Here is a 72,089-nt window from a genome sequence, read left to right as displayed (position 1 = left end):
AGCCCTGATATATCCCAAAAGTTGATCAATCCGTGCCATGGTGAAAATAAACTCACATATAAAATTTCATCAAAATCGGTTCAGCAGAACTTGAGATACACGCGACAACACACAGACCGACAGACCGACAGGTTGCTAAAAATAGTTTATTTACACTTTCCTACTGTGGAGAAATGCATTCCCACCGAAAACTCGATATACCAAATATGTTGCCATCACATAACCTACCTATTGTACACACAATACGGTCGGTAAAAGAGAATTGTGTATCTACCCTGAACAGGTAACTATTGCTTTCATATATTCGAATGTTTTTACCTAACTTTTATGAAATGAAAAATTATATCTGAAAAATAAATTTTGTTGTTATCGAAATAAAAATAAGATTTTTACCTAACTTAATTTAATTTTATTGCAGTTCGATGTTTTCGATACACTCGTTTGTTTACAATATATTGTTTCTTTCTTGCCTACACAAATAAACTCTTATTACCATCAATTACTAAATAAAAATGGAATATTTTAATATTTTGGAAGTGGCAAGCAAATGAAAAATAACGGAATGGAACGAGTCGAATTACTTCTAGATAAATACACTTTGCTTGACCTCAACAAAATAAAATTCCAAAACTGGTGATATGAACTATCGGATATCCACTATCGAATAACTCGAATTGTTACGAAAAATTTATTCATTTTAGGTAATCGAAAGATTAAATTTAATCGATACTCCTTTTTCTATCGAATAATTTTAATTTTTCCTCTTTTGAAATAAAAGATTTTTGTTCACTCAAATATTTTTGGTTTTTTTATGTGAAATTGTGAAAAAAAACCCAACAATATAATTACCATGTTAAAGAATGATAGTTACCAACTCTAATCGACAATATTCTCAGCAACCAAAGTAGGACCATTCAAAACGGAACTTCACACTAACAGTTTTTTACCTAATTAAACTGGTTTTCATGTCATCATAAACTAGTCATATCGTTCATTTCAGCGATTCGTTCTGAACGAACTCCTTCTTTTTCATTGGCCGATTATAAAATCTCGTTCAATCGTTAATTTTATTAACGATTATAATATAAAATTTTATATAAATATAAAATTTTGTATAAATGTGTCCAATTATATTCTACACATGCTCTAAAAATTATAATGGGATAGCTGCACCGGTTCGGGTGGCTGCCATACAACTCCAACAGCAAATTTTTTATATTCGGAAAAATAATAAAGTCAGATTCATAAAACTTGGCAGTCATGTGTCCAATTATAGGTCAAATATATTTCTGAAGTTTTAGAGGAATTGATTGACAGGTTCGGGTACCTGCCATACAACTCCAGAAGCTAATTTTAAATATTTTCAAAAATAATAAAGTCAGATTCATGAAACTTTGTAGTTGTGTGTCGAGTTATAGGCCAGATATATTTCTGAAGTTTTGGTGGAATTGCTTGACAGGTTCAAGTAGCTCCCATACAAGTCTAAAAGCTTATTTTAAATATTTGGAAAAATAATAAATTCCGATTCATGAAACTTGGTAGTTGTGTGTTCAGTTATAGATCAGACATATCCGTGAAGTTTCTATAGAATGGTTTCACAGGTTTGAGTAATTGCTATACAACAATGAAAGGTGCAGGGTATAATTCAATCGGTTCATACCGACTGAAACGTTTTTACTTGTTTTATTTCATACAGGTAGCTTTCAATTTGATATAGAATATTGATGAAACCAAATGAGAAGTAAAATAAATGAAAAAAAGATACACACAAGTGACCGAATCAGTTGCCAATATAAATACAATATAAGTAAAATATAAAGTAAAAGTAAAGTAGTTTTCCAGTTCTAATCCAATTCCCCAGTGTAAGCGCTACCAAAGACATGAGCAATACCCAAAAGTATTGTCAGAGGAGAGCTCAAATTAAAAACCGTGGGGATCAACTACTCAGCTGAAATTAGAGGTCTAGTCAGCGAGAAAAGAAGGGCATGCAAAACTGGCACGAGACAAGAGAGAAAAACTCAAACGATTACTATGCTGACTTTATTAATAAATGCTACTTTTTGCTTAAAGCATGTTCTAAGCATGTAGAGAGTACCAAAGTTATAATGTTCCAAAAACCTAGAAAGTCGCCCAATGACATAAAGTTCTATCGTCCGATTTCACTTCTACCAACTCTCTCCAAATTGTTTGAAAAATTTTTATTAGGAATAAAACCAATTATTGATAAAGCCAAAATTATTCCGAGTCATCAATTTGGATTCAGGGTAAGGCACTCAACGGTAGAGAAATATATCGCATTACTGACGTCATTGAGAAATCTCTTGAAGAAAGACAGGTCTATTCAGCAATATTTTTGGATGTAGTACAGGCCTTTGAAAAAGTGTAGCATGAAGGGATTATTCATAAACTCAATAAGTGTTTACCAAAACAGTATGTAGATCTCCTTGCTTCATACCTAACCAACAGAGTATTTCGTATAAAAGTGGAAGATGAATATTTGGATCTTATGAACATAGAAGCTTGAATTTCTCAGGGCAGCATCTTGGGTCCGGTCCTTTACTTGTTGTATACAATTCACCTCCTAACGTACGGAAATGCCCAGACTGCGAATAGGTTATAAAGAGCCAGTAATATTGTTTGTGGTTGGATCAAAAAGTGGAATATTAAATTGAATGAATTCAAATCAACCCATATTAATTCACAAATAAACGTCTAATCCAGCATGTACCGACATATATAAATGCCACCATGATCCCATTTCAAAATACGGCTAAATATCTTTGAATGACCCTCGATAGGAAACCGAAGTGGAAGGAACACGTAAAAATAAAACTCACTGAGCTCAAAATATAGAAAACTATACTGTTTGCTGGGCGGAAAATCAACTTTCAAATACAAATGAAATTCTAATTTACAACTTTGGGGAGGAGCAAAGCAGAGCTAAAAAAAAATACAGGGGTTTCAAAATAAAGTTTTCAGAAACATGTCCAATTAACCCTAGTATATTCGGAATTACGACCTACACTGAGATTTCAAGATAAGATTCGTTAAGGAAGAAATTGAACTCCCCGTCAGCAAATACAACGTTGAAGCTCAACAACTTGTTAACAATCCACCTACAGGAAAACTAAAAAAGATTAAACCGATCGAACAAATTGTTAGACACAGTTTTATAAAATTATCTAGGTTTAGCATTAGTTCAGTATACATACGTAAATTTGACGTTTTAATGAACCTCCGCACTAAAGCTGAAGTTGATTTAACTTTTTGAGATAGATAAAAGAATATTTTTCATACAAAATACATCAGCTCGTCGCGATAGTGACGAACCAGTGAATCCAGCTTTAATTGGAAAAAGTTTTCCCTCGTCGTTCACCTTCTTCACTGTACTCAAACTTAATCCACTGCGGACATGAATGCCCTGGACAACCACATCTAACACATCTTTTAAAGAAATTGATGCATTAGATTTGGCTAAGGCTAAATTAAAATGCACCCAGTTATTAGCTTTCTTCTGCACAAAATTTTATTCAATTTCTGTTATTTAAGTCATCTTACTTATGTATGTAATTCAATATATCTGGAAAACATTCCGTCGATAATGTAAAATTCTGACACATCAAAAATATATACATATATAATATGTAAAAAAATAAAACAAAATTTATTTACAAATACACACTTTGTTGTCCAACTAACTTGGATATCTTATACGTAGTCTTTGGGTACATGTCTTTACTTACTTTTGTTCTATCTCCAAAATAAAATGTGCACATTTTCAGACCTAAACTTTCAAAACACTTTTTCATGTACAGGTATCCCTTGCTTAACAATGTTTTTGGGACTGAAAATTTACGACGTAAATCGAACTGACGTTATAAAAAAATTTATATTAAACACCTGCATATACATTTATTCCTTTTTATCTATTAAATAATAAACAACAATTATGTATGTCCTATAAACTTAAAAATTTCTTTCAATTTTTTTGTAAATACATTTATATAACAAAACTTAATAGTATTTTCAACTTCTTTTAAATATTTTTCAAATTCTTTAAAATTCACAGAAAATAATGCTAGAAGGTATCAATAGAAAATTGCTATACATTTATTTTACATATGATATATTTATATATGTACATATCACAATTTTTAGAGTTGATTGCACATTTCATAAATGGTAATACATAATATGTATGTATGTTTGCGTGTACATAATTTAAATTAAATTTGAATCAGTGGTAAAAAAATAATTAGTACTTCGGAAAAAAAAAGTTTAAAACGAGTATACGATGTTATGTAAATTAGTGGTATTAATAAAGTTGGGTCAAACCAATAGTTTGTATTGTAGCACTTTTCCCTTCAACAAAAGATAACACTGTTTTTAAAAACAATCTACGTATACCTACTACACTATTAAAATTTTTTTCATTTATACACGAAACTATTTCTAGAATTGCATATATTTAGGATGAACGTTTTATGGAGTCTTTGAAATAAAGCAAAAATTAATTTAATGAGGAATTAACGTAATGCTCGATTTTAAAGGTTAATTGCGTGAGTTAAGAAATAATTATATTTTTTAATGTTATGGAATTTACCGTTAGCTTTTTGCTTTTATAGAAATTTAGAAACACTTGTGATTTCAGAAATATAAGACGTCAAAAATTCAAATTTACAAATTTCAAGAGGCAATAACTTGAGAAGGGGTGGAAATGGAAAAAAATTTTCTGCTAACAAAATGAACTATTTATTAGTGTAATTCTAGTGATAGCTACTAAACTTTCAGGCTCCCACAACCTGGGGTTAGAAGGAAAACATCAAAAATTTGAAAAAAAAAAACTGATTTTATATAACGGTAAATTTTAACGGCCATTTTGTTTTTTTAAATTTCATGTATAGTATCCCGTGATAGAAGAAGCAATCCACTGCCTTTCTGCGTTTGCAAAATTTGAGAAATGCACATGGTTCTACTACAGTAAATAGTTGAAAATGACATTGTTATGGTTTAGGGGGAAAAGAGGTATAACTTTTGGAGGGAGGGGAGATAGGTAAAAATTATATTCTACCAAAATTAGTTTCTAGTAAAGATCATTTCAAGTTTGTATCTTCAAGGGTGTAGAAGTTTTGTAACACACGGATTTAGAATCCCTTTTAAGCCAGGAGCGGAGCGGTTTTTTGAGTTCTTTGGTGCTTTTTTGACCTCGTTTATTATGATACTGGGTCCTTCGTCTGTTACATTAGATGTATTATCTAGTCTTGAATCGTCAAACAACACTTTTATGTATTCACTTCATCTTGCAAGTCTTACATTTGGTTGAAGCAGTATTTTTTTCATTTTGGAATTTGATATTCCCGTTGTTGTTTTTTTTCTTACTTTGTGTGACTTCTTTAACTTTTTTGTGCAAAATAAAATAATTGTTTTTGTGGTCAAGGTTAGTTATAGTTTCATCTTCGCTGTTTCAAAAGTTAGGTTTAGCAATTTTAATTTTGGTTTTATCATTTTATTGATTGCCCTGTATTTTTCCGAATCTTTGGGTTTATACGATCTTCTGTCGTTCATCAAGTTTAAAATCTCTTCGGTAATCCAAGTTTTCTTAAGTTGCAGTTTTTTGTTGGACTTTAAAATGTTTAATGTATTATTCAGCGGAATTTTAAACTTGTTCCAAATCTCGTCAATATTTTCTTCGCTTTATTAGTTCTGCTATTTTTTGGTTTAGATAATTCTTTATTTCGTTGCGCGTGTCTTGTGCTTCTGGTAGGTTAAAACTCGAGTTACTATTGTGCCTTTTCTTCGTCATTTTCTCCAACAAAATTTTTATTTTGACTGCTATTGGATTGTGGTCAGAGCCTATATCTGCACCAGGATAAGTCTTTACACTTTTGATTGCATTTATAATTCTGGCATTTACTAAAGCGAAATCTATTTCATTTTTAGTTAATCTATTTACCTCATTTCGGGGTGTTGTCCAAATTTACAGTCTCCTGTTTGCCATTTTAAACCACGTATTTGCAATTAATAGATTATTCAGCGTGCAAAATTCTGTCAATTGAATTGTTTTAAATTAAAACATAAGTATGATTTTTTTTATTGAATATTATAACATTTATGGTGATATAATGGAAAAATCTAAACTACATACATACATACATATCTGTTAAGTAAGCTCATAAAATTTTACAAATTATTGTAGAAAACTTGATTGTTTAATATTAATTCAAGCACGAAAAAAATAAACTAAAAACAATTCAAGCATTTTCAGACCTAAACTTTCAAAACACTTTTTCATGTACAGATATCCCTTGCTTAACAATGTTTTTGGGACTGAAAATTTACGACGTAAATCGAACTGACGTATAAAAAAATTTATATTAAACACCTGCATATACATATATTCCTTTTTATCTATTAAATAATAAACAACAATTATGTATGTCCTATAAACTTAAAAATTTCTTTAAATTTTTTTGTAAATACATTTATATAACAAAACTTAATAGTTATTTCAACTTCTTTTTAAATATTTTTCAAATTCTTTAAAATTCACAGAAAATAATGCTAGAAGGTATCAATAGAAAATTGCTATACATTTATTTTACATATGATATATTTATGTACATATCACAATTTTTAGAATTGATTGCACATTTCATAAATGGTAATAATATGTATGTATGTTTGCGTGTACATAATTTAAATTAAATTTGAATCAGTGGTAAAAAAATAATTAGTACTTCGGAAAAAAAAAGTTTAAAACGAGTGTACGATGTTATGTAAATTAGTGGTATTAATAAAGTTGGGTCAAACCAATAGTTTGTATTGTAGCACTTTTCCCTTCAACAAAAGAAAACACTGTTTTTAAAAACAATCTACGTATACCTACTACACTATTAAAATTTTTTTCATTTATACACGAAACTATTTCTAGAATTGCATATATTTAGGATGAACGTTTTATGGAGTCTTTGAAATAAAGCAAAAATTAATTTAATGAGGGATTAACGTAATGCTCGATCTTAAGGGTTAATTGCGTGAGTTAAGAAATAATTATATTTTTTAATGTTATGGAATTTACCGTTAGCTTTTTGCTTTTATAGAAATTTAGAAAAACTTGTGATTTCAGAAAAATCAGACGTCAAAAATTCAAATTTACAAATTTCAAGAGGCAATAACTTGAGAGGGGGTGGAAATGGAAAGTGTTACATTAGATGTATTATCTAGTCTTGAATCGTCAAACAACACTTTTATGTATTCACTTCATCTTGCAAGTCTTACATTTGGTTGAAGCAGTATTTTTTCATTTTGGAATTTGATATTCCCGTTGTTGTTGTTTTTCTTACTTTGCGTGACTTATTTAACTTTTTTGTACAAAATAAAATAATTGTTTTTGTGATCAAGGTTATAGTTTATAGTTTCATCTTCGCTGTTTCAAAAGTTAGGTTTAGCAATTTTAATTTTGGTTTTATCATTTTATTGATTATATGATTTCGATGTTTTTTGAATTTGTTGGTTTTTTACTAGGGAGTTTTATTTATGAGGTGGTTTCTAAAGTCGTATCTAAAGTATCTTAGTAGTTTATTTCTATCGTTTTCCCTTACGTCCCTTATTTTTTCTTCTTGGATAATTTTTTTTGTTACTTTCAAGTTTTACATCCAGCGCCGTAATAACTTCCTGACCTATTTTCTTTTTATTAATTTCGAGTTTTCCGTTCAACCCAATACAAAATTCTTTCCGGAAATCTGAAAATTCCTTTTTTGGAAGCTGAGCGATAACACTCTCGATTTTGGTTTTATTGCTTATAGCCGAATATTATTTCCAACGCCTACTTTTATAATTGTGAAAGATCGCCTATCCGATCACTATACTGCAACAGCTCAAAAAATTCTAGTACAACTCACTTTGCTTATATGGTATTCACAATCTGCGTTTCACATAAATAAATGAATGGACAACTCCGTAATGACAAAGGGTAGAAAAATTCAGTTATTTATTTTTTCGTATATAAAAAATAGGAAAAATATTAAGAATTTTAAAAGCGGGAGTTTCATTTCTGTAATTTATTCCACTGCAAGGTGGCATAAATGGTGGATTAATATTATAAAAGCGAGGCGATTTGAAAACGAAATGTGACTATTAATCCCTTGGATACATTTGACGACACGGACTCGTTATGCACTTGTTTGCCCTAAGAGCGGATGACGAGTTTAAATTGTCATTTGATTTGAGACAATATTTGACATGCACAATCATGCTCATTTCATCGTAGTTTCTATCAATTAAAACAGAAGGTGCAATTACAGTATTTCGTTGAACATTATTTGCAATACACTGCCGCGTTATGTCAGAAAAAAGGAATACTTTTTAAGATAGTGATAACGAAAGTTTTAATGAAAATGACTGAAATTGACAATTACAATGGAATACAAAGTGAAGGTGATGGAGAGGATAGTGAACCAGAATATGATGACAATAGTGTAAATAATGCAAAGTCCCACTGCATTTACCAAATTGCTTTCAAAGATTCCATACTCTTCATGAAATTTATTTATTTAGTGTTTTTTTTTGTTAATTTATTTTTGTTTTGCAATTCTAATTACCTGAAGTTATTTTAAACTACATACAGCGATATACATACATATGTATATCGCTGATATTTTAGAAATAAATGAATTTTTACGTGAAATCTTCTGGGTTTACATACTACTCCAAGAAATAAAAAATTAAATCAGTTCCACATGCAAATAATTTTTCAAATAAATCCGTACCCAAGGGGTTAAAATAAAAAAAACTTATAATTTATATGTACATACATACATATATGATTGAAAAAAGACAGATAATAAAAAAATTTAAAATTTGTAATTAGTATTTGTCATTACATTATTGTAATACATATAAACTATGATTTTTTTACTTTTATTTCAATTTTGTCTTTAAAAATTTAAAACAAATATTTCTCATGAATGTACAATCACACGCATTATTATCATATTTATCATATTATTATATTTATCATATTATTAGTATTATTATCATTATTAGTATCAGAAGTAAGCTACTTGATTGAAGCCGTCTTCAGGTCAAGTAATGTTTATATAGACATAATAATAAGCCTTATAAACGGTGTACCTACATATAACTACATTATATTGTGTTTATAACAAAGTACAAAATTTTAAATTAATAACTATTGTTTTCGTACATTCGAATGCCATGAAATTTTGTTTTTATCAAAATAAAAATAACACAGATTTTACCTAACTTAATTTTATTTTATTTCAGGTCGCTGTTTTTACACTCGTATAATACACTCGTTTGTTTACAATATTTTGTTTCTTTCTTGCCTACACAACTTTTATTACTATCTATTTCTAAAGAAAAAGGGAATATTTTAATATTTTGGAACTGGCAAGCAAACGAAAAATAACGGAATGGAGCGAGTCGAACTACTTCTTGATAGATATACTTTGGATATTATTTTCGCTAGATCTTTTTATATCTTGCGGTAGTAACATTTTGGATTTGGCGAATGAAAGTATTCGCCGATCTTAATTTAAAATATTTGATTCGCCTAGCTCATTCGACTTGCGTAGCCATTCGTTTTTGTTGCAACTACAAAATTCTGCTGCAATTTAACATCAAATAATTGAAGTCTTAAATCGAAATTTCCAAAAAATGATTCAAATAAAATTATACGTACCAACACTGAATTTTTTTAATAGTAAATCTGTCAAAAAAAAAAAACCATACACAGCGCTGCAGTGGTAGGCTAGATATTATTATGTCAATTAAACATTGCTACTAATTCCTATTTAGATGTCAACCAATCTATTTAAATATAACGCTGCATAAAGCTAGTTTACTGTCCAACCTGAGTTATGAAGACATTTAAAACATATACGACGTATATACTGTCAACATAATTTTAAACCTGTATATTTTACATTCGATAAGGCAGCAAAAGCTTTGCTTGATGGTAAAACAGCAAGAGAACGACAACTATAAAAATAAATTTTATATTATTTAATGAATATAAAATTTATTTTTTTGGTAGACTTTCTTATAAGTGTTAATTGGGTAATTTGCATTAAAAATGCTTTTTCTATGTCCGGAAACTTTGACACAATTTTTTCCAAAAAATAAAATTAAAAATTTTAAAATTATATGAAATTTATATCAATTTGGGAAATTTTTTTATAAAAAATTTAATTTGTTTGAATAATTTGTGCCGCTAAATAAAATTTTTATCCCAAATAATAGAACCCTGCAAAAAAATTCCATACAAAAGAAGTTGTCCGCACTTCAAAAAAAAAATTACTTTAAGAAATAAAATCAAAAAATTATACTACGCAATAAAAAATGAGGTAGCCTGGCGCCAACTGCATTGCTAGACTCCCGTTATATCACGTATTTGAAAAAAAATTTGATCGAGAATTTAATAATTTTTAAGCGAATTTGAGTGTCCTGAGTGTTAAAAGTGAATTGTAAATATTTCCTGAGTGTTATTTCAGTTCGTTGTTAAAACAAAAAATTAAAAGCTTGTTTCTCAGTATTGCAATATTTATAATAGAGAGTGTAATGATATTTAAATAGAAAAAAATATTATAAAATTGATAAACAAAAATAAATAATTTGGGAAATATCAATACTATGGTAAGTAGTGAATTTTGGTAACGAAAAAAACTCCTGAGTGTTATATCATGTTAACTGTTTTTAAATGGTCTAAATATATTAAAATAATTTTTTTTTTCAAATCAATATTATATTTTAGTTCATTTTGATGTATGTAAAAATTTCCTGAGTGTTACTTTTTCCCATATAAAAAGTTTTACAAAAAAAAAGTGTTAGTGTGACTTTTTTTTTAATTTAAGGCCAGAACATATCTAAAAAGATGCAACAATATCAACGTCAACAGTGGAATGAGCAATATAAAAGAAAAAGAGATAAAATAAAGAACGATAGAACTAATGCGGCATGAAAGTTAAGTGAGTCTCAGCGCTATTCCGAATCAGTGCTAGCGTCGCCAGAAACCCTCGCTTCTGAATATCTGGAAAAATCTGCTACAATATCTGGAACAGAGACTGCTAATGGTGACAAAGGAGCTAAAGAGATAAACGAAAATTGGCAACAAAGATTAAAAGAAAAGCCAAACAATATAAGAATTTAAGACAACAACTATACCTACTTCAAAAGGAAATGGAAAACTTGAAAAGTAAATGTAAGTTAGATATTGATAAGGCAGAAAAATACAGGAAACAATGTTCAAGGCTTGCAAAAACGTGTGACGCATGGCTTTTGTGGCGCATGGCACTGATATCCCAGATGCACATGCTTTTTGTAATAGTCTATAGGCAAATTAGATGTTAAGTTATTTTTCGTTCCTACAGAAAATTTTCCTGAATACACTAAAAAATTACCAGATGGTATAAAAACAATTTCTGGAACGGGGGACATTCATCAAATTATATGTTTCCAAAAGAGTAAAATCATGTACAGAAATCTTTTTTGTTTTTGTAAAACGAATAATTGGATACAGGGAAAAGTATGTGACAATCATAAAATGAAGGCAAAGGCGTTCGACATGTTACCCAAAATACAAAACAAAAGTAGACGTACATTGATTTAAATATAATGAAATTTATACAGATTCAGAATCTTAAAAAGAGAAAATGCAATTTTATTTAACAGATACGTATTTCTTTTGCATTGCCCCTTTTTAATTTTTGATTATTTTTTGAAGAGACTTTAATTTTAATTTTTTATACATTGAAATACTTTAAGTTTTTGAAGCAAATATTGAAATATTTTTTAAGTTTTTGTCATGTTAGAAGTTCTAAATATATTAAAAAATAAATTTTTTATAAAAATAATGTTTTTATTCTAAGTTTTATTTCTGCCTTTCCTGAGTGTTATAAAATTTCCTGAGTGTTATCGTATTCCGAGCTTTTGAGAATTAATAATTTTAGGTTTAATCAATTATCAAGTTAAATTTGTATTATAGGATAAATTACTCGAGTATAAAATATATCTAATAAAATACTTTTTTCAAAAAAATTTTATTTTTTATAAAAAATATTTAAATTTAGAAAAAATTTAGCAAATTTTTCAAGAGATAGAAACAAAAATTTCTATTTTTTATTAAATTATATTTGAATATTAAAAAAATGGGTTTACATATTGAAAGGTTTTGTATTACTAAGGCTAGTAAAACTTTGTGAAGGTTGAAAAAATTATAGCAGTCATTCAATTTTTTTAAAATACATTTGATAACACTCAGGAGTAAAATTCTTACCTTTTTTCATAAATCTTGAAATAAATCTGAAAATTTTGTCTATTCGAGTGTCCCATCACTAAATTAAAAAAATTTAAACATTTCTTCACTCTAAAACGCCTTTCCTACTTTTAAAAAGTTAAATCGTAAAAAAAAAAAAAATTGCAACTGAATGTACATTTTGAATGCAAATTACCCAATTATAAAAATAATAATTGCTATTGTAATAACTAATAATATTCATATTTTTTTGTTTTGTTCTTTTGTTGTTAATTTTTTTTTATTTTTTATGACAATTCAAATTTAGTTTTTGTTGTCGCAATTTTTCGACACTGAAAATATCAACAAATCAAGTTATATTTGAATATTACCATATTTTTATCATAATTATCAATGAATACATACAATCATTTTATAGATAATTTTGATGCTACTACTTAATATTAATACTTTATTGCTACACTAAATAATTGTCATAAATTTGAACAATGTAAAAGCCGTCCTTTTGACGAACGCATATACTCCAAAAAAATCTATTACAGTACAATTGAATCTTCTGCAATTTCAACATCCTCTTCACTGCAATACGATATCATAAAACGACAGCTCTGATCTCGCCGATAAAAATAGGGTCATAAGATTCATGTGACATTGAGCCTTATTCTAGTTGTCGCGTCACTTACGTGACATTTGTCGTTGTCGCTGTCACATCACTTGAAATGTGGTATTCTAGTTGTCGAGTGACGTGACTGCGAGAAATAAACGAAAATGAAACGTTTCAAGTGAAATTGATACATTTTAAAAAGAAATTTTGGTGAGTAAAGTTCAAACTAAAAAAAAAAATTTGGTGTATATATGTATTTATATTTTTAATCCGAGGGAAATAGAAAATGTCGTCATTTGCATTATGGTTTATGGATTCATCAGACTCCGAGAGTAATGAAATTGAAAAAAAAACAACAATTAAGGATCAAAAGATTTAAGATTAGGGACAGCTCTATTGGATTTGCCAAATGGAGTGCAAGATAATAATTTTTTCAAATACATTAGTTACAAACATTTTATTTTATTCACAGATTTATAAGCTATTACAGACTTTCAAAGGAGAACTTTCTATATTTGCTAAATATATTTGAGGGAAAAACAAGTACCCCTAAAAGGTGTTTTGGAGTCTCACCTAAAATTAAATTAGGAGCTGTTTTACGCTTCCTATCTGAGGGCAGCTATCAAAAGGGTGTTGCTAACGATTTATATACAGGTTTATGATTCCTTTATTGAAAATTACCTGAAATTTACATAAATTAATTAAATTTTAAATTAAACTTATGTTAAAATTACCTTCTGCCATCCTGCAGTACTTCTAATGGGCGGACCCAAGCTATTAAGCTTTTCTGTTAGCTGGTTCCATTTTGCATCAAACTCGCATTTGCTTATGCAGCTTTCTCAGCAAATTTAAGGCCTTTGGCAATAAAGGCGTTCTCCGTCATAAAATTTCCCAATTCTTCAAATTGCTTCCTTGTTGTTACTTTTAAGCTAAAAATAAAAATTAAATTATATATTATATGGTTTAATTTATGTATTAAATTACAAAATTTATTATTTTTTATATTTTTATTATATTTTTATTAAATTGTTTTGTTTAAACTTACATTTTTGGTGTATCCATCTAGCTTGTCACTTGTTAAATACATTTCGACAAAAAACGTCGTTTCACTACGACATGTGTCGCTCTACAACGACAACTGGAATATACCTGAAACACATTTTCCCGCTATTCCACGACACGTGTCACTGTAATCGCCATTTAGAATATCAAATTCAAGTCGTGACGACAATTGTCGCTCTACTTCGACAACTAGAATAAGGCTCATTGTAAATTTTATCTACTTTTGGAAGTCGGGCATACTTATGAATTTGCCAAAACTTAATATTTTGAATTTGTGACATGCTCTTGTAATTCTTTAATACCTGAAACTTTTATTATTCACCTCTAATTTATATTTTTGCAGTAGCTATATAAAAATTTTAGAGATTTAAGCAACACTTGCTTTCAAGTTTTCTTTCAAAAGTATGACTGTTTCTAAACAACTTTTCTAAACTTTGAAAGTGCTTAATATTAGGCCAAAGTTTAAACTGAATTATCGAAAATTTCCTAACTATTCCAAAAATTTTAAATATTAGTGAAAACTTAGTATTTGTTTAGAAACTATGTACATGCCTACATACAAGCCTATGTAAAAACGTCCTTGCCCACATACATACTTATATACTAGTTAAAAACTAAAAATTAAAAAACTATTTTTCACTTCTCATATCTTGATTTCATAGATCTGTATTTTTTTAAATGATACAACGCTTCAATTTCGTTGCAAATGTATCTTCCCTTAACTAGTAATTCTTTAATCTTCTGTGGATGCTGTTCATCTTTATTTTTTATAAATGCTTCGTGACACTGGTTTCTAAATTTTATATAACCGGAAGGATGATTACGCCCAAGGAACAGTAACTTAAATATAAAAAAAATTGAATTATAATTTTTTTTATATCCTAAAAACAAATAACCTTCATACTTGTTTATAAAGTGCTCTAACTTTTGTTCTTAATTTCATACTAGCAAATTAGAGACGAACATTATTTTAATGTATGAACACAATGAAAATAAATCTACCTATGCAATTTACTAAATTTAGAAATTATAGATTCCTCATATATCGATATGAAGAATCTATATTAAAACAGAAAATATTGATGTTATATTAATGCATCGATATTGTAGCTACCATATTATCATTCTAACATCGATATTAGTTAAATATTGTAAGAAATATCGAAATATAATATTTGCACCATTTTTCATCAAAAAATCAAAAAAATCATGAGAATTTGGCAAAGCAAATTCAGATTTATTTTACTAGACACGTCATATATATAAATGTGTGAGGTGACAGTTTTTGCTATTCTTCTCGACGCGCGTTTCGCTTTTTGTCACATAAAGCGTTCATAACGTTAGTCTCCTAGACGTATTTTTGAGTCGCGTATATTTTGTTGTCAATAGAGATATGTATAAGAGTTGCTGCAAAATAAAATTTAAAGAAAATGGAGAAGGTATGAGTATAATTAAATATTTTAATAGAAAAATTGAGTGATATTAAGTAATTTTATTAATTCTAGTGTAAAAGCAATTTCAAATTTTAGTCGAGTGATTTATTTTTTTAATTTTCTTCGTCATTTTTGCCTCTACTTTTACAAAAAGCAAAGGAATATTCAAAAACATCTTACTTCCTCTAATTTACTGTTTATTATATTTACTTTTTTCTGTCACTAGTTCATTTAAAAACAATTTTCTAATCTTAATATCAAAAAATTTCAAGTTTTGCTTCTGTCAAATCACATTTTTCCACATTACTGAAAAAATATGCGACGTGACAAAAAAAATATGGCGCATCTAGTAAACTAAGACTGATTCATTTTGCAAAATAAATCTATACGAATTCAAACATAATAAAGTTCATAGCAAAGTATATTGTCAACATTTCAATTTCTTCTGGAGTCCAGAAATGATTTAGGCGAAATTTCATTCAGAAAATGTGGAGCCTATACAAACTCATGCCTTATATACTTAAAATAAAACTGCGACGAAATTTAAAATAGTACCGACCATAAAATTACCTAAGAATTTGCAACAATTGTGAAAACAATAAAATTAAAAAACGGAAAATATAGTCAAAGTTTATATTTATATAAGCAAAGAAACAGCTGCCCCAAAGTAGTATTGAAATTTTTACTGCAAATATTGTGCATGAACTAAAACGTAAAGTTTTCTTTATTGCAGCTAGAAAAACGAGCTGCTACTGCATTAACTTATCTAATCTAATCTAATCTAGTATATCTAATGTCTTTACATTTAACAAGTCCCAATACTCAACTTGTTTTACGAAATATTACGAATTTTTGGCTTCGTTCCTGTTTTTTTCTTTAAATGCTACTTATCGCGTCATATTTCTTATTATTTTTTTTTCTTTTTTTACGTAAAAAAGAGTTTAATATTTTAAAAAATCTCAGGATATTATACACATTTTTTAAAAAGCTTCCCATTTAAATTCTATTGCACGAAACAAATGTCAGGAAAGAACAAATGACAAAAAATTTCAAATTCATATATCAATTTCAGAATGGTTTCAAATGTTAATGAGGAAGGATGTATGATTTTTCATGCACATTTTGTATTTCCCAATAAGATAAGTTGAGTAGTGTTGGCTAACAAAAATGTTAATAAAAGTAATATAGGTTGACACATTTCAACAACTTGAATAATGTCATTTCGGTTATTTATACCTTACTTATAAAATCGTTTCAAATAATTTCAGTTAGTTTTTAACTTATTAAAAAAAAATGTATGTACCTACTTCCAATCAATTTTATTTAAATAATTATTTGAAAACAATTTCGAACATGTTATGTTGAGTGCTTCAAAAATTTTGTTGTGCTCTTTTTTCATATTTTATTAGCAGGTAAACAAAAGCAATCTGTCTATAAAATGGCCCTGCTTGTGTATGAGTCTTAATAGTAAAAGCTTTTAAATATTTTTTTACTTAGGTAATATGTTAAGTTTATACACTTCTAAATTTTGTATTTAAAAAATAATATTTGATTGTATTTTAGATATTATTTTCTAAGTTCCTCTTCAAATTTTTTCTTTACTATGTATTTATATCAATATTTAATAATTATCTTTCACTAATTACATTTTCAACTTGACACCACAGTTACTTCCCATATCTTGAGTTAACTTACCCTATGAAAAAAAAAACTGTTCACTCAAAAATAATGAAATGCTTTCAGTAACATATAAAAGGTTGAAGGCGAAGGTTGTGTTTGTTGTTTTTCCGCTGTTTCAAGAATTTTAAAATAATTATGAATGAAAATATTAATATATATTTTTTGATTTTTCAAATATATTTTCGAAATTTTCCTTGCTTTATAATAAGTGTGAATTTATTTTAATATTTCTTCTCAAAAAATAGCCACTTCGATTTAAAAAAACGCATATAAAATAAGGTCGTGCTTTCAAGTTTCTCTCTGAGCATTGGGATTTGTTAGATATAAAGACATTAGCATATCTATCAAAATGTAGTTCTATTACGTTATTTTTCATTTGCTTGCCACTTCCAAAATATTAAAATATTCCATTTTTATTTAGAAATAGATGGTAAAAAACGTTGTGTAGGTAAGAAAGAAAACAAAAACATCGAACTGAAATAATATTAAATTGAGTTATGTAAAAATTTTGTTATTTTTATTTTGATAACAACAAAATTTATTTTTCATTTCATAAAAGTTAGATAAAAACATTCGAATGTATGAAAGCAATAGTTATAAATTTAAAATTTCATACTTTGTACAGTACATACCTATTCAAGGTAGATATGTACACAATATGGCGTAGTAACATGTATGTACCACGTTTATATGGCTGCTTCTTGGTTATTATTATGTCTATATAAACGTTACTTGACTTGAAGCCAGCTTCACTCAAGTCGCTTACTGGACTTGAAATGTTAATAATGATTTGAAATTTAATAGCTAAACGTTTTTTTGGGCTTTTGACCTAACATAGTAAAAACGCAGCTTGCGTTTCGAGCTGATTTCACGTCAAGTACTCTTTCACGTCAAGCCGCAATGTAGACGAGTTATAGAAATGAAACAATTTATAAAAAAAATGCATATTAAATATTCATGAGAAATATTTGTTTAAAATTTTTAAAGACAAAATTAAAATAAACATAAAAAATTCATGTTTATATTACAATCAATGTAATGACAATTACTAATTACAAATTTTAAATTTTTTTTGTAATATTATTTGTCTTTTTCCAATTATATATGTACATATAAATTTTAATTTTTTTTTATTTTAATAGTCAAATTTTTTTTTTAAATCGCTTCGCTTTTATAATATGGATACACCATTTCTGCCACCTTGTAGTGGAATAAATTACAGAAATGAAACTCCCGCTTTTGAAATTCTTAGTATTTTTTTCTATACTTTATATACAGAAAAATAAATAACTCTCGCTATTAAATATACATTATAAAAAAACAGGTAGACATCCTATTACGTGCTCTTTTCCTCTCTCAAAAATTCTTGTGTGTATAAAATTGAAAATAAGAAGCCATTCTGTTTAAATTTTTAACTAAGACAATTTTTTGTATACAAAATTGGTGAGTGATTGCATTAGTGTGATGTAAACGGAGAGTCGAAATATTTCTTAGGTAGATATATGTACTTTGCTTAGGCCTTCAAAAATGAACACAACATATTTTTAGTTATGGGGTTTTTGGTTTGTTTATTAGAATCAGTGAACGGAACTATCGAATAATTCGAATTGTTACGAAAAATCTAGTCATTTTAGATATTCGAATGGATAATATAAAATATCAAATTTATTTATTTATCCAGTTATAATCTCAAGATCAAATACAATCAAACATAGAAAATAAAACCAAAACAAAAAATATTTAGCGACAATAAATCTGTACAGAAAGAAAAAAATAGTAAAGGTAGAAAAATAAAATTTACAACTGTATGAGTCCATGAATCACAATATTTTTTTAACACTCTATTAAATAATTCCTTTTTAAGTTGAGAAGTATTAAGAAGTTTTGACGAATTGTCGACATTGTTGTACCAAGTGATTCCTATATGCATAGGCGTTGCCTTTTCATAATTAACTGTATTTTTAAGGTTGAATTGTGTACAATGTTTATATCTCGTATTTATCCTATTGATTTCATTTCTTCGAACTAATCTAGTTGTAGAGTGAATTTGCGATTTACTTAACTTATGTATGTATATGTAAAATTAATATAATTTTTATTAAGGGTATAATCGGAAAGTAGTCGATGCAGCATTGATAAGTAATCGTGTTAAAATCATGTATGAAAATGCATTAATACGGCAATACTTTAAATATTTGGTGCACAAAAATGTCAAAAGTACGCATCGAATGGGCATCAGATTATATCAACTGTGCATGAATTTTTTTTGTGATTTTGTATTGATGCAAAGTTTTTTATATGGAAGGTGAGAAGAAAATATATTATTATTTTAACTTAATAACTAATAAAGTTAATTGTTTCTTTATTATTTCTATATTTTTAAATTTTCCATTATATTAAAATCTACAAAACTTATTTGAAATTAAAAAATTCCCGGCGGGTGGAGGTGGGAATACCCGTAGTAGGAATGCTTGCGATAAGAGTCCACTAAAATCCAGTACCAATGCAGAAACGTCTGATCCAGAATGGACGGCTGTCCGGTCTGCGACTAATCCCTGAGTGACGGCAGAAATTGAGTGTGCTGCCTTGCACAAGGTATTTATTGCGACAATCAGAAAAATACCTACATGGGTGCAGTTAATGAAATAAGAGACCAGAAAACTGATAACTGCCACTTAAATATAAGAATAAGTGAGCTAGAAGCGCTTTGTAAAGAATTAAAAAATGAAATCCAGCATCTCAGGGAGGAAAGCATTAAGCTAAAATTGGAATCAAGCAATGAAAATGCAATAAAAGAAATAAATACGCGAAAAATTGCGACAAACAAAGTGGAATACTGCACAGAAGAGAAGGCTCGGGAAACCGATTGGATTCTCAAGAGAAAAAGCAAAAATCGAAGAGCAGATTTGTCACCTGAAATAAATCCTGAGGACAAGGTTGCTCACCTTAAATAGAAAAATCTGTGCAGATAAATGTACTACAAGAAAGATCTAATCCCGTCCTGTTATATTAAGCAATGGCCTGCTTTACCTGTCAATATTTGCTGACGATACAAGTATATGCTGGCACATATGGTGACATTATTGTTAAAAATTTTCAAAAGGCACTAAATGCTTTGAATCAATACTACAACACATGGGGAATAACCATTAATGGTAACAGATCAAAATCTATATTTTTTTACAAAAAAGAGAAAAAGCATATATTTACTAACAAGCTCTTTAATAATCGAATCGAACCAGGTCTGGCACAATGACGTCAAATACGTAGGCGTTGTATTCGACAATAAATTAATCTTCAAGATGCACGTTTCGAACACCGTAAATAAAATAAATAAAGTAATAGCTTTACTTTATCCTTTTATAAATCGAAAATCTGCTTTGTCTTTGGAAAATAAAATGATAATTTACAAAGTGGTATTTGAGCCAATACTTCTATATCCTGACCCAATATTAAATGATTACGCCAAATGTTTATTAAATAAGCTACAAGTTTCTCAAAACAAAATATTACAAATGATTTGTAACTTTCGGTTTTATTATTCTACGTCCAAACTACACGAGAAATGCAACGTCGAACTGATCATTAGCCGAGTAACGAGATTATCTTCAGATTTTTATGAACATTGCCAGTATTCAGAAAATGAATTGAATAGAAATCTCACAGATATAACTTAAACAATTATAATTTAATATAATTAAAACTTACTCTCTTCATTAGCAATTTTCATTTATGTTTAGTTTTAGCTTTAGCACAATTGGTTAGTTAATTTGTTTTTACTAATTTAATTAGGTTTTATAAAAATTCTTAAAAAATTTTTCAAAAGAGGTTTTTGCTCTCCGTTTTCCTCAAAATAATATTATACAAATAGAACTCTGTATTAGTTAGTATTGAGCATAATATTGTAAACGAAACTATTGGTGGAGAATAAATAAACAAAAAAAAAAAAAATAATTGAGGTGACTGTATGGTCGAATGGTTTGAAAGTTCTGGTGTAAATGCAATGAGATCTGTCATAGGGAATTTTTTTGAACACTTCTTGCATTCGCCACTTCGAGGTTTTTTTTTATACTTTGTAGGAATCATCCACAAAATTATTTTCTAATGATCTTCCAAAAAAATATCTTCTAAAAGTAAAAATACCTTAAAACCTAAAACCTACCTTCCAAAAAAATCCTTTCATAATACATCACAAAATAAACTGTGGGTATATTTAAACGATGCATTGCAATGTACCGCTCTTCTATAACGCGATGTTTACAATGTATTTGGGTCCTGGTAGAAACTCCATCGATTTACGCTGAGCGTTCAACGTGTTAAAGCTTACCATTGATAGCTTTTCTTAAAATTTACTAAGAAAAAATGAGTATCAAATTGAGTAAAAAGATGATTCATGACTTTTACTTCTTACAAAACCCATGTATTTAAGACATACAATCCAGTGTAAAATTTCTCGTCAGAAAACAAACAATATTAGTATTTCCCCTTTTTTTAGCGACATTTGAGCTAAAAAAAGGGGAATGAGCTTAAATGAAAAATGTATAACAACTAACCAATTGTTGCTATACTATTTATTCTTAAAGAGAGAATGGAAAGGAAGATGATATAAAATATAAACAAAGGTAAAAAAGTAAGAAAATTCTCAAAAAAATTTTTTTCTAAGAATCTGGTTTTTGTAATACGTATTTTAAGTTATAATATTTGTTAATACATATATGATTAGCATGATTAGATTGTTATATATGATTTATGTAAAATGAATGTGTGAGTTATAGGTATAAAGTATATGGGGTTTTAGATGTGATATTATTGCTTACGTTTAGGATGGCACATAGTGGATAAAATTGAAAGTAAAGTTTAATCCTAAACGTAATCCTAAAAGTATGCAAATGATGAACATGTGGTTTGTAGGTATAAAGTATATGGGGTTTTAGATTTGGTATTATTGCATACGGTTAGGATAGGGAAGCAGAAGTGTGAATAGTAGAACGCCACGTTGTGAGTAGAATTAGTTTTATTTATAAGACAGCGCCACGATGTTACGAGTGTGAATTAGTTTTTCAATATATAAAATGAAGTATGGAATATTTGTAGAGGAGTTGTTGTCTCGGTTAAAAGTAGGTAAAATTGTAAGTAAGAAATTTTTTTTTTATATTTTTCAATAATCTTATTTGATTTATATTTCATATTTAATACATTTCTTATAAAGTAATTTTTACATTTAATTTTCTAAAGCATAATACCCCAAGCATATGTATTTACTTTATCACTTAAAATATATCTTTTTATTCATCTGTATTACTTAAAGCTATCTTATTAAGATTTTGAGTATAAATAGTGTGTAGTTTGAATGTGAAAACCTTCATATTTCTATATATTATTAAATTATTTAGTAAAATTGTAAGTAATATAGTAGAGCGCCACATTGCGAATAGAATCAGCTTTATGTTGTTGTATGTAAAAATTTTTCTTTTCTCAAACTTTGAATGAGGTCTCTCTAAAATATAACGATGATAAGGGTTTTGTATTAAGTGATAAGGTTAATACTTATGCATAGGATCACTATAAAATATCAAAATAAAGAAAAAAAATTACTTTTTTATGTTTTTATTTCTTACTAAAATACAAAATGTTTTTAATCAAGAAGATTAAGAACATAATGTTCATAAGTTTAATCAGACTTTTTTCAATTTAACCACAGAAAAATTTTTGCAGAAAAAAGTATAAATTAGAAATATTATTTTAATATTTTCTTAATTTAACCTGAAAAAATTAAGAAATTCATTTCAATAAAAAGAAAATGCCTACTATAGAAGCCATCACTATGCAAGGCTATACAGATGAGGGTTTTCCCAACAATTATTAACTTATAGAAGCTACTGCTAGTGGAGAAGCATTCACCATATTTTACAAATTTTACGATACACGCTCTTCAATATTCAGTGGTGATGATGACTTCGCAAACACTTGCCATCAGTATCACAAGGAAAAAATCATGTGCGAACGATGCTTTAAAAATTGCGTAAATTGCGTCGAGGCAAACATTCACGAGGGTGAGTTCAAGAACTACACAACATTCTACTTTACGGTGGAATGTGATAGCAAGGAGGAAGCAAGGGACTTCATTATGATGTATGATCCCTATTGTTATGTGTGCAACAAAGTCTCGAAAGAGACGATTAAACTTCTTCGTTGCACTGAAGTATACAATAAGCTATGTAAATTTATTAGAAAAAAGGAAAAAAAATAAAAACAAAAAGTTAAAAAAGATTTTTCTTTTCATTTATGTTGATAACCCAATAGATGTTTCATTAATATCTGATGATTCAAATATTAGTTATATCTTAGAAGTAGATTTAGATTATCCCGAGGATGTTCATGATCTTCATAATGACTTACCCTTTTCTCCTGAAATTTGTATATAAATAATAATGTAATCATATATGTGAAAGGTGAAGAAAAGAAAAAATTGGATTAATGAAATTTTAAAGCATAGTATTACATATAATTGGGATGACAAACATGATTCAACAAGTTTAAAAAATTTAAAAAGTCAGCACATTCATTGTTCAAAAAGATGTTCTAATAAGCATATTGGTATGTGTGCTTTTGAAAATGTTTGCATGAGTACAATAAAAACTTTATTCATTCAGTTACTCTGTTTACAATTATCAATATTGAATACAAAACAAAATCAATATGGACAAAATTAAAAATTATTTTTCCAAGAAGAGTAACACTTATGATAAATTAGCAAACACTTCAACTGATTCTACAAAGGGATGGAAACAAGATATTAAAAAAGGAGATCAATCAGCAAGCAAAACATCTATTAAAAATGGGAAATGAATTCAACCTCACAATATCAATCAGCAGTATAACATATTAAAAATAAATGATTATATTTTTATTTATATCATAATAAAAATAAAATATTATGTTTTCGAAAAAGAATAAAAATTGTTTTCTTTTTCTATCCAAATAGAATAAAAAGCTGAAAAAAAGTAACTGAAAATAATTGAAAGACATTTCTTATTTTTTCAATATTAAAATTTAATTCAAAAAATTTATGTTTACAATTTATAATTGTAAAAGAATACGTAAATTCTTTATTTTTAATTTTTTTACTTATTTTTTTTACTCTTCAGGATGTTTTTCCGCATTATATTGCGGCATATAAGTGTAAAACTCCTCACATTCTATTTTTACCGTTTCCTTGTTTTTACCCTCCGAGTCCTTGTATGAGGACTTTTGTTTTGACAACTCCAAAATTTGATATTTAACTCCAAGTTCCAGTGAACTTAATTGTCGATAGGTTTTTATATTGTTAATTCCTTGTAGGAATGCCTCAAAATCTGTTGTGTTATAATCACTGCTGCAACTGGACTCGCTATCCCTCCTTGTCATTCTTATCCTCTTCATTTTTTTTGTTTTATTTATATATTATAATTATTTATAATATATGCAATTCTAATGTTTGCTTGTTGAATAATAATTAAATTTTCTACTTTCTTCCACAATTTATAGGTGAAACAAAAATTGATAACATGAACAATTTTTTATTTTTTCTTTAAAAACTAATTCTGAATCTGACTTTTTGTTTTTAGGAAGTAAATACGTCTCATAACATGGTTTTGTGTTATCAATTATATTATTTATGTCAGTTCTTTTTACATTAAATCATACATATAGTATGATTTAATTATAGTAATTTAGTTTTTTAATTTATAAATACGCGAAAAAAATATTTAAATTAATGGACATTGGACATATTAAATAATGGTGATAAGATTCATATTATTGTATTAATTATCTTTTAAAATTCTAAAAAAAGACTAATTCTAAACCTAACTTTTTGTTTTCAGGAAGTAAATACATCTCGTAACGTGGTGCTGTGTTATCAGTATTAAAAAAAATATATTCTAAATTGAAATTAATATTATTAATATTAAAAAATAATTCTACTCGTAACGTGGTGCCGTGTTATCGATGTTTAAATTGTTATCAATGTTAAAATAATTCTAAACCTACCGTTCAAGCTTTAAGAACTTTTTAATTTTAAAAAGATTTTAAATTTAACGTCTTTTTTTAAGGACCTTACAACATTAACCCAGACAACAACCACTCTACGTATTTTCTTACTTACAATTTTACCCACTTTTAACCGAAACAACAACCCCTCTACAAATAGTGCATACTTCTTTCTAAATACTAAATACTTCAATCAATATTGCATACTGCATTCTAAATATTAAATACTTCAATCAATATTTAAAATAAAAAAATATTTCTTACTTACAATTTTATCTACTTTTAACCGAGACAACAACTCTTCTACAAATATTCCATAATTCATTTTAAATATTGAAGAACTAATTCACAATCGTAACATCATGGCGCTGTCTTGTAAATAAAACTAATTCTACTCGTAACGTGGCTCTGTACTATCAATCGTACTTCCAAAAAACTTACTTCCATTTTCATCACTGCATACGCTTAGGATCACACTCCCGCTTACTTTTACATACAACAACATAAAGTTAATTCTATTCGCAATGTGGCGCTCTACTATTTTACTTACAATTTTACTAAATAATTTAATAATATATAGAAATATGAAGGTTTTTACATCCAAACTACACACTATTTATACTCAAAATCTTAATAAGGTAGCTTTAAATAATGCAGATGAAAAAAGAATATTTAAAGTGATAAAGTAAATGCATATGCTTTAAACGTATGCAAATAATGAACCACATGTTCATTATTTGCACACGTTTAGGATTACACTGCTTTTATAACGACAAGCCCCTATCCTAAACGTATGCAATAATACCACATCTAAAGCCCCATATACTTTATACCTACAAACCACATGTTCATTATTTGCATACTTTTAGGATTACGTTTAGGATTACACTTTACTTACAATTTTACCCACTATGTGCCATCCTAAACATATGCAATAACATCACATCTAAAATCCCATATACTTTATACCTACAGATTACACATTCATTAAATGCATACTTTTAGCGTCACACTTTCCGCACTTTTACATAAAACAACATAAAGCTAACTCTACTCACAGCGTGGCGCTCTACTATTTTACTTACAACTTTACCCACTTTTAACCGAGACAACAAATCCTCTACCATTAGGTAGTGGAGGTAGTGCGACACTAATAAAAGAAAGTATAGAACATATCGAAGAATTCAAGATAGAAACAGCTGAAATTCACCTTATTTCGATAAAAATTAAATCTACTAAATAGGACTTTAGTGTTCGTCCCTCATATTGTTCCTCAAATCGCAGCATTAAGAAATATACTTTTAAAGATCTCCTGTACAAACTTGGACATAGATATCTAACAGGAAGTGACTATAACGCCAAACATACAGATTAGGGTTCTAGAATCACCTCAACTAAAGAAAGACAGCTAAGAAAAGTTATTCAAGAACCGGGTTGTTGCTATCACTTCACTGGCACTCCTACTTATTACCCTACTGAGACTAACAAGATTCCTGAGGTTATTGACTTTTTTATAACCAAAAGAATGTCAGAAAACTTTCTAAGCCTTGTAGATAGTTATGATTTTAATTCAGATCACTAAAATTAAGTGAAAAAAGTGAGTGAAAAAATAACCAGAACATTATTCAATTTCACTTTAAATCCGGAATAATAAACAATATTGACGTAAATATTAATTTACAATCAAGATAACAATTAAACCTTGAAGATTTAAGTGAGAAGGATTTATTAAAATTATACAAAAAGTTGCATGGAACAATACAAAAATGTCAAAGTACAAAACGACAGCAAAAGCTATTTTAAAGAAATGATTTATTTAGTAGGTGAAAAGAGAAGGGCCAGACGTAGATGGAAACATTCGCGTCACCTTAAAAGAAAAATTCAAGAATTCAAAACGGGAACATACGAAAATTATATAAAGAACCTGTCAGCTACGAAAGAAACGAATTATTCCTTACGGAAGGCGGCAGAAAGCAAAAAGAGACCGATTAAGCACGCTCCGCCCCGGATGAAGGCAAATGGCAGTTGGGCGAGGAGCAACATAGAGAAAGCTGAATTATTTGCTGATCACTTAGAAAGCATATTCACACCAAACATATCGCAAATGCAGCAATTATTAGAAAGCATATTCACACTAAATTATCTATTGCAAATGAAGCAATGCACATAGCTCCACTTACTTAATTAAAAATTTCGGAGAGGATAAGATCTCTGAAGTTACAAAAATCGTCAGGTTTTGATCTTGTTACTGCGGAAATTCCGAGAGAGTTACCAGACGAGGCATTGAAACATGTGCGGGAATCATGAATGCAGCTATGGATTTTAGGTATGTTCCTTGTCCAATTATGGTGTCCAAACCCGGGAAATCCTTGTGGGATGCAAAGTCTTACCGGTCCATTTCACTGTTGATGTCTCAGCTTTTGAAAACTTGCTACTAAGGAGATTTAAAAACAATAATAGAAAATAGTGGCCTCATACCAAACCATCAATTTGGTTTTAGAAGAAACCATTCTACAATAGACTAGGTTCATAGAATAACGAATATTGTAAAAAGCTTGAAAAATAAAGAAATCTGCTCTTCCATATTTCTAGACGTAGCACAAGCATTCGATAAGGTATTTCACAAAGGCTTTATATTTAAGTTAGGACAAATGATACCATCACTATTTGTAGCAAATTTCTAATCTTACTTAGCTGATAGATTATTCAGAATTAAACAAGACGCTGAATATTCCACGCTAAAAGAAATAAGGAGTGTCTCAAGACAGTATATTGGGCCCAGTGTTGCGCTTGCTTTACACGAGTAATCTACCACAAATGCTACGGTAGTAACTTTTGCTGACGATACTGCAATATTGGCAGTAGGATCGAACACTGACGATTCGACAAAAAAAATTACAGGAGGCAAGTAACAAAATAAGCCAGTGGACTGGGAATTGGAAAATTAAGTTAAATGAAGCAAAATCGGTTCACATAAACTTCACCAATCGGAAAATTAACTTAATGGAACGAACATTGCAATCCATAACTCAGCAAGTTACCTGGAATGACTTAAGAGGTTAAGCTAAGGTGGAAAGAGCACATAAAGAAGGAACACATAGAATTAGAAAATAAATATATAGAAAATTATTGGACCCTAGGTCGTAAGTCCAATATGGTAATTGATAATAAGGTATTGATTTATAACCAAACCATTAAACTAATATGGCTATATTAGTTTAATGGTTTATATAGTTGAATACAATTTAAGTGCGGGGTTGTGCCAAAAAGACTCATATTAAGAAAACTCCAAAATTCTAGAATAAAGTTCTATGGGGCGTCGTAAGTGCGCCATGGTATATACGCAACGGTAACATCCACAGGGACTTAAGACTTTCTTTGATTGTAGATGAAATTAGAAGTTGTGCTACAAAGCATAGAGCTCGTCTAGAACAGCATGTAAATATGGAAGCAGCTCGTTTGCTAGACAAAGGCGTTCTGACAGAAAAATTTTAACGACCAATTTCTTTATGGAGGGTATTAAATTCCTGTACTGAAAACCCAAGTTAGCGCAAAGGTAATAATTTGTCTGTAGGACTAGTTTTATCCGTTCAGAGTTTAGATGACTTTTTAGGTAGCGATCCCACACTGTCGGAGAAAAAACGCAAGTAGCGCGGTTCTTCTTCGTCTTTCGAGATTTTTCCCTTAGTAGAAAAAAACAAGTTCTTTCCATTTGAGTTTAGCATCCAAAGTCATACCTAGGAACTCCGTCGTATTGTTGATTGATACTTTAGCACCATTCAAGCTCAATTGTGGTGGGTTCACTAAATTTTTGTTTATGAAATTTACATGTACAGACCTACTTTCATTAGCCTTATTTCCCATGTATTTGTCCATTTGCTTATATTGTTACATGCTTCCTGTAATTTTTTTGTTGATTCATTGATTTGAACATTTGATCCCACTGCCAATGTTGCTGTATCGGCCGGAAATGTAGCCAAAGTTAAGCCTTCTAAATCTGCCCAATCACTTTTTCATTTGTTGCGTGATTTGTTCTAAAACCAAACTGATGGTTTGAAATCAATCTCTTTTTTTCTACTACAGGCATTAGCCTTGTTAACAACAATTTTTCAAAAAGTTTTGATATCATTCGTAGTAGAGAAATCGGTCTCTATGACTTTGCCTCATTCAAGAGTGTCCCCGGTTTTTCTATCATAATAACGTCCGCTACTTTCCAAGCACTAGGAACATAGTTCAGGTTAACTGCTGCATTTATCAATTTTTTCAAAAATATTCTAGCCCTTCTCGGCAACTCTCTTAATATCTCAGCAGTTATGATATTAAACCTGGGGCTTATTCGGTTTAAGCGGTTTTATCGCTTGAAAAATTTTCTATGCATGGAGTGTTTGAGAAAGTCTATTCACAATCATTTTATCGTCTGGGTGACGCAACTCTACCCATTTACATCTAGTCCTTTTTTTTGTACTATTAAATCAGTTACGTCCTTACTGGATACAGATTTCAATTCAGAGAATCTTGTATTTTTTCAGGCGGCTTTATGTATCAATTTGATAAAACCCTCCACCTCAAAATCTAGTTGATATCTAATCTGCAGTTTAGCATTATTATTTGTATGTCTAATAATATCATGTTTGAAGCCTACCCAATCTGTAGTTTTGTAGACTAACATGCTGAAAAGTTGAATTTTGCCGGCTGTTCTACAATCAACCCCTGGTGTTTGATTGATCTATACACTTCCCTATAGCACGACAAATAGTACCAAAAAACATTAAGGAATTTCAAAAAGTACATAATGAGACAGCATCAGAGACATATATATTTAATATATCAGAACTTATTTATTTAAGAGTAAAACCTTATTCTTTTGCACACTAGATCACTAAAAAAATAAAATTTTACGAATATGTGAATATTCTCGCATGTGAGAAATATGAAATATTTGATAGCAAACCTTAAAAAAATCTAAATACATTAAAAAAGTTTAAAACAAAACTTCGGAATATTTTAATAATAATAAGAAATTGTAACTCTGAGGTGATTAAAACTTTGCGCAAGTAGACCAAGAAAACCGGTAAATAAACAAGCAATCTAATATAATAATAGTCCAATGTTCTATGTTAGTTTGTTTGTCATTTGATGACATTTTTGAGTGGTTCTAACATAAAAACGGCTTAACGTAGAAAGGTGGGGTCTGGACTTTTAGACACAGCTCTTCGTCGGGAAGGTTTTTTTTTCTACTAGGTGAGAAAATCTCGAAGAAGGGCGGCGCTACCTGCCTTTTTCCTCCGACAGCGGGGTGACTCCTACTCTAAAAAATCACCTAAAGTCCAGGAATCAGGAATTAAATACCTGATAATAGAAGTTTTTCAAAAATCTTAGACATAATTAGTAACAGTAAAATGGACCTGTAAGACTTTGTGTCCCACAAGGATTTCCCGGGTTTGGACACCATAATTACTTCTTCGACTTTCCAAGCGCAAAGAACATACAAAATCTATAGTTGCGTTTATGGTTTTCATCAAATGCTTCAATGCCTCGTCTGCTTTGTGTGAATATGCTTTCTAACGGATCAGCAAATAATTCGGCTTTCTCTATGTTACTCCCCGCCCAACTGCCATTTGCTTGATCGGTCTCTTTTTTCTCTTTACCACCCCATAAGGAATAATTTGTTTCCTTCATAGCTGACTAGACTTTATATAATTTTCATATGTTGCCGATTTAAATTCTTGGATTTTTCTTTCAAGTACCTGGGAAAGTCTGTTTAAAACAGTTTTATCATCAGGATGACGCGAATGTTGCCATCTACGTCTGGCCCTTCTCTTTTCACCTACTACATCAATTATTTCTGTAAAATAGCTTTTGCTGTCGATTTGTACTTTGACATTTTTGTATTGTTCCGTGCAGCTTTTTGTATAATTTTAATAAATCCTTCTAACTTAAATCTTCAAGGTTTAATTGTTATCTTGATTGTAAATTAATATTTACGTCAATATTGTTTATTATTTCGTATTTAAAGTTCGGCCAATCTGTAGTGCTATTTGTCAAAGTGGGTTTATATAATGTTCTAGTTATAGTTTTCGCTTAGTTTAAATATGATAGCAGAGTAATCTGAATTAAAATCATAGTCATCTTCAAGGCTTAGAAAGTTCAAGGCTTATAGTAACAACCTAGTTTTTGAATGGCTTTTTTTAGCTCTCTTCCTCTATTTAAGGTGATTCTAGAACCCCAATCTGTATGTTTGGCACTATAGTCACCTCCTATTAGACATCTATGTCCAGGTTTGCACCGGAGATCTTTATAGGGATTTTTCTTAATGCTGCAATTTGACTAAAACTACTATTCAAGACTAAATTGCTGTTTAGTAGACTTAATTTTGATCGCAACAAGCTGAATTTCAGCTGTTTCTATCTTGAATTCTTCATTATATCCTATACTTTATTTTATTAGTATCACACTACCTCTACTATCTAGTTTTGAGAAAAATCTGTAATTCTTGTTTCTTATTAAGAAAACCATTAGCATTCCAAGTTACTATAAGTATTTCATGTATGTATAGTAACTGGGAATGCTGATGGTCATGTATGTATAGTAACTGGGAATTAAGGTCTCCGTATGCACCTCAATGTATCTATTTTCTATTTTTAATAATCTTTTAGAGATCTCATCAGTTTTAATCAACATACTATGCATCATTTGCATAATGTCTGCGTCAGTTCTTTTCATTTGTGGGGTTTTGTTCTTAAGTTCCTTATAATTATTTTTATATCCTGTTTCGCTTTGAAGAGCTTGTGCATATGATACTCCCTTTAACATTTTGCTAGGTTTTATTTATTCTGGCTATTTTTGGAGCTCTTTGCTCACTAAATTTAACTTAATTTTGTTTGGATTTATTCTTTCTTAATCTTCTTTTTTGCAATTCTTTTGCAACTAGACAACCTTGATAGTAAGCAGGGTGTGCCTCATTGCAGTTCGCACATTTGGGCTGAAAGTTATCCTTCTTGTTGTACTCTGCTGTCATATGGTTACTAGCACATTTTAAACATCTAGCAAAACTTTTATGTGTCCAAGTCTCTAACATCTTTTGCATTGCGGAATGGACTTATTACTTCTAACCGCTTCAATTTGTGCTCTCATATGCTGTAAGTATTCTATTATCTATATTTTGGTTACCTCTTTCAAATGGTTAAAAGATAACATATAGAGTGGAATTTTTACTGAAATATATTTTTCTTTTTGATTTTATTTCCAACATCTAGACATTTAAAGCCTTTAGTAATGAGCTCATTTTTTATATGTTCGGGCTCACACGCTGTGGATGGAGATTTCTAGCCATAACTTTATCTTTCCTTGTCAGTTTATTCTGATACATGTGTCACTCCAGTATGGCGTTATTTATAGCTTTTTGGTCATTATTCATCATGTTGACGCTCACATTTATTTTTTCTTCTTTTAATATCTTAACTATGTGCGAATTTTTAATGTTGCTCAATAGAACCGTAGGAGGCTTGTGCTTCTTTGAAATTCCAGGCTTTATTTTAAAGCTGGTTTCATTATTTTTTTAACTGTTTTCTCTGAATTTACTTCAGGAGATATTTTCATTTTTCGCTACTTTTCACTATTCTGTTTTAGCATCCATTAAGTCTCTCTATCCAGTTCTTCCTCGTCGGTTTAATATACGATAACATCTGCATTTTTGTTCTTCTTTTCTGTTGGTGCAGATTTTATTTGATTTTTTAAATTTACATTCTCTGCTTGCAATTTTCTGATCTTGTTTTGGAGCACCTTACAAACATTCTTAAACTCTATTATTCTCGAGTCCTGAGTATCCAATTTATATTTCTCATACCCTCTTTGGTTTCAATTTTTTTGTCTTCTGCAGACGTATTGGATTTTTTCTCAGAGCCATCATGCTTAACTCTGCCATTTTTGTCGGCAATCACGAATGAGGTTGACCACATGACCCCCGTTCTCCTTCTAAATGGGTCGATTAACGCCGATCTACTATGCAATAAGTGATCTCCCTCAGAATCCGTGAGACCAGCCTCCGAAAAGTACGGATTTACCACACCGTTACTGGATTATCACCTGGGGTATACAACCCTTGTGCTTTGTTCATTGCATGTGTTTAATATTATTTCAAAGTTTTCTTCTCCTAGCCTTTGGGAATAATTATAATATAATATAAAATAGCCCTTTTGTAAGGAAGCACATATAATTTTGATTTTTTTTAACCATTTTGTCAAAACAAAAAAAAGTAACAAATAAAAGTAAAAAAAATATAAGGACCAAGTTTTATGGTACAACCCAGTGCTATATTATTTTTATTTTCTTTTGTTGCTGAAAACCAAATTATTTCAGGTAACACCATCCCGACGGGGCTTTACTAGTATAATATGTTGGAATCTAAAGGTACAAAAACAAACCCAAAGCCCGAGCTAAAAAGTACAAGTGTTCAAACAGATCTAGTTGAAAAGAAAAATGTTGTTGTACAAACTAATTTATCTCCTCAAGAGGAGCTTTTTGAATATGATCCTATAGAATATTGGAGCATAGCACCTTCAGTGAAGAAAAATATGATTTTTGTGATGATGATATAAAAGACGAATCGCTATTACAAGACAGAGCACTTTCAATAAATTAAGAGGGAGCACACTTAAAGCCAAGGAAACATTTAAAACGAGTACTTCGATCATCCAAAAGGGAAGATGATAAAAAATTAGAGCTAAATTTTCCTGTTCTTAAACAAAAAAACAAATGGTATAATCGGAAAGTAATCGATGGTGTCCAAAAATGTCAAAAATACGCATCGTATGCGCATCATATTAAATTAGCTGTGCATCAATTTTTTTTTGTGAATTCGTATTAATGGAAAAGTTTTTTAATGGAACCTGAGAAGCAAATAATTTATTACTTTAATTCAATAACTAATAAATTTCATTATTTCTTTATGAACGGTATATATATTTTTAAATGTTCCATTATATTAAAATCTCCAAAAATTAATTGAAATTAAAAAAAAATGTTTAATATATTTTCAGATGTTAATAATTTTAATACTTTTACACAAAACCTTTTCAGAATAAACGTCAAAAAAAATTAAGATTTAGAAAGGCAAAATAATATTACATCAGCAAGGTAAACGCATTACATCGGTATAGCATCAGTAACTTTTTTTTGCATCGACGCTGCATTCATGCGCATTTTTGACTACTTTCCGATTATACCCAAGTCGGCCTCTAGAGTATTTACGCAACAATGGACACGTTTCATATAGAACATAATGAGGATTATAAAAATTATTAACGTTGTTGAGTGACGTATCAATTAAATGTTATCCAGAAAATACTTTATTAAAATTTATAAATAAATTACTTAAAAATTTGAATTTAGAGAAAAATAAATGGAAAGTAGGAATTTGTGAACTATTTATCATTAATTTTATTCCAAATATATTTGGAGAAGCTTACGCAAGAGCTGCTGTAATATTAATTGGAACAACAGAAAAAAATTCCATCCGTATAAGAAAAACCTATATTCCTTATAATGAAAACTAATTACGATATGATTGGAAAACACTTTTATTACCCATGCTGTTTCAGAATATTTCTCCGAATCAAGGATACACAAGAAAGGAGGTGAACAACAATTAATATGGGAAATCTGCAATTTTATTTCAAATGATGACAATTATATTTTGGATAACAAATTTAACATCGATACCAAATATACAGAGCACGCAATATTATGAGTTCAAAGGCCTTCGGCTGAAATACGCATACCTGCAGGCACTGGGTACCCAATAAAATTTTTATTGAAAAAATGTCTTCAACAAGTGCTTGCTGTACAAAAGGAACTTAAAAAATTTAAAACAAAAATTATTAAAGCATATTAAATATTAACAAATAAGTTAGTAACCTCTCCAGTCTATCTGTATACATAAACACCATATCAGTATAGCACTTCCATGGTCTTGATGTATACAGATATAGTAGAACTATCAGTTTGATCAAATTCAGTATTGTAATATTGAAAAATACAGTTTTGAAAGCATTTCAATTTTTCTATGTGACAAATATGGATATAATTTAAATTTGTCGAGAAGCAACATGCCAACCAAAATTGTTTACACTTCAACAGATATAAATAAGTGGACAAGATCATATGATTTATTTTTATACGATGAACCGTTCATATTACAAGTAGTATTTAGTAAAAAGTGGCAGGGGTATTGACGACATTGGATCTTTAGTGCATTCAAATGTTCAATACAAAGAGATCGCGGACTGCGAAATATCTTTGGCGAATTGTTTAACTATTTAAAACTGCTTATATAATCCGGTTTAAACTTAGGTTTCCGCAAGACAGAGGGAAAGAAACATTAAAAAATATAAGACGTCGAGTTGTAAACAAACGAAATGAAATGTGTGGAAGCGGTATAAGGAAAAGAACTCTGAAAAGAAGCCCCTCAACTACATTACTCATTCCAATCAAAAGAAACGCAAAGCTAAGAGTACACGGAAAAAAAATTCAAAAACGTGATATATTTGATTAATACCTAAAATGAACAAATGTGTGAAATCAGAGTAGATTTATTACAAGCAAGTATTTTAAAATCTGAAGAAGTTTTATACAATCCTTTTGTTTATCTGGATAGTCCCTGAACTATAGAATTCGTTTCATTAGGTCATGGCGATATATACAGTAATTTGTCTTCAACATATCTAAAATTAAAAGTTTAAATTTTAAAAAAAGATGAAACACCTTGGCGTGATGATAGGGGTGCAGGTAAAAAAATACTTCAACAACCCAGTGTAGTAAATAATCTATTACATTCTATAATTAAGCAGTGCAATGTATAACCCAATGTAAAAAATATTACTCCGTCAGACTGATGCTTTTTGAACCCAGTGTAGTTAATCAATTTACAGAAACTGAGTATATGTTTAAGTATAAAGGGCTCCATATATTTAAACTAGTCGTGTGTGCTTGCATTGCAAGCCTTGCAAGTATTATCCCTGTAGTTTTGAAATTGTGTTCCATTCTATGGCTTTTATTATGAGTTCTTTTAATATCTCATACATTTTGAGTAATTTATTTTAGAACCTCGCTTTGAGTTATGTCGCACAAACTCGTAAAGTACCTTTTAAAATAAGCACTTTAAGTTATAAATAATTGTATACGTATAAAATAATTTGCTACTAAAATGCATGCACGTATGAATTTGGAGTTTATAATACATGCGAATAAAACGCGTGATTGTAGAATGAGTTAACACTAATCCTAACGTATATAGGGTAATGCGTATAGCAAACGATTTCTATGCAAAAAGTCCCAAGTTCGACCCCTGAAAAATGCGATTTGCCATATGAACTTTTTTTTATTGATAATTTATTTTTTTTAAATTAAAATTGAAAAAGCTTCACCCTTACAAATCAATATCAGCGAGTTTCCATTGTAAATATTTTTTTGAAAATAGCCTATTTGTAAAAAGTTTAATGCAATAGGATAACATTTTCTTATAAAATTTTGCCCTAAAAATATATTGTCAAGAAGTTTAATGTACACTTACATATGTTTTGCTTACTAATACATTTTGCAGCAGATCACGAAAAGAATACATAACTAAATGCGCACGTACATACATACTTATTATAAAACAGTGTAGATTTTATTAAAACTTTACAATTTTCTTAAGAAAGTGATCACTTTTTGTTATAACTCACAGTTCCAAATATGAATTTACATACAATATTTATACAACCAAAAGTAAATAAAGAATTTCCCCTACCATATGTAGTACTACTTTGTAAAAAACGGTCACAAAGCCTCTTGGGAGGGGGTGAAGGGGGAGGGCGGGTGCAATTCTTGCTTTTTCTGGGACCCTGAAGGCAAACCCTATCTAATGCCTTTTGTCCCATGTCTCTAGCCCTCCTAGAAGTACCCGTACTTTTTACCACCTGAGAAGTAGCTATATATGTATAATGTAAAATATGATTGTTTTTGATGAGTTATACGAAATATGAATAAAATATAAAATTATAAAAGAAAATTCAAAGTACTGCGTAGCCTGCTAGGTAGCGTGGTAGTCTCATAATAAGAAGGTTATTAGATCGATGCATGCCTGGGATATTGTCCTATTTTTCTTTTTTTGATTATTTTAAATTTTTTTTTTTTATTTTGTTTAAATTTTTTGTTTTATTTTTTTTAATATATAAAAGATAAATATTATTATAAAAGTTTAAAGAAAATTTCCAAAAAAATATTGTTATAATAGTTAAGTACATAAATATGTATGTATATTTTTTTTTAAAGCTTCGTAACTAATTTTTTTTAATCTTTCTTTATGAATTGAATAATATTCAAAACTGTGGTTTGGCATATAGAAACACATTTTTTTTTTTCCTTGTTCACTCCTAGGAAGAGTATAGGGCTAGTGCATGATATCTATCGTGCCCTAGTTTCTATAGTCATAAAGAGTTAGCTAGGTAGGTGACTAGCCTACCGTAGTTTATATTTATATTAAATATTTCAGTTAATTAATATTTACCGTTTATTTTTCTTAGTCTTTAGTATCGAATATTATGAATATTTGAAAATTACTTGTATAATATTTATTAGTATTGCATATTAAGTTATATAATATTGAATATAATTTTTATAGTGACCTGACCGGGGTTTGAACCCGAGACCCTTCGGTTAGAGGGTCGGTGCCATAACCACTGCACCAATGGTCAGATATATAGAAACACATAATAATTATAAATCATGGGGGTAATATACATAAAGAATTTTTCAAATAAAGAAAAGGTTTAGGCATAAATAAAATAATATTTTTATTCAAATATATGTATGTACATGAATGTATTAAAATTTAGCATTTTACAGTTTTTCGCTTGGAACAATAAAAATAAAATTCTAACTACATACGTACATATATATATTATATTCTGTATGTATATTTTTTTAAAGCTTGGTGACGAAACATAATATTGAAAACAACAACAAATGAAGTATTATTATTCAGATGCCACAAAACATCTGATGTCGTTGACAAAAGCTGACATTTATTTACGTTAAAATTATTTCGATTTTCCGAACCAAAAATATGTGAGATTATAATTTTCAAATATTATTTATTTTTCGGTTTGTGTTTCCAATAATAATGTAAAATGTATCATTTATTTCTTGGGGGGGGAACGGGATAGAATGCGAATACAGTTGGTGGGAAGCTGTTACACCAACCTAACCTCTTCTATTCAACGCCACATCTCACCTTCACGAGGTCTCTCCTGTCGCACTGAGCAACCCGCATGAAAGATCTGGTTTCAACCCAGGTGGTGTAGTGTGGGTCAGTTTAGCAGACGAGATTGGCGGATGTAGCGTCTGTCCAAGAATTGGCGGCTACGGGCGAGGTCTGTCTTGCAGCAAGCGGCTCGCGGTGTAAATGTGCTAGATACCTGGAAAGAGGTGAACAATTTCTTCAAATTAAAAATTATGCAATGGACAAAATTAAAGGATTATGTACCCCAGGTGGTAAGGCAACTATGTTGCCAAATCCACCCTCTAAGGAGGTCGGCCCCACGGATTCTGGGGGGGGCCATTTGTTGCAGAAATTTTCCTCGCCAGTTGACAATGGTCAACTCTCAATCAACGCTAGAAGTTCGTTGACTAAAAGAATTCCACTGTCATGTGGACGTGATGATAGTCTAAGCTTATTAAGCCATCAGTCACTTAAATTAGTAAAGGAAGAAAACGAACAGCTGAAATTAAAATTAAACAAAAATGAAAGCGTAATTTCCAACCTAAGTAGGGAAGTTACGGACTTGCGCTCCGAAAATCAGTCTCTCAAGGAAGCGCTGAAACTAAAAATTGAAGCGAAATCAGACAGTGGCATCGGGCAGAAAAAATTAACAACGTTCCCCTCTAGTGAGGAGGAAGTGTCTGGTTTTGACACTGATTCTGCTACCTGGATAACTCAAACTAAAGGAAAAGTTAAGAAACGGAAAGCCGGATCATCCCCAGAGTTAACCACAAAAGAAGATAATGTAAACATAAATGATAAAGACGATAATAATAGAAAATCAAATTTAAAAGACCGCAAACCACCCCCTATTAACATAGAGGGTGTTGAAAAATACAAAGATGTTCTCGCGATTGTCTCGACAGTGATCAAGAACTTCAAGATTGTCACAATTAAAGATAACATATGGAAGATCAACACAGAGTGCTCGGATGACTATAGAGCCCTAGTCAAGAAGCTGGAATCAATTAAGGCCCAATGGTATACATACGAAAATAAGAACGAGAGACCAATAAGGGTAGTTACAAGAGGACTTCACTGGTCTTGTGATAAAGAATACATTATGCAGGACTTAAGAAATCAAGGATTCAAAATAAGTGACGCAGTAAATATTATGAGAAAGGAAAAAGTAACCGACAAAAATAACAAATTGACGAATCATAAGATAAAACTTTCTCTTTTTATGCTTGCATTTGATAAGAACGAAAATGTGGACAAGATTTATAACATAAAATCGATAGCAAACATGACTGTGAAAATTGAACCAATTAAAAAGAATGTAGAAGTTATCCCACAGTGCAAAAGATGTCAGGGCTTCAACCATACGAGATCTTTTTGCAAGAAAGAACCGAAGTGTGTAAAGTGCGGAGAAAATCATTTTTCCAGTGAGTGTAAATTCAGCAAAAACCTTCCACCTAAATGCGCTAACTGTGGTGGGTTACATCCGGCTAACTACAGGGGATGTGAGGTAGCACGTGAACTTCAAAAGAAAAGAGATTATTCCATTAAAAGGAGAGCGAACAATAAGTCGTTTCCGAGCTCGAGCACTGCAATGAAATACGGGGCAACTCCTGTCATAAAAAGTTCCAGAACCCCAGTGATTATGGCCCAGCCCACGCCTGCTCTGAATTCTATTGCCACTCCATTGGTAGAGAATAGGAGAATCGACGCAACACCAGAAGTGAGGGGCGTGAGTAGTAATTCCAGGTCCTATGCAAGAGTGGCTTGTGTGACTGCGGCTAATAAAATGTCGTTAGAAGATACTTTAAGTCTGATATTAAGCAAAATAAGTGGTCAAAAGTTGACTGAAGGAAAATTGATCAAAAGACTAGATGAGCTAGAAAAAAGAATCAAATTATTATCCCAGTATAGATAATGTACACATTAAGAATTATGACGTGGAATGCCAACGGGCTGCTAAATCATAAAGATGAGTTAGAACTGTGCCTACGGGAAAACAAAATTGACATTTGCTTGATTTCGGAGACCCATTTTACGAAGGAATCCTACATAGCCATCAAAGATTACACATGTTACCATGCTGAGCATCCAGAAAATAGGGTCAGAGGTGGATCAGCAATAATAATCAAAAGTAATTTAAATCATGACGAAGACACAAAAATCGAATTAGAACATATGCAAATAACCTCCATAAAAATCAAAACCAAAAACAAAAACTTCAAAGTCTCTGCTATATATTGCCCACCCAAGCACAAATTTAAAGTAGATGATTATAAAAATATGATAAATGCACTAGGAAACAATTTCATCCTTGGTGGCGACCTTAATGCCAAACACACCTACTGGGGTTCAAGGTTAATTACACCAAAGGGCAGGGCTTTGTATGAGGCTGGCTTAGATCTGAAATGTTCTTTTCATTCTACTGGTAGACCAACTTACTGGCCAACTGATCAAAACAGATCTCCGGATCTAATTGACTTCTTCGTAACCAAGAGCATTTCTAATAATTATATTGGTATCAGTGAATGCTATGATTTATGCTATGACCACTCACCCATAATTTTGACGATTAGTGAAACTATAATATTCAAACAAGACCCACCAAGATTAACAAATAAATCCACGAATTGGGAAAATTTCAAGATTGACCTTTCATTAATGACTGAGCTTAATGTTCCTTTGCAAAATCCTCGGCAACTGGAAAAAGAAATTGACGAATTCATAAATAATATACACAGAGCAGCAGTATCCAATACTAAACCGATGGAAAAGAGGTTGAATAATTCCATAGCTTACCCCTTGGAAGTTCGTAATTTGATCCATGACAAAAAGAAGGCTCGTAAAACTTGGCAAATGACGAGATCCCCGCTACATAAACGTAAGTTAAACTATTTGAACAGTAAATTAACTAGACTCCTAAAAATAGTAAAAAACGAAACATTGGCTAAAAAACTAGTAAATCTCTCCGCTGAAAAAGAGGGTGTTTATTCTCTTTGGAAGACAATTAAATCAGATAAGAAGCCTCCAACCTCACTCTCACCAATAAGAGCAGCTGACTCTTGGGCCTGCAGCAATAAAGAGAAGGTGTCAATTTTCGCGGATCACCTTGAAAAAACATTTGAACCATTTGATCCTACGGCGCAGACTATTGATCTTGTCCCTTCTCCTAGTGCGGGTGAAGTGTCTCTCAGCAGAGTAACTATACCTGAGCTCAGAGACGAAATAAAAATGCTTAGTAACAACAAAGCTTCAGGCTACGATTTAGTTACTCCGGTCATCCTAAAGGAACTGCCTCAAGAAGCCCAAATGAAGCTACTTCATCTTATAAATTGCAGCTTTCGCTTAAGGTACGTGCCCAGACAGTGGAAGGTGGCTGAGGTTATCCTAGTTCCAAAGCCAGGTAAGCCAATACATGATGTAACGTCATACCGTCCGATATCTCTACTTCCAATGATGTCGAAATTGTACGAGAGATTACTATTGGCTAGATTGAAACCAGTGATAGTGGAGAGGGGGCTCATCCCTGACCATCAATTTGGATTCAGAAACAAGCACTGCACAATTGATCAGGTTCACAGGATAAACAATACCATAGAAGAGGCTTTTGAAACTAAGAGAATATACTCCACTATATTCCTGGATGTGGTTCAGGTGCTCGATAAGGTGTGGCACGAGGGCCTCATTTACAAAATAAAACTGAATCTTCCTGAACCTTTTCGAAATATCCTGACGTCATATCTTGAGAACAGATACTTTAGAGTTAAGTTGGAAGACGAATACTTTTGTCTGAGGAATATAAGTGCTGGTGTCCCGCAGGGCAGTGTGTTGGGCCCGGTTCTGTATCTCTTATACACTAATGACATTCCCAAGTCGCATGAAACTAAGCTAGCAACTTTTGCCGACGACACGGCTATACTTGCTGTGGGAGATACAATTCAGAAGGGTACATCTAAGCTGCAAAGAACAATAGATTTAGCAGATGTGTGGACCAAGAAATGGAGAATAAAACTAAACGAAGGAAAATCAGTTCATGTTGATTTTACAAATAAAATTATAAATCCGGAGAATATATATTTGAATAACGCGCCAATTCCCCATGCGATTGAGGCTAAATATCTCGAAATGACGCTTGACACCAAATTAAGATGGAAACCTCACGTAAGAAAGAAAAAAGAAGAAATCGATATAAAAATGAGAAAACTGAACTGGCTGATGAATAGAAATTCAACTCTAAATCTCCAGAACAAGCTGTTAGTATATAACCAAGTAATTAAATCAATCTGGCAGTATGGAATCCAACTGTGGGGTTGCGCAAGCAAAAGTACTACAGACATAATCCAAAGATCGCAAAATAAAATCCTAAGACAGATAGTCGGAGCACCTTGGTACGTGCGAGATCTAAGCGTCCCAACTGTGGAAGATGAAATAATAAGGGTGGCAAAGAACCACAAATCGAGGTTGAGTCAACATGAAAATAATGAGATGGTAGATATCTTAAATAATCACGAAAATATCCTCAGAAGGCTAAACCGCAGGAAGCCGCTTGATCTTAAGTGTAACGGAGGTATTCGGGGGAATCATCACAGGATGTTCCCAACAAACGTGATTTTTAGAACTGGCGAAGAAAGGATTGCTAGATAGACCGAATGGTTCTAGTTGCAATAATAATTGATAAAAAAAAAAAAATTTATTTCTTGGTTTGTGTTTCTAATTATAAAAAGTATAAAAGAAAAACGTGCTTTTATTATACAAAAATTTTTTCAGAAAATCTTAAAATAGAGCTATTTCGTGGCTAAAAAGCTCCAATGTCAGATTTTTCTGGGACCCTTGAGGCAAAACCCTATCTAATGCCTTTTGTCCCTTCTAGAAGTACCCGTACTTTTTGGTACCTGAGAAGTAGCTATATATACTCTGAGTGCCAAAAGTAATTGTACACTTGCAATTTGTAACACTAAAATTTAATATTTACGAAAATAGTGTTTTTTTACAAAAACTAATGTTTCCTCGTGACGTCACGGGCACAGGTCATTTCCTAAAAGAAAAAAGCAACAACAACAAAAAATACAAAGTTCACAACAATAACATGATTGTACTTATCTGATGAATTCAATATGCATCCAACTGCGCAAGTTTTTATCTCAACCTAAAATTGAAACTAATTAAAGCATATAACAAACATACATATATTTGATCAAACATAAAAGAAACTTCTGTTGAATATATTGCAGGTTTGCAATCGCTTTAGTCCTGGGTATTTTGGTCCAGCGCAGTCAGTCCTTCTTTCGTTGTTGATCTCGTGTTTATTTATATTAATTTTGTAATATTTGTGGAACTTTTGTTCCATAATTTTTTTCCTAATTTTTAAAACAAAATAAATTAACAAAAACACTACACCACATTTTACTTGTTTATCTCTTATAAATCAAATATTGACATTTGCAGACAAAAAAAAGATTCGTTCAATAGCTTTCGTTCAGTTTGATGGGTGTTGCCGCATGACATAATCGATCAATAATTAATTATATCAGCTATTTGTCAAGTGTGGTGGAGTGAAATAAAAAAGAACGAGCGAATGAAATGAAAAATATTGTATATACATAATATAGAGTGTTGACAACAACAAATCACGGCGCAGTGTATATAAAATTACATTGTATTTTTCAAGCTCAGTGAACTGCGTCATCTGTTTTATGTACAAGAAAACGTTATCAACCAAAAAAGTGGGACTGGCTAGGTGTCAACATCACCGTTGCACAACCGTTTGGATAAAATTTTTCTGGATCTATAAATAGAATGGAAAATTCTAGATCAAGAATGCAGTATTAGAAAAATCGTCGCATCGAACTTATCCATTTTGAATTTATATTGAAATTATAATATACTTAGTTTATATAAAGTCATATTAAAAGAAAATTAAATTTTGTTAATAAATTTAATAAATTGTTAGTACATGAATTGCAAAGAAGAAACAAAAGTGAAGTTGTTTTTCTTATAATTATTCTATATAAAAAAAGGAAAAATAATAATTGCGTTGAAAAGAGGCAATAATAAAATTTTAGTGGTAAAATTTAGTGGTAAACTAAAATATAAAATTTTAGTGGTTTTGGTGGTTCTTGCATAAAATGTTAGCGCAAATCGCCGCCTAACATTTTTTGGTCCTTCGAGCCGGATTATATTGAAAATTCGCGGCATTAAAAAAAAAAAATGAAAAGAAACACAAAAAATTTGGATTTAAGACAAAAAACTAGAATAAAAGTAGTGTAGTGTGCAAAAAAGAAAACTAAGTTTAAACTAAAGAACAGATTTAGTGAAACAAACTAAAAAACACACTACAAATTGCATATAATTAACAATTGGTACGAAATTAGAAAAGTGTTTGAGATATTGAAGAGACTATTGGTGGAATTTCTTTGTGGTGCAAAAAAAAAAGAAATAATGAAAAAAAAACTATAATATATTTAGTGTAGAACAAAAAAAAAACTTTGAACAATTTTATTTTGTAGTGTAGAGGTGAGAAGCGGTTTCGGTATCGGTCTCGCGAGTCGCGCCAATTGGAATCAGGCATTGGACTTAGAAAAGAGGAAGAGAGAAATTATAGTGAGTTCGTTCCATTTTCTATTATTTTCTTTTTAAATTGCATACAAAGTAATTGGATATTTTGAATATAAGGATTTCTTTCTTTATGAAAATATTTTACATAAATGGTTTAAATTTTTTTTGAAACAAATTTTACTGGTGGATTTGACTAAGATCTTTCTAAAATAATTTTGGCGGTTTAAATAGAGAGCTTAGAAAAGAAAAAAGGAACAATTTTTCGGGATAAAATTTTAATAATTTATCAATAAGTTTTAGTGAAAAAAAAGGAGAGAAAAATATATATTAAAATTTTTTTTATGAACACTTGCGTGGTACTTTGCAAATAAAACTTTGTGATTCAGATTGAATTAAATTAATATTTAAAGGAACTATTTGACACTAGTTGTAATTAATTAATAAAATAGTTGTAATTTCAATAAAACTAGACAAAAAATATATATATATAGTTGAAAATAAAGATATTATTTTGAGTGTTTAAATTGTTTAATTGATTTGTTTGGGATCTAGTTGGTACGGAATTGGTCTGGGTATACATATGGGTACATAGGGATTAACGTGGACAAGTTAATTAAGTTGCAATTGGCGGATAAATTCCTGATAGAGGAGATAGTAACTCATTTTTCTAGGGATAAAAGAGAAAACAAACCAAAGGGATGTTATGAGGAAGTTTTGAACGACATAGAGACCCTTTATAATGAGATAAAGAAGCGTCATCGACAGAATTTGGTGGTCTCTTATACAGATAGGAATGCAGAGAGCGCAAAGTGCCCGTACCTTCGAAAACAGCGTGTTTAATGAAATAAAGACGCTCTTCCAAACTAGTCATCAGTCCATAGATGCTGAAATTGACTTGAAAGTGGATCCGAACCATAGAATAAGCATGAGAAAAGAGGTTTCAAATGTGGCGATAAACCTGCCAAAGATAACGCTAGCAAAATTTGATGGTGATTACCAGAAATGGCCTTCCTTTTACGACATTTTTAGGTCCCTGGTCCACAATAATGAAACTCTTCCGGCAGTACAAAAGTTGCAGTATCTAAAGTTGCATCTTACTGGGAAGCCCGAACAATGGCTAAGAGCTTTTCAGGTGACAGAGGACAACTACATGGCTGCATTCAACATGCTAAAGGAGCGTTACGACAACAAGCGGGTGCTAGTCAACACGCTATTGAAACGGCTTCTTGGCCAGGCGATCGTGCACCAGGAATCAGCCATTGCAGTTAGGAGGCTTTTAGACACAACAAATGAATGCTTACAAGCTGTCACAAATCTACAAATTGATGTGGAAGGCTGGGATCCAATTACAGTTTACCTAATAGTCCAGAAGCTACCAATGGAAACGCATCAGCTTTGGGAACAAAGCATCAGCGTCGAAAAGCAGCTACCAACTTGGCGACAGCTTGAAAATTTTTTAGAAACAAGGTTCCGCACATTGGAGGCCATAGCAGCTAGAAAATTATTTGCAGGTTCAAGAAGTCAAGTACAGAACGACTCAAACCGGAATAGGGGCAGCACTTCATTTCATGTTGCTACATCTGGGTCAACGAATAATGGTGCTTCATGTCCGTTTTGTAGAGCCGCACATACGCCGCAATACGATAGTGTAAGGCCTTTTCAAGACTGGGTCAAAATAAGCGATTGGAGGCAGTAAAAACTAGGGGGCTTTGCATAAATTGTTTGAAGCCGGGACACATGATGACCACTTGCCCAAGCCAACAGAGCTGCTACAGGTGTCATAAACGTCACCATACATTACTACACCGAGAGGATGAGGGAGAGCGAACCTCATCACAAGTTACAACTACACCACAAGTACATGCGCACCACGCCGCACATACTTCACAGCAAGCAGCAGCGATGGCGCCAGAGTTGTCCACTTTGACACTAGTCTTTGTACCCGGTAGTCATAACGTCCACACATGCGGCACGGCTATCAATTCCAGACAACAGGTCTAGCTACAGCATATATCAGAGTTGTTTCACCTACTACGGGCCAATATCAAAGAGCTGGGGCGCTGATTGATCCCGGCTCACAAAGTTCCTTTATAACAGAGTCACTGGTGCAAAGCTTGAGTTTAAAGAAGCAGAGGATAGTCGCTGACATACACGGTGTATCACAAACAAATATTGGCCAATCATTGGTTAGGGTCAGAGTAATAATTGAAAGTGCAAGTGGCTCTACAAGAGTACAGGTGTCGGGATTAGTGCTTCAAAAATTGACGAACTTGTTGCCAGAGCGAGACATCTTCGTGCAAGAGTGACCACACCTGAATGGATTAACTTTAGCTGACCCCGAATACTTCAAGATGGGAAAAATAGACGTACTCATCGGTGCTGACGTTTTTGACCAAATAATATTGGACGGTTTAAGAAAGGATCCGTTTGGCCGATTGCCCAGAATACGATTTTCGACTGGATCCTGTCCGGAACTGTAAAGCTACAAGATGTTCCAACAATAATGATAAACAACTTCCACATGCAGTCGGATTTAAATGAAACTCTGAAGAGGTTCTGGGAACTTGAAGAAATACCAGAAAATAAAATGATGACTGAAGAGGAGCTAGCATGCGAGAAACATTTTTGCAGTATACATTCAAGGGCTGTAGATGGACGATACCAGGTGGAGCTACCATTCATAGAAGAAGACCCAATTGAAATAGGAAGTTCGAGACACATTGTAGTTGCCAGACTCTTTGGTATGGAAAAACAGTTTTGCAAAAATCGACAACTTCAAGAGGATTATATCAAGTGCATTAATGAGTATAGCAACATGAATCATATGCAAAAGGTGGAACCAATCGAGTTGAGAAATGAAAATCAAAATGTCATTTCCAATTATTTACCGCATCACGGTGTCGTCAAGGAGAGTAGCTCCACCACGAAATTAAGAGTTGTTTTCGATGCGTCGCGACCCACATCTAACAGCTCATCCTTGAATGACAAGATGATGAAGGGCCCAGTCATCCAAGACGACTTGGCCACTCTTTTGCTCCGATTTCGAAAATATAAAGTTGCCTTTACAGCCGATCTCGAAAAACTGTATAGACAAATCAAACTTGCACCTAAACACACCGATTGTCAGCGAATAGTTTGGCGAGAATCACCTAGACAACCTATTTGTGATTATAAATTAACTACCGTGACTTTTGGCACTAAATCCGCACCCTTTTTAGCTACGCGAGTGTTAAAGCAGCTGGCTACAGATGAAAGGATCAGATATCCTTTGGCATCGCAGGCTACATTAGAGTCCTTTTATGTTGACGATTTGCTATCTGGCGCAGATTCACTTGAAGAAGCACTACAACTTCAGAAATAACTCATCAACATGATGGCTTCGGGTGGATTTTCATTACGTAAGTGCTCACCAAGTGCGGCACCATTACTGCAGGAGGTTCCTAAGGAGCACCGAGAAATTGACTTTGCAAATAGAGGATGCAGAAACGGTAAAGACGCTAGGAGTGCAATGGGACCCAGCCAACGACTACTTCTCGTATAGAATTACCAAATTGGAGGATGGAGCCTCGAAATGGACAAAGCGATCAGTTCTATCAGAAGTGTCTAAATTGTTCGATCCGCTTGGTTGGCTGGCACCCTGTATCATTTTGGCCAAGATAATGATACAGAAATTATGGCTGTCTCGTTCGGGCTGGGACGATGATTTGGAAAAGGCGCTACAAGATGAAAGGCAGAACTACAGATCAAGTCTTACAGAATTAGAAAAGATCAAGATTACTAGATGGTTCAGTTACACCTCGACGGCATGTAAAATGGAACTACATGGTTTTTGTGATGCGTCAATTAAAGCGTATGTGGCAGTTGTCTATTTGCTAGTCAAAAACGAAAGCGGTAACAGGCAAATTAGTCTGGTGGCGGCAAAGTCAAAAGTAGCTCCAATAAAGACGATTTCTTTACCAAGACTAGAGCTGAGTGGAGCAGCATTGTTAGCAAAATTAATAAGACGGATGATCTGCGTTTTGAAAATTACGAACTGGTCAGAGGTACGGGCCTGGACAGATTCCCAGATTGTTTTAGCCTGGCTTCAAGGGCATCCAAGTAAATGGACTACTTTTGTGGCAAATCGGACTGCTGAGATCCACCATTTATTGGGAAAGAATATATGGCGACATGTACCGTCAAAGCAGAACCCAGCAGACTGTGCTTCGCGGGGTGTTCTACCTTCAGAACTGCCAAATCTGGACTTATGGTGGCGCGGACCTGAATGGTTGAGCATGCCTGAACAATTTTGTCCTAATAGAGCCACATGCGAGAGCACCGACGAAGAAGTGCGTAAATCAGCAACTTGCTACAGTACACTCACTAACGATCATCTTGATAACAATATTCTAGGGTTACAAAATAGGTTGTCCACATTTACGAATTTAATACGAGTAACTAGCTATGTGAGAAGATTTATGAGTGTTGCTAAGAAAGTTAAGCATGATGGCAGTTTTATAACAGAATTCAATGCAAGTGTATTTACATGGATACGCATTGTTCAAGGGCATCAATCATTTTGCGCATGAAATATTTCAGCTTCAAAAACGAAAAGTTATAAATGGAAACAGTAGTCTGTCAAAACTAAGCCCTTTTTTAGGCGAAAGTGGAATATTGCGCATAGCAGGTCGCTTACGTCACTCAGAATTAAACTACAATGAAAGATTTCCTATTATTCTTCCCGATAAAAGTCCCTTTGTGCGACTATTGTTGGAAAAGGTTCATCGCAAAACTTTATATGGTGGTGCCCAACTTATGCTGAATGTTTTAAATAGGAACTATTGGATTATTGGCGCAAGAAACCAAATTCGGCAAGTGATACACAAGTGTATAACGTGCTACAAACAGCGCGCGGCAGTTCAAACCCAATTAATGGGTGACTTGCCAGCTTTTCGAGTCAGGGCTGCACGACCATTCACACACCCTGGAGTTGACTACTGCGGGCCCTTTGAAATCAAAACCCACAAAAGTAAAAATCCTAGGATGTACAAGGCATACATTGCAATTTTTATATGCCTCACAGTAAGGGCCATACATATAGAACTGGTGACGGATCTTAGTAGTGAAGGCTTCATCGCGGCTTACAGACGATTTAGCAGCAGACGTGGCAAATGTCAAGCTATCTACTGTGACAACGGCACTAATTTTGTTGGGGCCAATAAAGCAATTGCCAAACAACACAAACAAATGCTACAGCAATTAAAAGAAGAGTTGGCACAGTCGCACGAAAATGAAGGTGTGGCATTCCATTTTATACCACCGGGTTCACCTCATTTCGGCGGTTTGTGGGAGGCTGGAGCACGATCTACCAAGCAACACTTAAGGAGAGTACTCGGTAATATTAAGTTAACTTATGAAGAATTGGCAACTGCTCTAGCGCAAATTGAGGCCTGTCTAAACTCTAGGCTCTTATGCGAAATCAGCAGAAATCCAGAAGATTATAAGGCTCTAACACCTGGGCATTTTTTGATTGGCGACGTAATTGTCATGCCACCTGAACCTTCAATCTTAGATTTTGCTGAAAATCGGCTGAACAGATGGCAACTGCTTCAAAAGCTGTATCAAACCTTTTGGACCCGTTGGAGCCGCGAATATTTGTGCAGATTACAACAATGACCAAAATGGACTAAAAGGCATGACAACATGCAATTGGGAGACTTGGTCCTCCTAAAAGATGAAAATTTACCACCAAGCAGATGGCTGATGGGTCGCATCATCGAGACTCACCCCGGTCCAGATGGACTAGTTCGAGTAGTTACCATCAAGACGAAGAATGGGACACTAAAACGTTCAATAGTGAAGATTTGCTTACTACCAATACATTCAAGGGCGAACGAAACCGAAACATCGCATTGATCAATCGAGAATGATTAATCGTACGCAAAAAAAAAAAATCGCGAACGTAAAGTATGCACCTTCACTTTATTTAAATTATGTACCTACGCTATACCGAAATTATACACCTACCCTATATCAGAATTATGCACCTACATTATGTCAGAATTATACACCTACACTGTATCAGAATTATGCACCTACACTATATCAAATTTGCGGGCCTACACTTAATACTAGGAGAACACCTAATACAAAATTTTGCAAATCTACACTTAATACTAGAAGATGCACCTAATACAATATTTCGAATCTACACTTGAATATATCTATATATATATTTAATTTTAATTAATAATTTTTTTTTATTTGATCAAAAATTTCCAATTATTAATTTATTTTTTTTTTTCTCTCCTTCCCCAATTCCACATCCTAGATTTCCGGAAAGCGAGCTCAGGCGCTATAACCTTCCATCCTTTTACGTTCTCTATTTATAGATGTTAGAACCTAAAAACCTAAAAGGATGCTGCCTTAGAATATGGAAATTATGTTCAAAGCATTTTCGATTGGAAATGATACACTTACCGATTACCATTACCACATGGATAACTTTAGAAAAACATCAACACATCGTTTTGTCATCTTCAGCCACAGATGCCAAGGCCGGGAGAATGTTCCGTTGTGATATCAAACATAAAAGAAACTTCAACTTACCTGTTGAATATGTTGCAGGTTTGCAATCGTTTTAGTCCTGGGTATTTTGGTCCAGCGCAGTCAGTCCTTCTGTCGTGGTTGATCTCGTGTTTATTTATATTAATTTTGTAATATTTGTGGAACTTTTGTTCCATAATTTTTTTCCTAATTTTTAAAACAAAATAAATTAACAAAAACACTACACCACATTTTACTTGTTTATCTCTTATAAATCAAATATTGACATTTGCAGACAAAAAAAAGATTCGTTCAATAGCTTTCGTTCAGTTTGATGGGTGTTGCCGCATGACATAATCGATCAATAATTAATCATATCAGCTATTTGTCAAGTGTGGTGGAGTGAAATAAAAAAGAACGAGCGAATGAAATGAAAAATATTGTATATACATAATATAGAGTGTTTACAACAACAAATCACGGCGCAGTGTATATAAAATTACATTGTATTTTTCAAGCTCAGTGAACTGCGTCATCTGTTTTATGTACAAGAAAACGTTATCAACCAAAAAAGTGGGACTGGCTAGGTGTCAACATCACCGTTGCACAACCGTTTGGATAAAATTTTTCTGGATCTATAAATAGAATGGAAAATTCCAGATCAAGAATGCAGTATTAGAAAAACCGTCGCATCGAACTTATCCATTTTGAATTTATATTGAAATTATAATATACTTAGTTTATATAAAGTCATATTAAAAGAAAATTAAATTTTGTTAATAAATTTAATAAATTGTTAGTACATGAATTGCAAAGAAGAAACAAAAGTGAAGTTGTTTTTCTTATAATTATTCTATATAAAAAAAGGAAAAATAATAATTGCGTTGAAAAGAGGCAATAATAAAATTTTAGTGGTTTTGGTGGTTCTTGCATAAAATGTTAGCGCAAATCGTCGCCTAACAACTAATTCAACACAAATTTTATTTAATTCATTATTAATGAAAACAAGTAAGGAAGAAAATCATAAAAAACAAAAATAAAAGTATAAGAACAAAATAAAAAAAAAAGTCCAGATTTGAGACACCAAAAGAAACTGTACACTTGAGAAATTTATGTTTCTATTTATTGAAAATAAGGGAGACTCCCGGTTAAATCAATAGCGAATGATATTTTTTGATAAACACATCGTGCCAAAACGTTTCTGGCTCATTTTTATTACCTGAGATCTTACTTCTTATATTATTTGAGAAATATAGAACTGCTTTTTTTATTACCTTTCATTTTTTGTAAGAATGGGAAAACAAACTTTGACAGATCATAATTGATTTGACAGAAACCCGACAAATCATAATTGATTTGCACAAAAAAGGTAAATCCTTACGAAATATAGCAAATACGACCAATAGAAGTCATAATACAGTAAAATATGTTATAGACAAATATGTATAAAAATTTTAATGAAATTGATAACTTCAAAAAGTCTGGTAGACCAAAAAGGACTTTCTAATAAAGAAATAAGACAAATAGTGAGAGAAGTCAAAAATAGCCCAAGTGCAAGTGCAGTAAAAACATCTAAAAATATTACTCAAACATCAGAAAAACCTGTAAGTGCTAGTACTATACGACGAGCACTACGTGAAAAAGGACTACACGGTAGGTCTCCGCGACGAGAACCATATATCTCAAAAATTAATCAGGAAAAAAGACTAGAATTCGCGAAAAAGTACGAAAATAAAGATGGTAACTTCTAGGAAAATGTTCTTTTTACTGATGAGAGCAAGTTTGAAATTTTTGGTATAAAAAAACAAGGGAAAATATGGAGACAGAAAAATCAAGAATTTAATGAAAGAAATATTTTGAAAACGGTAAAACATGGCGGAGGTGGCATAATGGTTTGGGGATGTATGGCTGCTGCAGGGGTGGGAAACTTAGTTTTTATAGAAAGTACAATGAACAAATTTGATTTTCTGAATATTTTAAAAGAAAACGTACGGCCTAGCGTTTCAAAACTACAGCTGAATTCTAATTGGGTTTGTCAACAGGACAATGATCCTAAGCATACTTCCAAAATAGTCAAAGAGTGGTTATTGTACAACGTACCTAAACATTTGGGTCACCCTCCTCAATCGTCCGATCTTACCCCATTGAACATTTGTGGGAAATTTTGGGCAGGAGGATACGAAAAAGAGCCATAACGGGCAAGGAGTCGTTGAAATCAGTTATACTCGAAGAATGGCAAAAAATAACCGCAGAGGAAACACAAAAACTAGTACGATCTATGCCAGACAGACTACAACATGTTCTAAAAGCCAAAGGAAAACAAACCAAATACTAAATTTGCTTCAAAACATATAAATTTTTAAGGTGTACAATTTCTTTTGACGCCTCAAAACTGGACTTGTTTTATTCTTTTGTTGTAAAACTTTTTATTTTTGTTTTTCATGTTTTTTTTTTTTACTCGTTTTTGTTAATAATGAATTAAATAAAATTTTTGTTAAATTAGATTTTGTAAAAGACCATTATTTTAACAAATATTGAACTTTAAAATTACAATCTATAAGTGTACAATTACTTTTGGTACTCACAGTATATAAAATATTTAAGTTTTATGTTTCTTAGTAGAATTCAAATTTATCTCCGCGTATGTATGTTCGACAATGATTCAATGCATATAAGTTTTATTATGTTGTTATGGGCTAGGTACTTAACATTTTCTTTATTCGAAAAACTAAGTTTTCTTTCTTAGAAAAACATTTAACTTCAAGATCAAAAGTTGAACTTCAGAACACTGCTCTATTCTAGGTAGCAGTAACGCAATTTAAAATCCCCATACCTCTTTTTTTAGCACTTTTCCAAAAAATTTTTGAAAAAAAGTGCTTATTAGTTTCACTCTGTCCGTCCGTCCGTCCGTCCGTCCGTGGACACTTTTTTTGTTTACAAAACTTCTACACCCTTGAAGATAGAAAGCTGAAATTTGATACGTACATAGATCTTTACTAGAAACTTATTTGTGTAGAACAAAATTTTTACCTATCTCCCCCCCTATAGAAGTTTTACCCCCCCAAAACCCTAAAAATGGCCTTTTTTAACTTTTTGTTGCAATGAAACCATAAGCATTTTTGAAATTTTGCAAACGCAGAAAGGCAGCCGCTTGCTTCCCCTACCGCGGTATACTATAGTTAAACTTTAGAAAAACAAAATGGCCGTTCAAATTTACCGTTATCTAAAGTCCTTTTTTTTCAAATTTTTGATGTCGTTTTTCTTCTAGACCCCAGCCTGCAGAAGCTTGAAATTTTAGGGGCTTTTAGACATTAATAAATAGTTTATTTCGTTAGAAGAAAATTTTTTTCCATCTCCACCCCCTCTCAAGTTATCGCCTCTTGAAATTTGTAAAATTTGAATTTTTGACACCTTATATTTCCGAAACCGCAAGCTTTTTCAAATTTCTATAAACGCAAAAAGTTAACGGTAAATTCCATAAAATTAAAAAATATAATTATTTTTCTTAACTCACACAATTAAACCTTAAAATCGAGCATTATGTTAACCCCACTTTATATTAATTTCTGCTTTATCTCAAAGACTACATATAGACATCATCCTAAATATATGCAACCCTAGAAATAGTTTTGTATATGAATGAAAATAATTTTAATAGTTTGATAGGTATACATGGACTGTATTTAAAAGCAGAATCTTCACTTGTTGAAGGGAAAAGTGCTACAATACAAACCATTGGTTTGACCCAACTTTATTTATATAGGAATTGAATTTCTTTTGCTTTACAAAGTGATTTTGTATGCGTACATACAACCTATATATGTATGCATACCCAATGCTATTCATTTACATACGAGTACACATTCATAGAAAACAAAAACAAAATATGTACAGTCGGACATTGCCTGAATTGTATTATATATTAGGTAGAATCCTATGTAGGGTTAAATATCGGATCATGTAATTTTTTTTTGGCATGTCTGATTTATTGTTGTTGGGTTTTTTTTTTACTAGGATTTTTTTTAAATCGAAATTTCTAGTTGAATATCATACGGTTCTACCGGTAGGAATTTTAGAGTTTTTTTGATGTGTATGTATGAGTGGTGGAAGTTTTTTTTCTTCATGTTAAATTGATTTCAAATTAAGTAAAAACGTTTCAGTCGGTATGAACCGATTGAATTATACCCTGCACCTTTCGTTGTTGTATAGCAATTACTCAAACATGTGAAACCATTCTATAAACTGTGAAACCATTCTATACAAACTTCACGGATATGTCTCACCTATAACTGGACACACAAATGCCAAGTTTCATGAATCTGACTTTATTATTTTTCCAAATATTTAAAATTAGCTTTTGGATTTGTATGGCAGGTACCCGAACCTGCCAAGCAATTCCACCAAAACTTCAGAAATATCTTTGACCTATAATTGGACACACAACTGCCAAGTTTTATGAATCTGACTTTATTATTTTTCCAAATATATAAAATAAGCTTTTGGACTTGTATGGGAGCCACTCGAACCTGTCAAGCAATTCCACCAAAACTTCAGATATATCTTTAGATATAGTTTTTTGAAATAATTAAAATAAACTCTTTGAGTTGTATGGCAGCTACCCGAACCCGTTGTCCGAATTGGTCCAATAACAATAGGGTTCGTCCTTGGCACAAAAGAAACAACTTGTGAAAGTTTGGTGCCGATTGCATTATTCGTTTTTGAGTTATCGTGCGATCGGACGGACGGAAGGACGGACATATCTAAATCGACGCAGAATTTTACGCTGAGCAAGAATATATATATATGTCCATACCGCAGATGATTCCTTCAAGTAGTTACAAACTCCATACCAAAGTTAATATACCCTTCACGAAATGCAGGGTATAAAAATAAGATGTTAGGTGTAGATGGTCAATTGTTAGGCGTAGAACAAAATAAATAATATTGTTTCTGGTGAAATTAATCATATATAAAGTATAAAAAAATATTATAATTAAAATGATTAATTTTTTTTGTAGTATATAAAAAGAAATAAGAGAAAGAAAAAATAAAAAAAAAATAAATTAAAGTTGATTTTTTTTATTAAATTTATATATATGTACATGCCTATATATGTATATGAAATTTTATATATTACATAAATATATTGTAAAAGAATTTTATGTACAATTAATTAATATTATATTTCGAATCAAAATGAATTTATCATATATAAATATAAAAAGATAAAATTTGAAAATACTTACATACATATATTATGGATAATATTGAACAATATTGAAAAATAATAATAATAATAATAATAATAATAATAATAATAATAATAATATAAAATCCTAAATAAATTATAAAAAAAATACATATATGTATATATAAAGGAAAATTACATAAAGAATATTTTAAATATTTTCCAAGATTTTTTATGAAAGCTTTTCAAAAATTGTTCATTTTTTTAGCAATTTTCCAAAAAATTTTTGAAAAAAAGTGCTTATTAGTTTCGCTCTGTCCGTCCGTCCGTAACATTAAACATTCCATAACATTAAAAAATATAATTGTTTTTCTTAACTCACACACTTAATCCTTAAAATCGAGCATTATGTTAACCCCACTTTATATTAATTTTTGCTTTATTTCAAAGACTGCATAAATCGTTCATCCTAAATGTATGCAATCCTAGAAATAGTTTTATATATGAATGAAAATAATTTTAATAGTGTGATAGGTATACATACTCGTAGACTGCATTTAAATGCACAATTTTCACTTGTTGAAGGGAAAAGTGCTAAAATACAAACCATTGGTTTGATCCAACTTTATTTTTATAAAAAGAAATAAAGAAAAAAAAATAATAATAATAAATGATCTGTGTATAATACAAAAACATCTAAATATTTTGAAATATCTAATATACATGCATACATATATATGTGTAATTTAAAATGAAAAAATATGAAGGAGACTTTGAGTTTGTTGAGGAGCATGGAGTCCCGAGGAACGAGGCACCTGTAAGTACTGGGCCCAGTCCGTAAATTTTTTTTTAATTTTAATTGGTACCATACAAAGAAAAAAAAACATAATATAAATTTTTATTTATTTATTTATTTATTTAATATACTTTATTCTCTGAATTATTACAAAATTTTTTACTTAAACTAAGAGAATAAGAAAACGGCATTATTATTTAAGGAAAAATAGTGTAAATGCCTAATTATGTTACTAAAAATTATTATTTAAATCAACATTTGCATAATAATACAAATACTCTATAGAAAAAATATTAAATTATTACAATTATTAATTTCAATCTACAAAATTACTAGTTAACAGTACAATATAATAAAAAATTATATACTTATAATATATACAGAGTGTCCGAGACTCAATGGTATTCCCGAAGCAGGGTGATATAATACATGCAGACGAACAAAAAACACCTAGTGACATTTTCCTTTTTGGGCCCTTGTTCTCGAGTTATGGGGCCTCAAAGTTGGAACATCCAAAAACCAGCTTATTTTCACATTTTTATTTATAACTCGGGAAATGTGACAGGTAAATCCAATATTGTACACTCGTTTTAAAGCTAATAAAATCCTCATTCTAACGGTTTACCAGCGGTTGCAAATACTTTTTTAGTTTTAGAGATATTCAAGTGCAAAGTCAAAATTTGTTAAAAATATTTTTTTAAATTTTCGTTTAACCGTCATTTACTCATAATTCAACGTTATCAACCTATCATTTTTTTTACAGAAAGACGAGCTCTATATTCTGACCTTCATTTTGATATGACATAATCTGGGAAAAATTTTAGAGATAACATGTCTATCATACGAAAACTGAGGCCAAAACCTTAGAAAATTAACTAAAACAACGTATTTTTCAAACAAAAACAAATTTTTTTAATCTTTACGCAGTATTATGCATTATTAACATGTACTTTTTCTTTTCCAAAACGAAAGACATTTGCATTACCTTTCTTTTCCACAAAATATTTCCAAAAGTTTCAGGAATATCGTGTCTACGAGGATCAAATTTATAAAAAAATTAGTTATAATCGATAAATTAGTCATAATCCAAGTAATGTTCACCCTCTGATCTTTTGCGTATTTTGATATTATTCTAAAAAACCGTTAGAATGAGGATTTCATTAGCTTTAAAACGAGTGCACAAGATTGGATTTACCTGTCACATTTCCCGAGATATAAATAAAAATGTGAAAATAAGCTGGTTTTTGGATGTTCCAACTTTGAGGCCCCATAACTCGAGAACAAGGGCCCAAAAAGGAAAATGTCACTAGGTGTTTTTTGTTCGTTTGCATGTATTATATCACCCTGCTTCGAGAATACCGTTGAGTCCCGGACACCCTGTATAATAAAAAATTATATACTTATACATACGTAATATATAATTTACCAAAAATATAGATTTTATTAAATAAAATTTATTATATAAAATTTAATATACCCAATAAAAATAAAAATATTAAATTAGATTGGTTAACAAATTATCTACTTCACTATGCTCTAAACATAAAAACCATTCTTTTATACTTTTGACAAACTTATTTAAATTTCTAATAGCATGTATTGGTTGTGGAAGTCTGTTAAACAAGCGTACAGAAGTTATATCAAAAAAGTTTCGGTAATTTGTTGTTCTAAAAACTGGAACATTAACTAAGAATCTCTGATTAATGCGCAAACCAAAGCGATTTGAAGCCCTACTGTTTAAGTAACCTCCTCTTATGTAAAAAACCTTTAAAACCCTATAATAATAAAGTTGTCTAACTGGAAGAATTTTCAAACTTCTAAATAAACCCATACTATGAAATAAACGATGTCTATTGCAAGTTTTTCTAATTACACATTTTTGTAAGATTAGAAGGGGATAAATTTTATTCTTAAAAGTAACACCCCAACAACTTATGCCATATTGTAACTTAGAATGAAAAATGTCATAATAAAACATCAAGAGGGTTTTCTGCGAACAAATTTTGTTTAAGCGATAAAAATAACGCAAAGTAGAGCGCAATGGCATTTGTGTGCGCTGACCAATTCAACACACTATCAATAAACACACCTAAGTATTTGATTAACTTCTTCTACTATAAAGCAAGAGGAGTTACAGCCAGAATGTACAATGTTAACAAAGAGAAGAATGAAAAACAAGATTAACATCAGAAAGTTCCTTTTGCATAAGATTAAAAAACATTAGTTTTGTTTTATCACTAACAATTAGCTTATGTCGGAAGAACCAATATCTTAATAAGCTAAGATCTTTATTGATTACACGCGTTAAATTGAGCAGACTGTTGCACGAATAGGAAATGGCAAGATCATCAGCAAAAGCTGTTAAATTACCTTGAAATTCCAAATCAAAAAGTGATTTTATATATATAAGAAATGATATTGGTGACAAAACAGATCTCTGGGGAACTCCCAAACTAACATACTGAACCTACTGAATTTGCTACCAATTTTGACTCTTTGAGTCCTGCATTCTAAGTAAGATTTGAACCAATCCAATATAAAACCACGAAAACCTAGCGCAAACAATTTATTGAAAAGAATTTTATGATTCACCATGTCAAAAGCTTTAGTAACGTCAACAAATAGACCTGCACAATTTAGTTTTTTGTCCAGACCTGAATTTATTTGAGAACAAAAATTTAATAAAGCATCTTCAGTTGATACGCCTTTTTTGAAGCCAAATTGTTTCGAATTAAAAAATTCCAATTCATTTAAATACTACAATGTAAATACTAGCTTTCATTGCCTTTTCGAAAATTTTCGAAATTGTAGGAAGCAAGGAAATAGGTCTATAGTTGTTAACGTCTGACTCCACCCCTTTTTTGAACAGTGGAATAACAACCGCAGATTGTAGCTGGTCGGGAAATAATCCTGAAAGCACACAAAAGTTGAAAATATACACCAGAACATCGACAATATTAAATGCAATTTCCTTCAATAATTTATTGGAGATATTATCAAACCCAGCAGAATAATTTGGAGAAGCTCAGGTACTGAGAAACTATCAAAATAGAAGCTGTTACGAACACTGTTTACTTCCGTGATATCATATTCAAAGTCAGAACCTAAATCAGAAGACAACTTTATAGCAACCGAGGAAAAATGATTATTGAACTCATTTGCAATTAGAAACTCATCTGTTATCGACTGTCCATTTTGTATTATTTCTATTTTCTTACTATTTTTCGAGTTCTTATTGAGCAAGTTATTAACTAGTCTCCACTCGTTCTTTATATCACCATTACATTTAACGAATTCATTACGACAAAATCTTTCACGGCATTCAGAAATTTCATTTTTTATTAATTTGCACAGCTTTTTGTAATGACTTTTTTACCTAGAATTAGATGGATGTTTATATAATTTGATACATAATTTGTTCTTTAATTTTACTTTTCTCAACAAAATATCATTTATCCACGGTTTTAACTTTTTATTTTTCGCACGAGGACTATAACTAAATGTACATTGGGAAATATAACTGCTTAAAATTCAAATAAATTTATTATATGCTGCACTAGCATTTTGTTCATTATAAACATCATCCCAAAATTCAAAAATTAGCATATTGTTCAGTCTATTATAATCTATTTTTGAAATTGTAGCAGTATCAGGAGTATTTTCTTTTTTTCAACTATTAACGTTTTAACAAGAAGTCCAGTCATACAATGATCTGTAATTTCAAAATTAAAAACTCCCTTTTCACACGACTGCAAAGGAATAGTATCGAAACGACCATGAATATGATCTAGACAAGACCCAGAACTAATCCCAGTCGGTTCATTAATAAAAGGAAATAAACCATTTTCGGCTAGAATTGAAAGATAATAGTCAACATTTTCAGAATTAGATAGAGAATCTAGATTAAAGTCACCAACAATTATTAAATTAGAGGAATTTATGTTATATAGCAAATTTTTTTAAACTCATTAAGAAATATATTAACTGAACAACTATGTAATCTATACACACATATAAAAGAAATCGAAATATCCTTAATTTTACAATTAATTTTCAAAATATCAGCAGATGCAAAAGTATAATATGTAACATCTGCATTCAAATAACAATTTATTACAAATACACCCATACCACCAGCAGCATACGACTCGTTAGTATTAGCAAAAAATGTATAATTAGGAATATTATACTCCACTAATTCGTTCTCAAAAACCCAAATTTTAGAGATAAAAATAAAGTCCGGCTTGTTAATAAATGTTTCTAAATGAACTAGCAACAAATCAAAGTTTTGTCTTAGGCTTCTTATGTTTCGATGTATATAAAAAACAAATTAGTGTTAGAGGAAAATTCAAAAACACTACTACAATTTAAGCTACAATTACTGCTTACTACAATTACAAAATCTAAATCTAAGTTATTTTGTTGAATTATCATTTACCTAGGGGTTTCCTATAATTATGTAAAGCCAGTCTTGTCTTTTGCAGATGCTCTCTGTACTTGCTTATCATGTGACTTCTATAGGTCTTCAAGTCATTAGCAACTTCCTTCTGAGAAATCCCAATTTTTTTGTGAAATTGATCATAGATATTTCGTAGCTTTACTAAGTCTGTTGGTAAACCTTCTTGGTTGATTAAAACTTTAATATTCACTTGAGTTATACCATCGACACATACATCATTTTGATCAAATAGGTATGCTAAGTAAAGTCTTACATTATTGTATATTCTATAATCTCTCAAACGCGAAAGTACATACATGCTATCATCATGCTCAAGCGCTTTTTGGGTTAATTTTGCAATAGGTGTGAATAACGGACTGATATAGCTGGATTTTATATTATCATTTGTAGTAACACTTGGTTTTGTTTGAATGCATGGATTAAATGTTTCACCTTGTATCCAATTGGAATTTTTTTTGAGCATGTTTAATTTATTTAAATAAACTGGACCTTTTTTGCTTAGTGTTTCATGAGTAGCATCAAGGTTTAGTTTTAACCTCTCATTCGCAGTTAAGCAGTTAATACATTTATTAACTTTCTCCTTTTTGCACTCACGGTTTTTGTGTTTACCTAAACAATTAACACACTTCTCTTCATTTTTGCATTCAGCCGCCTTGTGATTGAATTCATGACACTTAAAACACCGAAGCAATCTCAACGCGTCGAATATCTTGCAGCGTTCCCATCCTATAGAAACTTTTTCATTTTGCAAAGCTTTAGAAAAAGATTCTTTATCAACTTCGACAATCGCATTATATTTTTCTTTAATTATTTTCATTTCACTCGCTTCAAGATGATGGTTTTGCGCTTTCAATTTGGTTATTAACTCAACTTCTGAGTACTTCGTGCCAATGTGCACTGTTTCAATTTTAAGTTTTATTTCAAAAGGAATTTCGACTACATAATTTTTATCCAGGTTACCTTCAAGTACAAATTTAATTTTCTTCCTCTCTAGATTATCATTAGTTTCAACAACAATCACACCGTTCTTTCTATTTTCAATATTTTTTATTTTAAAGTCTTTTGGATCGACCTTCTTATGTATATCTGCTCTTGTAACATTACACTTTTGTTTTGCTATAGGTTTGATGATCAAAGGTAGTTCCTTTTTTATTTGCGGAAATTTTTTATTTGCATCAGCATTTTTTACAATATCCGAGAATGAAATATTTTCACTTATATTTAATTTGGCCTCATTTGATTTTACTTTTTTAAGTTCACTGCAAAGTTCATCTGACTTCAATAAACTTTTGTTTACAACTGTATTCAATTTTTCAGTGTCCGTTTTGAATAATTCGGCTATTCTCGATACTTTATCAAATTCTTTTTGTTGAGCACCTTTTATACTTTCTAAGCGCTCCAAGTACTTATCTTCAATGGCTTTTAATAAGCCAATAATTTCAACTTTATTTTTTCTTATCGCACTTTATCTTTTCTCGTTTGAGAATGCGATAAGAAAAACAAGAATTGTTTATATTCATTTAAATAATCGCTGTTTTTTTTACCGCACAATCTATATTTTGTAAAATCATATCAACATTTTGAATATATAATACACAATCGTCGCAAATGAATTTAACAGATTTATTTGCGTCCAAAGAATGTAATGTAATGTAAGCGTCAATGTAGAAAAAGAAAAAAAAAGTGCAAATTTAATTTATTGTAAAATACTAATTTCTCTATATTCATGGCCTGAAAAAAAAACAGTTTTTGTAATTACTTTACATTAGCACATGCATTATTAGCGCAAGCTTTCAGTTGGTGTTTTGGTCATTTCATTTTAAATTTTTTTTAATTTCAATATTGTTGAATTTCACGATTTTATATCGAATCAAGCAAAATTATTACAATCTTTAATTAAAGTTATTATTTTTTTGTGACATTAAACTAAGAGTTTTAAATAAGGATTTTTTTAAGCTTTAAGAATTTCCTCATTTCAAATTCAATATTGAATTTATATTAAAAATTAGTATATTTGATTAATTTCCTTGTGTATACATTTTACCAAAAAAAAATGACTTTTGAAAGAAAAAAAAATTCTTTTGAATTGTATATATTAAAAATTACTTTTGAAAGAAAAAAAAAATTCTTTTGAATTGAATTGTATTAAATAATTCTACACATAATTTTGTTTTTATAATTTAATAAAAGTAGGAACTGAAACTTAAATAAAGAATGTTAACAAAGTATATAATAAATGAATTTGTAGTTTTTTTGTCTCAATTAAATTTTATGATTTTTTTTCTTATCTCGTAGGATAAATTTAAAGGAAAGAAAACAATCTTTAACGAAAATTTAATTTTTTTTTCATCATTACAACTTATTCATATTATATTCTTATTCTCCTAAAATTATACAAAAACACCTTGAATGTGTGTATAAACTATTTGGGGTGTCTAAAATTTAGGGGTTTTTCGAGCAAATAATGGGAGTCTCAACAACATCGGAGACTCATGGAAGGGTAGGGCTCGGGACAGTGATGATTCGTCACCCTGCCAGCGCAGTCATGTACCGTGTGGTGTACCCTATAGCAATGTTTCACGTTCTGGTTCACTACAATGTGTTCCAGTTATATTCAACTATATCTTTTTTTGCAATCGCACTAAATTTTTTTACTTTTTATATCAACGTGTGCATAATTTTTTTTCTGGTTGTGATATGTGGCCATTGGTGGTAAGCTGCTACTTCTATTTAACCCAACCCAGGCTGAAGCTAAGAGTCGTAGCAATATGCACACTGGGGTAGCTGGTGGCCGACGCCCCAACCAGTGGCGGATGACATGCTCTGCCAGGTCATCTCCAAGCCGGTCTCGAGACTCAACGTGTTAAAATATAAATATATGCACATTAGTAATTCATTTAATGAGGAAAGGAAAATTTAAACTTACATCCACATACCCGCAGTGCCCATTATCGTCAATCAATGAGTCCTGATTTGAAATGAACATGAACTTAAATTTTAAAACAAATAAAGTTGGGTCAAACCAATGGTGTGTATTGTAGCACTTTTCTTTTCAACCAGTGAAAATACTACTTCTAAAAACAATCTAGGTATACTTACTACACTATTAAATTTACTTTTATTCATATACCAAACTATTTCATTAAGGATTGCATATATTTAGGATGAACGGTTTATGCAGTCTTTGAAAAAAAATTTAAAGAGTGTGTTAAGAAAAATAATTGAACTTTTTAATGGCATGGAATTATGGTTAGATTTCTACGTTTATTGGTATTTTAAAAAGTTTGCGGTTTCGGAAATACAAGGTGCAAAAAATTAAATTTTTACAAATTTCGAAAGAGGATAACTTGGAGGTGGGAAAAAAAATTTCTTCTGAGGAAGTGAACTATTTATTAGTGTCTAAAAGCTGTTTCAATTTCAGACTTTTACAACCTGTGGTATAGAAGAAAAACGACATCAAAAATTCGGAAAAAAGGGCTTTACATACAGGTACGTTTTCTCAGTAAAATAAAAATCTTGCTTTATGATATAATTATATGTGTACGCATGAGTGTTGATCTTATTCATATTAGACAATATAAATTATGTGTACATGTGTATTTTTGAATGTTTTTTGCGTACTTGCTTCTATGTAAATTGAATGTATACAGCTGTATGAAATAATATTCTGCATGTATAGGCATATACGAATTTATTCTAGTTTGTATATAACAGTAAAAAAATAATAACAATTGTGATTCTGATAATTCATATCATTAAAAAAAATATTTAGTATATTCGTCTAATAAATAGAAATGAAAGAGTGGTGTAGAGTAACAAAATGTATTAATAATTTTAATTCCATGATCATTATTTGTTGTATAGTGCGACAGGAAGATATATGTATGTATGTGATATAAAATAAGTTTAAGAATAGCCACCAAATGGTCGGAGTTCAGATCATACTTTTTCGCAATCCGTTGTGTTATGAAGAAATCTTTTAAATCTGGACACTTATTAACATCGGTTAGCCAATACGTTGACTTCACAGTAGAGTAAAAAAGGTACCCCGGGCCGTCAATTGCTGTCTTCAGTAATCTTCCTCTGGTTGAAGTATGCCTTAAACTCGAATCAGTGTGCTTGGCGTTACAGTCAGCCAACACAAATATGTCGCCTAGGTCGCCCAGAACGTTTTGAAACATTTGTGTCGTTATTTTAAATCTGGGGTGACAGTACAATGAAGCTACTACAAAATTTTTGCTTAGTCGAAGTGATCTAAACCGCTGTCAATTGCATTCCCTCGGCTTGCATCTGGTGCAGATCACAATGCATTATATTTGCTTTTGTTACTATCGCCGTTTCGCCCTTCGCAATATTTCGAGGGTGGTTAGAATTGTAAATTCTATAACCTCGAAACTGAATTCTGCTTCTTAAAGTCATATGTATCTCAGTCACGAGACACACTTTTATATTCTGTGTATGAAGAAAAACCTCAAGCATTGCCTTTTTATTTGCAATACCATTGCAATTCCATGCCGTTATTTTAAAATAGCTTCGTGCCATCATTTACCAGGTTTTTTGGTATTCGATTTTTTTCCCTCGCTCTCCAAAATGCTTAAACTCTGAGAGATTTGGTCCATCATATCTAGCTTGTTTTGCATCATATTTTGTATTTTATGCAAAACATTCACGTCACTAGCACTTGCTTTATTGCTTGTGCCACTGTCATTGGTTTTCGTTTGGAGAACGTCCTTGTATGTTACATCTTTTGAGACCATTCTCGAGGTGAATTGCCTTGGTGGCCGGTCAGAATTCTTCTTCTAGTTCTTGTTGCTGTTCTTATTTCTGTATTTTTGCAGTTCCTTAGCTAGAAGTAATCCCATATAGTTTGCTGGGTGTGTCTCCAAACAGTTGAAACACTCTGCTGCAGTACTCCTTGGCTTACTACAATCTGCGGTTAAGTGCCTGCCCGAACATTCAACACCATTTGGCTCTCCCATGCGAAATTTTTGTGTGTCCAAACCTTTGAGACCTTTTACACTGCGGAATAGTCCGATACTTTCAAGTGCCTGTATCCTCACTTTCATCCTGTTTATTTGATCGATTTCATATTTCGTAATGTTTTTCTAAATTTCTTTTATTTTTTTAATTTGATTTGTTACATCTAAGATCTTGTAACCCCTCGAGCTTAAGTCTTCTTTTATATCTTCCGGTTTACAATTGAGGTGAAGATTTCTTACCATGACTTTTATTGGTCTGGCATATTTGTTTTCATAAGTATGCCATGCTAGTTCAGATCCATTCAAGGCCTTGGCAAGATTCCTGTAATCCATTTCGGAATCTACAATGAGCTTAAATTGATTTTTATTCATAATTTTAATCTTATAATTGATCTCCTTATTTTTTAATGTTGATTCTATTTGGTTACAGTCATCCACATTACATATGACTACTGGAGGCGGCCTAGAGTTTTTCGTGACATCGCCTCTATTTTTATAATCAGGAACATCCGCCCACTCAGCGTTGATCGTCATCTGGACCACTTTCAGAGATGATTCCGCTTTTCTGTTTTTACTGGACCTCTTTTGCTTTAGGATCCAACCTGTTTCTCTGGCAAGTTCTTCCTCATCTGTTGAGTGGGTGTCTTTTTCTTTATGTCTACTATCATTATGTCATACCCATGTTTCTCTTTCCCTAGCTTCTCAGTCTTAGTCCTCAGTTGAAGAGCCTCTTTTTCAAAGCCTCACAAGGCTGTTCTAGTTGGCTAATCCTTTTATGTATGTAAGCATTTTGATCATCACATTTTTTGGCTTGAGCTTTACTCATGTTTATTTCCTTGTTGGTTTGTGGAGCTAGAGTGTTCGGAACGGCGAACGCCGGGTTTTCGCGTTCCACCTGAACGGATTAATCAAGTGCAATAAATGGCTCTCCCCAGAATCCATAAAGCCGACCTCTGAAGAGAGTGGATTCTGCAACGTGGCTAGATTACCATCTGGGGTACTAAATCCTTTTGTTTTCCCCATTCCACAAATGATTCATGTGTACATTTTATACCTCCTGCCAGGTTTAAAAAACTGTCGTTAGTCAAAAATCAGACGTATCTGGATTTACCGCCCGCGCGCTTCCTAACCAACGAAATCTGGATTAAGCGCCTAGTGCTCGCTTTCACCTGTTCTTGTCAGTTTACTAAGTAATTTTCCCAGGAGACACCCGGCAGATAACTATGTTACCCACCTTCTGGGAGGTGAAAGTCGGATTTGTTGGCAGGGCTGATGTTTACAGAGAGCATTTCCTAGCATTTACAGCTTCACTTGTTAGGAAAATGTGAAACCGAATTGGACCCATTTTAACGTTTATCTCCTAAACATAATAATAACATTAAATACGGAACAGCTATAGCTCCATATATAGCAATCAAGACTCTGCTAAAACTAAGCGCAGATGAAAAAAGTATGTTTGCAATGGGAGCAAAAACCTTACAATCCGATATGTGTGTATATGATGTGATAATTGGATGGTATGAGTTTCCCAAATGGGCAGGTACCATCCCAGAACTCAGAAAATGTGTTGAAAATGGAAACACACAAACTGAATCACTTAAAGTATTAGGAATACCGTGGTATCCAAAAAAAGATGAATTTAAAATAATAATCGACCTTGCGAACAAGCAAAACTATATCACAAAAAGGGCTGTACTTTCCGAAATTTTCAGAATTTTCGACCTACTTAGGTGGGTAGCACCAGTTGTTTCAATCGCAAAAATGATTCTACAAGACATATGGAATAAAAATGTTAATTCGGATGAGTTATTACTTTCACGTCTACGTGATAAATATATCAATTTACGAACCAATTACAGTTTATAGATCATGTAAAACTTGATGGGCTCTGTGAGGCTTCAGGTGCAGCATCTGCTGGACTAGTATAGTCACGACTGCACCAAGACGGTATAAATCAATATTAATCAAGGCCAGAGCAAAGTTAGCATCGTCTTCACAAAAACTTCCAATTCCGCGACTAGAACTAAGAGGAATAGAATTACTAATGAAACTGTTTAATAAGGTTGCAGATAATTTAGAAATATCAGATATAGTACTGTATGTATGGACCGATTCCAAAGTAGTACTTTCCTGGCAAGCAAGTGGAAAAGCTTCGTTGCCAACCGCGTTAAAATCATTCAAAAATTACCAAGGAAGATTATTTTGAATCATATTAATACGACTGAAAATCCCGAAGACTTGGCGTCAAGAGTAATCTGCCCGAAACAAATTATTGAAAAGGAATTGTGGTGGTCAGGACCAGAATGGTTACATAATAATAGAATAAATGTGACAGGCAAAGCACTTCAACCAACACAATTGGAGTTAAAAATTAGTTATCTTCGATCAACAAGAATACCAATCAAAAATCTTTCCACTGAAAGATTTTCATCATTACCACGTCTACAAAAAACCTTATTTATTATGTTAACCTTATGTTAAGGATTCTGTAATAATGCAAAAAATCAAAAAAGGAAGAACACTGCACAACTACCAACTACTGAATTGGAAATTGCACTACATTCCATAATCAAACTAGAACAAACGGTCTATAACACAGAAATTAGCTGCCTAATAAAAAACAAGTTACTGCCTGTTAACAACAAGATACTAGAGCTTCGTGCGATTTTCAAAGATGATGTTTTAGAGTGGGAGACAGACTACAAAGAGTAAATATCGACGATAATTCCAAACATCCTATTATATTACCAGGTTGGTTTACCAACAGACTCTACAAAGTTAAAAAACTAATAGCGAAGTCTTTTGTCGCAGATATAACGCACGCCCAAGCACACAATTTATGGGTTGTTCTACCTGCAAAGCTAGTGTTGGATTGCTATTAGAACAAAATCGAATTGTTGGAAACCTGTCAAATATTCTGTTTGTCATCCTAGATCAAGATACAGTTAAAGACCTAGAAAACAAAATTGAGACCACATTCAGTTTAGTGAAAGTATCTGATGAAAGATTTAGAGAATTAAGTGTTAGTATTCAGAATGCTACAGAATCTGAACACTCTCTCGTCGTTGCCGCTATTTCAGTTATTCTAATGATTGACGAACTAGAACAAGAACAAAACTCAATCTTAGATGCAAGATATGTATATGACATCAACACAACCAGGCCTAAACCATCACATTATAATTTCTCCAAAAGTTTTAAGAAAACAATTGTCCATCAGAAGAGCTTACATTCGGCTTGGTAGCTACATTCCCGAAATTAGGAATACACAGCAACTTTTGCAACTATACAAATTAATGACAATACGAGGGCGAATAACACCATCTCGCTTCATATTTGAATGCAAAATTCCGTTGCTACAAGCAGAATCGTATCAAATTTTCCACATAATCCCGATACCAACACTTCATTAGAATGATTTTGTGGTTATCAACCCATCATCGGAATACATCATGGTAAATTTAACTCGAGACTTTTATTATACAATTAGGGAACTGAGTTTAAAAACTGCCTGTCTTTTACCTATATACAATGAAAAATCTGAAGTTACTCATGTGAAGTTAACTACTCAATCACCAAACAGGATAACCTGAAATTATGTGATTTCAAGGATGAATCGGCAACAAATATGGATTCCTATGAAAACCACCAATATTACGTTATGAACAAAAGAAGATCGTTTAACTTAATTGTACCAACAATACGATCAGTTTAACGTTAGAGTAAGCAGGAATCTTACAACTTTACAACTGTCAATTGAAACAACCAACGAGCTCGTAATCGTTCATCTGTGACGGATCAAGACTTCTCGCTTGCCTTTGAAAGGACGAATATTGTGCAACAACAATTATTATGAATTCTATACTTTTTATTATTATTTTGTCATTTATTTAAATTAACAAAATTACAGTCCCTTAATGTAAATATTTTCCCAATCATAACTTTCTCACAATATTTTAGTATAGTGTCAAATTACATTATAATTATTGTGTTTGTTAATTTTACTTTAAGTAAATTTGAAACCTATATGATACGTTTAACATGGGAAAATGATGAAATTTATAAATGCATAAAATTGCTTACTAGCCTATTTCTGTGGTAAATAATTAATTTTAAGTAGTATAATTTTTGTATAATATAAACTGCCTTCAAGCCAAGCATTAAGAAGTTTTTCCAATTAAACTATCTAACAGATATGAAACCTCGGAGGAGGGACAGCCCCTCCATTAACGACAGAGGAGATGGTGGAAGACCGAAGGCACCACTGTCGCCCAGCTATACGTCGACCACGCCAGAGCAGGTCTGGTTGTTCTTGTAAGGATGTTAACCAAAGAACATCTGGGCACAGTTATGATACAGAAGCCCTGGGTATACAGAGGGCAGATCAAACGACTGTCAATTAGAGACGCACAGGTAGTATGACCAAGCCAGGGCCTGCAATTTAATTAAAAATATATTAACTTTATTTTATTTTCAGAGTACATGACAAGAGATCTCACACCTTTCAGGACCTGCATTAACGTTAGAGGCAACGCAATGGAGATAGTGCACGCATCAGCGTACTTTCCGGGGGATACAGCATCCTTTCCACCACCAGAAGTATTTTATTAGAATTTGTAGTTAAAGAAAGCCCAGAAATATATTATGTAGGGAATGCCCAACGTTTATAACTAGAGTTAGAGACGAAGTACAAGATATCACGTTCAGCAGTCCGAATTTGGGTTTCTTGGTACGTGACTGGAAAGTGTCGAAAAAGTTTCTTTGTCAGTTCATAAAATCATCCGACCTCGGTGCATCTTCTGGGGGAGTATGATGTTCTTGCTTATAGAAGGGGAGGGATGCTAGGGGTTTTAGTCTAACTGCGGTAAAGTTACTGTCGTTCGGTCCTCACAGTTGCTTGAATTCATCAAGAGGGTGTGTCTCGAGCATGTGTTTTGGGGCATGCCTCGCACAAGAGAGGAAGCGAACAATAGATCCTTATACGTGGTCGCGGTGCACTGTTGTCCCCGTTATACAAATCTACAAATCTACAAGGTACGAGTCGAATAGTCGAACATACTACTTCGGCAGTAATTGTTTGAGTTAATTTGTTAACCCATTGTGCAAAACCTTATCAAGAGCTTGGACTACGTCCAAAAATATGGTAGAGCATATCTGTTTTTCTTCGAGAGAATTCTCTATTCTGTTTATTACTTATAAGTTATATACTGTGAGTACCAAAAGTAATATTCAATTACTTTTGGTA

At 31.5% G+C, this 72,089-nt stretch overlaps 3 protein-coding genes across 3 annotated transcripts; 2 read left to right on the top strand and 1 right to left on the bottom strand.

Moving 5' to 3' along the window:
- Nucleotides 1-14,572: 14,572 nt before the first annotated feature.
- On the bottom strand, nucleotides 14,573-15,023 carry LOC129614820 (electron transfer flavoprotein regulatory factor 1). Its single transcript, XM_055529719.1, has 2 exons — nucleotides 14,845-15,023; nucleotides 14,573-14,780 (listed from the first exon to the last, which is right to left on the bottom strand). Exons 1-2 carry the CDS (start codon nucleotides 14,881-14,883, stop codon nucleotides 14,577-14,579), a joined length of 243 nt encoding a protein of 80 aa, XP_055385694.1. The 5' UTR covers nucleotides 14,884-15,023; the 3' UTR covers nucleotides 14,573-14,576.
- Nucleotides 15,024-47,400: 32,377 nt separating this feature from the next.
- On the top strand, nucleotides 47,401-48,258 carry LOC129614824 (uncharacterized). Its single transcript, XM_055529723.1, has one exon. The coding sequence runs from the start codon at nucleotides 47,401-47,403 to the stop codon at nucleotides 48,256-48,258; it is 858 nt and encodes a 285-aa protein (XP_055385698.1).
- Nucleotides 48,259-48,556: 298 nt separating this feature from the next.
- LOC129614822 (uncharacterized) lies at nucleotides 48,557-49,465 on the top strand. The gene has a single exon (XM_055529722.1). The coding sequence runs from the start codon at nucleotides 48,557-48,559 to the stop codon at nucleotides 49,463-49,465; it is 909 nt and encodes a 302-aa protein (XP_055385697.1).
- Nucleotides 49,466-72,089: the final 22,624 nt, after the last annotated feature.

This window comes from Condylostylus longicornis, unplaced genomic scaffold, assembly GCF_029603195.1.
Source record: "Condylostylus longicornis isolate FDR11 unplaced genomic scaffold, ASM2960319v2 ptg000121l, whole genome shotgun sequence".
Classification (NCBI taxonomy): domain Eukaryota; kingdom Metazoa; phylum Arthropoda; class Insecta; order Diptera; family Dolichopodidae; genus Condylostylus; species Condylostylus longicornis.
Note: the sequence above shows the minus strand (reverse complement) of the source record. Positions and strands in the feature narration are given on the sequence as shown.

What these genes read in the sequence shown, in the direction of transcription:
- LOC129614820 (XM_055529719.1), bottom strand. Translation starts at nt 14,883, where the DNA reads ATGAAATTAAGAACAAAAGTTAGAGCACTTTATAAACAA. An exon ending in TTAGAGCACTTTATAAACAA is followed by an intron (nt 14,781 to 14,844) that starts GTATGAAGGTTA and finishes TTTATATTTAAG; the next exon opens with TTACTGTTCCTTGGGCGTAA.
- LOC129614824 (XM_055529723.1), top strand. Translation starts at nt 47,401, where the DNA reads ATGATAAACAACTTCCACATGCAGTCGGATTTAAATGAAACTCTGAAG.
- LOC129614822 (XM_055529722.1), top strand. Translation starts at nt 48,557, where the DNA reads ATGATACAGAAATTATGGCTGTCTCGTTCGGGCTGGGACGATGATTTG.